Source organism: Protomyctophum parallelum (assembly GCF_964188405.1).
Source record: "Protomyctophum parallelum genome assembly, chromosome: 19".
NCBI lineage: Eukaryota > Metazoa > Chordata > Actinopteri > Myctophiformes > Myctophidae > Protomyctophum > Protomyctophum parallelum.
In genome coordinates this window covers 21339869-21411957 of record NC_139717.1, presented here as the reverse complement: position 1 = coordinate 21411957, position 72089 = coordinate 21339869, and the positions used below count along the sequence as shown (strand labels likewise).

General features: G+C 42.6%; 3 protein-coding genes across 3 annotated transcripts in view; all 3 read right to left on the bottom strand.

Annotated features, from left to right (window-relative positions):
* LOC310876848 (uncharacterized protein) overlaps positions 1 to 9011 on the bottom strand; it is a gene marked incomplete at its 5' end in the record, with an annotated part of 16653 nt that extends 7642 nt beyond the window's left edge. Inside the window, 5 exons of the mRNA XM_083790500.1 lie at positions 805 to 1071; positions 3160 to 3435; positions 3944 to 4204; positions 4305 to 4571; positions 8990 to 9011. Of these exons, the coding sequence (XP_083646626.1) occupies positions 805 to 1071; positions 3160 to 3435; positions 3944 to 4204; positions 4305 to 4571; positions 8990 to 9011 (1093 nt within the window). The remainder of the gene's footprint in view (positions 1 to 804; positions 1072 to 3159; positions 3436 to 3943; positions 4205 to 4304; positions 4572 to 8989) is intronic.
* A 13315-nt stretch (positions 9012 to 22326) lies between these two features.
* LOC310876847 (S phase cyclin A-associated protein in the endoplasmic reticulum-like) lies at positions 22327 to 26682 on the bottom strand (the record flags this gene model as incomplete). Its single annotated transcript, XM_083790499.1, is given in 4 exon segments — positions 22327 to 23012; positions 23015 to 23078; positions 23081 to 23263; positions 23425 to 26682. Coding segments are annotated over 4 exon segments (4191 nt in total).
* Positions 26683 to 36436: 9754 nt separating this feature from the next.
* Positions 36437 to 50445, bottom strand: LOC310876846 (uncharacterized protein; the record flags this gene model as incomplete). The annotated part of the gene is made up of 3 exons (XM_083790498.1): positions 36437 to 36551; positions 36936 to 37064; positions 50267 to 50445. The coding sequence occupies 3 exons, from the start codon at positions 50443 to 50445 to the stop codon at positions 36443 to 36445; spliced, it is 417 nt and encodes a 138-aa protein (XP_083646624.1). The 3' UTR covers positions 36437 to 36442.
* Positions 50446 to 72089: the final 21644 nt, after the last annotated feature.

Sequence of the window (72089 nt, the reverse complement as noted above, 5' to 3'; positions counted from 1 at the left end):
TCTGCTGCGAAGGGTGCCCTACGTTACAGACGTTTCCCGTAATCACCTCTCTCACAACAGGCTACAACCTAAAAGGTTGTTTTTTTACCCATGTGTTGCATTGTACAGCAGCGCAAACTGAAGCCGACACATAGTTATATGAGCTGACGTTTCCTAAATGGACTGTCACAGACGATCCGATAATCTTAAAAATATCGAAAGAAATATGGTCAGTTAGCTGTCAGCTAGATGATGCTGAAATAAACATGTTAGTTTAGAGATTAAGAAAGACTCGCCACACACATATCGCTGCAAAGGGTCTTAAAGTGCCCCAGATCAGTCTTTCAAACTGCTGTGTAGGACAGTTGTGCGTACAGTAGGCCTACGCTAAGAATGCTTTCGGGATACGGGTTTGCTTCTAAATGGCTTTGTATGGGAGGCCTTATGAACTGTTTCCCGAAGCCAGTTAAGGAGAAACATAAGGCTGTGTTCTTGAGAATCTACGCAAGTAGTGTTTCCCGAAGCCAGTTAGGTTGCACGTAATGCCAAACGAAGGTAGCCTGCGGGGTCTTTGGGCTGGATCCAGGCTAAAACGAAGCGGTTTGGGAAACGGCTTACCTACCATGTGTGCATGCACTACGCACAACCTAAAATCCCATTGGGAAACTCAGCCATTGTCAGTAATGAGTATAAGTGATGATGTCACTTACTTGATACCGTCAAGGTGACTTTATCACTTTTTTCACAACCATAGTTAAACCATCATATTAATGTTGTAAAGAATCATGAACATAATGTCAGTGAGGAAGTGATGATATGACTTACCTGATACCATCAAGGTGATTTTATCACTTTTCACAACCAGGTTATTCCCTGTAAGACGACCGGTACACTGGTATTCACTATCCGTTGTGCTGAGTGGCGTTGTTTTAAATACATAAGGACTCTGACCAGAGTAGCTTTTAAAGTTAGCACCATCTTTGTCTATTGTATAAGACCAGCGCTTTTTTTCTCCCATGTCACATGTGAACGTAACAGTCTCTCCAGTAAATGCTGGGTTGGGTTGCAGGGTCAGAACAGCTGGAGGTCTCTCTACACAAACACATGCATGGATCAATAATGTATTATGAATCTACAGCAACACATTGTGGAATAAAGTGGGATGTAGTTGTGAAATAGTGTGTATATAACTCACCAGAGACAGTGATAGAAACTGTTGGGTTGGGCAGAACGGTCAGAACAGCTGGAGGTCTCTCTACACAAACAAATGGATCAATGTTGTGTTATAATTAAGACCATGCAGTGGAATATAGTGGAACAGAGTAGCGCAGTGGGCGTGGTTTTCTGGTTCCACTGAAAGATCACCCATTCATTTTTCCCATAGAGATTTGCAAAAATATTTATATGAATTATTTTAAAGGAGCATTCAGTGATTTGAGTGATTTGGAAACCCCCCGGTCCACCCAGATAACAAGATGTGCACATGCACGGCACGCACTACAGTGGGGAAACACGCAACAGGCCAACAGCACGCACATCCTGATTGTGTGTGTGTGCGCTGCCCCCGTCCTGCCCGGACAAAATCAAAGTATCTTTGGGAAAGAATGAATGGCCGATTTTTTCAGTGGAACCAGAAAACCACGCCCACTGCTATGCCCTGAAATAGTGTGTGTGTAACTCACCAGTCGAGACAGTGATCTGAACCTTGTTACTGTACTGTGTGTAGTATGGTGGGTCTCCTCTCCCTCCTCGACACCACCAGTAGATTATCTCTGGGTCACTAGTACTGGTCCTGAATTTGTAGATTGATCCATCTTTCTTCTCTGGTGTAGACTGTTGGTTGTCTCTGTACCAGAAGATGTCCCATGGAGGTATACTGTCTTCCACAGTACAGGTGAGATTCACACTGTCTGATGCCAGTACACTGGATCTGTCTGGGGCCAGTGTAGGCGTTGGTTTAGCTGTTATTAATGAAAGAGACATGATAGAAGTGTGTAAATACATATTGAGTCTCCCATAAGCTTGAATTAAAGAGCATCTTACACCAAAAAGAAAATATTACACCAAGAAATAGAAACAGGACAAATGGTGTAGTACAGGGGGGGACCACACTTATTATTTCTTACTTGAGAGCTACATTCAAAATGACCAGCTCAACAAGATCCCACAACAAAAATATTATACTATTTCTGAAAATAGTTTAAATATGTCCCTTAAAGATGTCCCTTTGGAATAGCGGAGGTGGCGTTACATATAAGACAAATGTACTTGGAATGTGAAATAGAGGGGGAGAAATGGAAAAGGCCAGCTTTTTCTTTGTATTTTCTTTGTATTTAATGTTAATTTGTAAAAAAAAAATTAATAATAAGTACATTCATCTCTTTATGGCTACAGTACTACAGAACCATAGTTTAACCATCATATTATTGTTATGTTATTATCATGAACATAATGTCAGTGAGTGAGTGATGATGTCACTTACCTGACACCATCAAGGTGATTTTGTTCCTTTTCACAACCAGGTTATCCTCTGTAAGACGACCGATACACTGGTATTCACCACTGTCCGTTGTGCTGAGTGGCGTTGTTTGAAATACATAAGAACTCTGACCAGAGTATCTTTTAAAGTAAGCTCTATCTTTGTGTATTGTATAAGACCAGTAACTCTGCTGTCCTTCTCTCATGTCACATGTGAACGTAACAGTCTCTCCAGTAAATGCTGGATTGGGCAGAACGGTCAGAACAGCTGGAGGTCTCTCTACACAAACACATGGATCAATAATGTGTTATGATTAAGACCATGCAGTAGAATATAGTGGAACAGAGTAGCGCAGTGGGCGTGGTTTTCTGGTTCCACTGAAAGATCACCCATTCATTTTTCCCAAAGAGATTTGCAAAAATATTTATATGAATATTTTAAAGGAGCATTCAGTGATTTGAGTGATTTGGAAACCCCCCCGGTCCACCCAGATAACAAGATGTGCACATGCACGCACTACAGTGGGGAAACACACAACAGGCCAACAGCAAGCACGCACATCCTGATTGGATGTGTGTACTGCCCCCGCCCTGCCCGGACAAAACCAAAGTCTTTGGGAAAAAATGAATGGACGATTTTTTCAGTGGAACCAGAAAACCACGCCCACTGCTATGCCCTGAAATAGTGTGTGTGTAACTCACCAGAGACAGTGATCTGAACCTTGTTACTGTACTGTGTGTAGTATGGTGGGTCTCCTCTCCCTCCTCGACACCACCAGTAGATTATCTCTGGGTCACTAGTACTGGTCCTGAATTTGTAGATTGATCCATCTTTCTTCTCTGGTGTAGACTGTTGGTTGTCTCTGTACCAGAAGATGTCCCATGGAGGTATACTGTCTTCCACAGTACAGGTGAGAGTCACACTGTCTGATGCCAGTACACTGGATCTGTCTGGGGCCAGTGTAGGCGTTGGTTTAGCTGTTATTAATGAAAGAGACATGATAGAAGTGTGTAAATACATATTGAGTCTCCCATAAGCTTGAATTAAAGAGCCGAAAAAGAAAATATTACACCAAAAAATAGAAACAGGACAAATGGTGTAGTACAGGGGGGGACCACACTTATTATTATTTCTTACTTGAGAGCTACATTCAAAATGACCAGCTCAACAAGATCCCACCCCAAAAATATTATACTATTTCTGAAAATAGTTTAAAGATGTCCCTGTGGAATAGCGGAGGTGGTGTTACATATAAGACAAATGCACTTGGAATGTGAAATAGAGGGGGAGAAATGGAAAAGGCCGGCTTTTTCTTTGTATTTTCTTTGTATTTAATGTTAATTTGTAAAAATAATAATAATAATAATAATAAGTACATTCATCTCTTTATGGCTACAGTACTACAGAACCATAGTTAAACCATCATATTAATGTTGTAAAGAGTCATGAACATAATGTCAGTGAGTAAGTAATGATGTGACTTACCTGATACCGTCAAGGTGATTTTATCACTTTTCACAACCTGCTTATTCTCTGTAAGACGACCGGTACACTGGTATTCACTGTCGCTGTATGGCGTTGTTTTAAATACATAAGGATTCTGACGAGAGTCTCTTTTAAAGTAAGCTCTATCTTTGTCTATTGTATAAGACCAGAGCTTGCTTTCTCCCATGTCACATGTGATCGTAACAGTCTCTCCAGTAAATGCTGGGTTGGGCAGAATGGTCAGAACAGCTGGAGGTCTCTCTACACAAACACATGGATCAATATTGTATTATGACTCCACAGCAACACATTGGGGAATAAAGTGGGATGTAGTTGTGAAATAGTGACTATAACAACTCACCAGAGACAGTGATATAAACTGGACTGCTGGTATGTGTGTAGTATGGTGGGTCTCCTCTCCTTCCTTGACACTGGTATCGTACACTCTCTGAGACACTGGAGGGACTGAATGTGTAGGTTGATCCATCTGTCACCTTCACTGTTGTAGACTCTCTGACCCAGTAGAAGCTGAATGAAGCTGTACTGTCTTCCACAGTACAGGTGAGACTCACACTGTCAGATACCAGCACAGTGCTTATGTCTGATACCAGCGTAGGCGTTGGTTTAGCTGTGTGCATGAGAAAGAGAAAAATCACACTAGTGTGAAGTGAGGGGTGCTCTTATCATCATGCATCATGTATTATGAATCTACAGCAACACAAAGTGGAAAAGACAATCACTAATAATAATATTAGTTCATATGAAGAGCATAGCAACAACATGAGACATTGCTTATTTAGATTGACTCAATATTTTTGGAACAAAATATTATACAATGAAATGCATGTTTAAACACACATTTGAATAGTGAGACAAATTACAAATGTCTGATAATCCAGAATACTAGTATCCCAAATTACCTTTAGAGGACACTGTGATGGTTTCGCTGTATTTGGATTTGGAATATGGTTGGTCATCATGTTTGTGTTGACCTATACACTTGTATTCACCACTGGGGATTTCAGAAGGACCTAAAATGTATTCAGAGCTTTCACTGGAAGACACAACCTCATCCTCATCCTTCCACCAACTGTATGTCCAGTCAGAAGCACTTCCTGGTAGTGTACACTTCAGAGTCAGGGTCTCCCCAATGAAAGTCTCAGGCCAGTCAGGAGAACAGCTGAGAACAGGAACAGATGCCTCTGTAGAACACACACACACACACACACACACACACACACACACACACACACACACACACACACACACACACACACACACACTCACACACACACACACACACACACACACACACACACACACACACACACACACACACACACACACACACACACACACACACACACACACACACACACACACACACACACACAGTTGAGTGATACTTTACTTATTTATATATTCGGATAACTCCATCATCCGTACTTAATGCAATTTACCTCCTAACTTTTATTTTATTTTATTTAGAGTAGACAATATTATTTATGTTTTACAACCTGGCCAATTGTCATTATGTCAATGAATCCTCCACACACATGTCTGTGTTTACCCTAGAATTACCCTAGCCATTTTGGGTGGGAACCGCTTTTGGTGCGTTATGCTTTAGGGCGCGCTACAAGCTTTAGGTCTGCTATTTTTGAAAAATCGAATAACGACTGAAATAGAAACATAGCTTTTTCAGAAATTGTGTCAGGATGTAGAAGACATTTTTAGAATCTGATCTCAGGTCAAAATGGGTTAAGCCATCCAGGATGAAGTGTGTTACAGGTGTAAATATGATATTTATATGAGTGAAGACAATAGATAATACATGTATCCTTACCTTCACTGAGTCCACAGGAGAAGAAGCTGCTCACTGAAAATAAAAACATATAATACAAAATGAATGAATTGATGAGACAATAATACACTTTGCATAAATATCTGCATTTTAATTATCCCTAAAAATAAATAAATAAAAACACCATCAGACCGCTGACTGAACTTAAATTAGAACAAATGAACAAAATGGGGCAATTCTAACATCTACCCTGGCTTTTGTGTTCACCACAGACAGTTTTTAAGTTGCTTGATTCAACTGAATATATACATTTATTTGATATCCATTTTTATCAGATCTTGTCAATGGAATTGCGTGTTGAGGAGTCTCTATAGGGCCATTCCAAAAGCACTTCCACTTGTGCTACCCCACAAAATGTTTCAGATTACGTCATGCAGCTTCCTCGTGTTCTGACAGCAGCAGAAACCCACGACTTACACAGCCTGGAGTAACGCCCCTTTATAGCATGTGTACGTGTGTTTACGGTGTTCTGAAGAACAGGTTGAAATGCTTTCATAAAGTGGACTGGCCATAGGACGTACCGGGCATATTCCCGGTGGGCCGCGACCGTAGGGGGCCGCTCAAGTTATGATATATTTTTTTTTGGACAGGCAGGCAGGCCAATAGGCGGCTGGCCACCGGGAAAGGTCCGGGCCTGCTGCCATTCTGCCAGCGCCATCATGATCATTTCACTGTAGCTGTATCAGTGAGTGACAAATAAACCCTCTGTCTTGCATCTTTTTGCCAGCATCATTCTTGTGAGAGCAACAAAGGCAGCAAAGGGTTGTGTAGTTGTCTGTTGGTTTGTATCATTTAAGTTCTGTAAAAGTGGTGGTATTAGGGCTTGTTTGTTAGCAGTTAGTATACCGCCCGCTCTGTCACTGGTTGTGGTGGGCTTGTCTGGGCCAAATTCGTGTGAAAATGACCGGGCCAATTTTTTGTCCCAGTCCAGCCCTGTCTGAGGCTACACATTATTGCATAGTTTGATGTATTGGAGAAGAACGTATATACTTAATTTTATGATGGTGTCTCTGTACTGTATATAGTTGCATCATCACTGCTGTCTGTGCGTTGGCCTGTTTAGTTTTTTATTGCTTATAGTCAATAGAAATATTGTTGAAATTGTAAATATACAGCGAGGTGAAAACATCATGGTCATGATCCTAAATAAAATAGAAACACTGCGTCACTATATGTAATTTAGTTTTTATTAATTCAATGTAATTTTGTCCAATCTGTATGTTAATACATTATAACTTATAAAAGGTTGTATTTTGTCTCCCTGCTCTTCTATCTACATACATTTAGATCGTGTCAAAGGTCATGTCTCACCTATAGACACAGGATCTGACCTGGCAAGCTCTATTAGCTCAATGGTAACAAATACAAACTCAGAAAACGGGTTCAAATCCAGGTAGAAGAGTAAAGTTACAGATTTACAGATGTAATGAATTCAAACTCATAATCGTAATAATAGTAGTTCAACTATAAATAATTACTCACAGAGGAGAACGCAGGCCACGGTGAGTAGTTTCATCTTCTCTTGAACGGCTCCGAAAAACCTTCTACTTCCTGTTCATAGTGAACTAATGGTTAGAGAGAGAGAGAGAGAGAGAGAGAGAGAGAGAGAGAGAGAGAGAGAGAGAGAGAGAGAGAGAGAGAGATAGGTTCAGGGGGGGGGGGGGGGGGGGGGTCATGCCATGAGCTGGAACTTCTTCAGTAAACTGTTCTAACTTCCTCTTTTTCGGAAGAGAGGCTGAGAAAAAGAAGTGAGCAACACGTTGACACATTCCATGATTGGACACAGGGTCACTCCCTGCTCATTCATAAAGTATCATTCTTGTTACAGGTCTCTCCATTCCAGAGATAATACTGAATATGTCATTTTAACCATGACCTTAGACCAGCTGTGTCCAAAGTGCGGCCGCAAATACGGCCCTCGGGTGAAATTTTATACGGCCCGCAGCTTCATACTGTACCTGCATTGTATTATGATGAACGGCCCACCCAACAGTATGGGACATTTTTACATTAGAGTTTTTTAACCTGGGTATTTCCCCCAGTATAATTTGTCAGTGTTCCTTGTATTTATTATTATTATTATTATTTTACCTTGCTTGCTTGGTTACAAACATCTGGAAAATGTGACATAAGGCTGAAAAATGGCTGAGATACACATTTTGTTCACAGCACACACCTGACAAAAGACCACTGATATTAAATATGGATGATGATAGTTCAATAGACTCGTTTAAATCCGAAGCTAAATTGTTAGCCCTTAAGGTGTTATATTTTCTAATATGGCCCCCTTTGAAAACAGTTTGGACACCTCTGCCTTAGACCTTATGAAGTCTGTTCTGGATGTCGGCCTTAACTGTCTTGACAGTCTGGGTGGGTCAGTGAATCGAAACCACTTATACATCTCACTTACCCATCTCACATCTTGAGCGAGGTCATGCACACACACTTGGACCATTATTATTATCCAAGTATCTAGCCAAGTATAAATATCTACACCAGTGGTTCTCAAAGTGTGGTCCAGGGACCCCCAGGGGTCCTTGAGGGAGTTCAAGGGGGTCCCCGGCCAAATGTATTAACATAGCATTACAACCAGTTTCACCACTTTAACCATTTACATCGGCTAGTTCCAAACAGCCGATCTACAAGCTCACAACGCGTCACACACACTGTGAAATATTGTGTTGCTTGTGTAGATCAGCTATATTAAAAAAATAGCAATACATGTGAAACATTTTAACAAAGTTAGTCTACATGTGTTTGTGTGGCCCCCAGGAGAGTAGCTGCTACTAAGGCTAATGTGGATCCAAATAAACAATCAAATGCAGGGTGCACAGGGTAGCATATCAACAGTATTCTCATGTTCCCTTTGTGGCTCCAGCACCTCACTTAAGTTTTTTCAGCAGATGAGCGGTGGTTCTTTTTACATTTGTGTCATGCATGTCTCACATGTTCATATAATGATTCAAGGTTGAAGGTTGTCCTTTTTAGTTATATCGATTAGATAGATAGATTTACATAAGAAGAGTAAAACTTATTTTTGTTTGGCTTCCTTCAGACAATACAGCAGCATAGATAATAACAAAACATATGATAAAATTATGTGATATTGACTATAGCCACGGTGCACGCAGCACGCACTCCTGCGAGGGTGCACTGGACGAGTGTGACGAGATGGTGTCACATACCTGATGGAAAACACAAGGTCATCGTGGTAGCCTATTATCTTTCTGAGATCTAGCCTGGGTGCTGGGGACATGGTTTTGTTCCTCACTCGTTTGTGGTTTCCTGCCTCTCTATGCTTGTTGTGAAACCGTAAATACATACAGTAGAATAGCAAGAAGTGTAGACTATTAAACAAAGTGATGAAGTCAAATTATCTCTTGTAGGATGTATAGGTAAATATAAAGACAAACAAAGGATAATGTGCCAACTTGAGATTGGTGTATTCATGTTTTTAGACAGCATTGTTTTATTTCCATATCTGTAGCAGTGCAGTGGTAAGCAGCAATACACTAAAGACAGTGATGCAGGAGACATTGACATTATGACATGTAATGTAAATAACTATAAAATGATGGAAACTGTTTACACAGAACATCTTAAAAAGTAGTTAAAGTCCGAAGGAAAGAATGAGCATTGAAATGCAGTACATGCGCCTGACAGGCTAAATGCCTTTGTTGCACAATTTAATCTTTATCTTCAGAGGTGTACATTGTTACATTAGGCACTGTCTAGAGGCGGCCCCCGAAGGACAACACACTTTACCCCACAGCAATGTCTTCATACATGGCAGATGTGCAGAGACCAGATAGCTCTTGTGGTGGTATAGCCTAGAGATCTTTCTTTCTGAGGTGGGGTGCTGGGGCAAGTTTGGTGGATTCATTGAAGTTTAGTTTATGCATGTTTTTAGACAGCAATGTTTTTGTTTTACATGCTGTAACAGAGCATCTTAAAAAGTAGTTAAAGTATGAAGGAAATAATGAGCGTTTAAATGCAGTACATGGACCTGGAATACATGCCGTCATGCCATATAAAGGTTGAGATGGAGAGAATGGCTCAGCAGTCAAAGTTGACAAGTTCTCCTATACCAAAAAATAACCACATGCACACACATTTGCAGTGGTGGAAAAAGTACACTGGTAAAAGTCAGGAATTCAACATTTACTTAAGTAAAAGTATATTTGTATCAAAATACTTAATTAGCCAATTGTACATACACGCTTGCTATTGTTCTGTGTGCCATTATAATTTTGTTACTGTGTGTTTCTTGTTGTTTTTAATCTTGTTCTGTGCAGCACTTTGGAACTATGTTTTGAAAAGCGCTATACAAATAAAGTTCATATCATTATCATACGGTATCATATCATGACTGTCCTCCTCCCAATTCCTTTGTGCAGTTGTTGCATTTAGATAAGCAAAGCTCTGCCGTCCATTCTGCCAAATCACGCCATTAACGTAACGTGTGTCACATCTGGCCAGAGAGATCCCGTGATTCCCCTTGAGGAACAGGTTGTCTGTGTGCTCTATACGACAGTGGTTCCCACACTTTGTCATGTCAAGGACCCCCAAATTGACACTGATTAGCCCACGGACGTCCATTTGAAAAGATCTGCCAGGGACCCCCCAAAACCACTCTCTAAGTTACAGACCCATAATAATAATAATAATAATAATAATAATAATAATAAAACTTTATTTGTATAGCACCTTTCATGACATGAAATGCAGCTCAAAGTGCTTTACATGCAGAGCAATGGAGAAAAAAAGAAAAGAAAACCAAGGTGTCACGGGGCAACCCGTGCCCTATATACAAACACACATGAAACTGTTTCCTATAACATGCCAGGACTATGGTTTTAAACTTTATTGAGATTGTAATCACTGATTGGTTAGTTGTCTCTCCTGCACTGCGGGTGGCATTTCCCTTGATGAGGAAGGGGCTAAGTGCAATGCAGGAGAGGGGTGTTCCTCCTTATGCTTTGATTATTTGTCATTGAGTTCATGCTTATTTATACTTGTTTAATTGTAACACATTATTGAGAATGTTTAGGTTACTGTTTATTCAAGGTGTTGTTGATGGAAGTATTTATATTAGTGAAGTATTTGAGAAGAAATGTGCTAATTGAGTCTGTGCCCAGTGGTAGGATCCACTCCTATTTAAAGGAGGCTGCAGGGACAGGCTAGTTAGGTAGATGTGGGCAATATGACACAGGTAACATCCCTGAGGGAGAGCTACAGGGCCTTGTGTGATCAAGGTACAGCCTGAAGAGAGCTCTTATCCACTTGGGTTGTGTTCAGTAGTGTTTGCTCAAGTGTTTATTTAGTTTTGTCATTTTTCAGTATTATTGTTATTGTCCTGTTGAACCTGTACTGGACTTTGGTGGAGGAGTTTTGTGGGAGAAATAAATACCCTGAAACGGCAATTCTGACTGTTCTTGGAGCCTTGGCCGTTCGGGCAACTTCACACAAGGCATAATACAATACATGTGGACGTAGTGATATGGACACCAACACATAGTTCCGTGTGATAGAGGGGTAAAAAAATAACGAAAGTTCAGTCAGACAACTCAAGGAGGATGTAATATATATAATTATTGAATATAAGATAATCAATGCAATATATTTATTATGGTTTGGTGATGTATTGGATCTGCTTTTTAGGTACTCAGGTCAAGCGCATCAGTCCCGACCGTAGGGACTCTGAATCCCCCGTACCTAAACAGTAGATCCAAAACGACAGGTGGTAGCTGGGGTGGAGGTGGGTGAGCACTTTGTATACAGCAGCGCACAGTATACAATAAGCAGCAGCAAGCAAGCAAGCAGGAGGATGAATGCAAAACCTTCAGTTAAAGTAGCCGGTATGAGATGGGGTGAGCGTGTGATTGGCTGAATGAATCATGTGGATGAGAGCCGGATGCTGCGGTGGCCCAATTAACGGGCGGCGCGCTGACTGAGGTTCCCTGACTGAACTTGCTCTGCGCATGTCTACGACAGGCACAAATGCTCATTTGCACTAATATTTTAGAAATAGGTCAACAATACAAATGACGTTAGTTTTGTGGATTAATTTACTTTTAATGCGTGGCCCCCTGTGCCCCCCACAAAATGATCGTAAGTAGGCCTACTTAATATTTCACCAAAACCAGAGCAGAACTCCCACCACGGGACTCGGGCAATCAATTACAGTTGCAACCACTATATTAAATGGAAAGTATTTCATACAGCTTAAGTTAAAAAAATCGGAACTATCCCTTTAGTGATTGGAGACTGATCGGCAAACACATCGGTATCGGCCGATTTGAGTTGTTTTTAGATTAATCGGCATCGGTTCGATTAATCAATCAGACCGATTAATTAATTGGTCCGATCTTTACAGATAAACAAGCCCAAGCCCTGGGAGAGTCACTGTCCATCTGCTGTTAATGTCACCTGTCTCTGTCCCCCCCCCCCCCGTCCACCACACATGTAAAGCGTCTTTGGGTGTTAGAAAAGCGCTATATAAGTCCCAGGTATTATTATTATTATTATTCAGTAGCGTTACAATTTGTAAAGCAAAAGTGTAGTAACTGTACATTTTTGGACACAATTAACTCATATTTTTTGTCAAAATGTCAACTCAGCCTTAATGCTTTTTGAAGATAAACAGTTTCTGTACCTCATGAACGGATTAGTGCACTTCATATACGTACAGATGACCAACTGAAACACTTGAAGGACCTTTTATTAGTTAGTTTGATTATTTAGTGTAGTTACTGCACTTTGCATTTTATGCAGGGCATATATATTACTTAGGAGTCACACGCACGCACACACAATGATTTTATGTGTTATTAAAGTGTGCGTGTGCGTGCGTGCGTGTGTCTGTGCGCAAAATCTCCACGTTACTCAGCGAACTCAACTTGTTTTTTGCAGACGGAGGCAAATCTGTAATGGCAGAAATCATCATCCCACAGGTGTAGATCTGTTATATAAACAGAAAGAGAAAGTTGAACATGAATTAAAGACCACATTAAGTCTCATTGCGTTGTTACTTGGTTAAAGGTAAAGCTTATTATTATTATCATTATTATTATTAAAACATTAAAAAAGTTAGGCCTGGGCCGTGGCTCAGCGGTCCAGGCACCTTGGCCGGTAGTCCAAGTCTGGCAAGACTGGTGTGCCGCGGGTTCGACTCCCCATCCCGACGGCCTTTACTGCATGTGAAGGCTCATTCATATAGTCTGGATTTTCGGTGGTGAGGTGACCACCACTCCGGTGGTGAGGTGACCACCGGAGCTGAAATAACGTTGAGCGGTGGTGAGTAAAAACAGAGAGAAGGGCTGGAGCGGTGGCGGTGGTTTGCTCTTCACCGCGGCTCATGACGTCATGTTGTAGTTCGGTGGTCACCCCACCACCGAAAATCCAGACTATGAATGAGCCTTCAATCCTCCATCTCTCTCCCCGTTTCCTGTCAGCCTACTGTCTGTCCCTCTATAAAAAACAAGTATAACATAAAGGCGAAAGCCGCAAAAAAAAAAGAAAAAGGTTCAATGTTAAAAACGTACCTGACCAGTTCAGAACCATGCAGTTCTGTACTCCTCCTATAGCCAGTTGTCGGGTAGTCCCTTCCCCCAGTCTGTGAAGGCCATCGGGCTACCGTCACTCCAAAACCAATCGGCGCCACCATTCTGATGACAATACGATATAATGTGTTATCATTTACCAACTCACTCTCTGTGCAGTATCATGTGTCAGTGTAATGATTCTCAACCTAGCTTTTCAGGCTGTGACCCCCTGGAAATAAACATAATTGAATCGGGACTTTTCACCCTGACAAGTACTTGGGATGTAGGAGTTGAGGCATTACATTTAGTTTGACTCGGTTTCACAGAGAAATCATTTGTGAAAACAGCAGATCTACAAGCTCACAACGCCTCGTTCTGAGCTTGTAGACCAACTATAGTTTCACAATGCTTGCCTCTTTCTTATATTATTTGACAATTTGCCCATTGTTTGGCCAGTTTTTATAGTAGCCTATAGTTTGTTGGTTACTTTTGATGCGACAATGGTCTGTTTCTTTTCTTTCTTCTTCTTATTATTATTTTTTTAGTAATTACAAAGGGTCTTGGAAGTCCTACAAATGTCACTTCACTGCAGTATTGATTTTAACAGCAAATGCTGATTTTAGTTTTAGTCATTGACTCTTGAATAGTTTTCATTTAGTTTTAGTCACATTTTTGTCACCTGGAATGTTTTAGTGTTAGTCTAGTTTTAGTCGACTACCGGTAAATATCATATGATTTTAGTCGATTTTAGTCGACTATTGTATTTTGGTGGGCCTTGATGCCGTTGCAATGACTTGCTGAAAATAGCAGATCTACAAGTTCACAACGTGTCACTCTGCGATGCGATGCATTGTGAGCTTGTAGATCTGCTATTTTCAGCATGCAACCTAGTGTAAAATGACATTAATTTACTTATACTGGATCTCTTGTCCACTAGTCCCTTCCTAACATGTTAGTCTAGTTTCTATTTGTTGACGAAATTGTCATTGAGTTTTTGTCATCATACAGTAGCTTAGTTTTCATGTTGTTTCCATTTTGTTTTTGTTAGTGACATATAGAGAGAAGACTTCCGCACACCCGGCAGGCAATTTGTAGCAGGTGCGATGATGACAAAGAGTATACAATGTGGAAGAAGGGACATCCGCACACTGCCACTTGCTAGTTCAGAGCAATTTTATTGAGCAAAGTTTCGGTCTTGCGACCTTCCTCAGGCTTAATTCAAGAATGGGCTGACATTGTCACATTTCAGGAAGTGTAAACAACCAATCAAAATGCATGTAATTTATCCAAACAGATAACAGCTATGAAGAACCTTGTCACGTGACTTGAAGGTGCAGTGTTTCTGTGAACATTCCTCATATATATCATTGAAAATAACAGTTTACAATAATACAGGGGAAAATAATTATACATAAATGTCATGCCATACAACATACAAGGAAGACATACAGTAAAATGAGCAAATAAATGTCAAATGTAAGATCCTACTCTGTCCGAAAGAGTGGAAAAGAATAAGAAAAGAATAAGAAAAATTGCACCTTAAGTGCCTATAGTACCGGCTGGACAAGAAGTTCAGATCAACATTTTCTATAACATAACATTCAATAGTAGTTCATCATTAAGCCCTTTGGGGTGTAAGGTTTGTAGAGTGTGGATCCAGTAGGCCTCACGTTGTGGTTACCACCTCTTCTTGGAAGTTTGACTTGTTCTATACCAATAAAGCGGAAAGTAGAGATGTCATGTTTAAGGTCATTGAAATGCACTGCAACAGGGTATTCACGGTCGTTTCTTCTGATCGAACTCTTATGTTCACTCATTCTCTGTTTTAACTGTCTAGTAGTTTTGCCTATGTATGCTAAACCACAGGGACATTTGATCATATACACCACATGGGTTGACACACAAGTAATAATGTTATTGATCTTGAACTTCTTGCCAGTATGAGGATGGTTAAAAAAGGAGGTCTTATGTGTATTTCCACACTGGGCACAATGACCACAAGGATAGTTTCCTTGTGGGAGTGGACTTAACAGGGTCTGTCTGAGTGAGACCTGGGGAGATTGAAAGTCAGAGTGTACAAGCTGATCTTTTAGATTCTTACCCCGTTTAAAGGATAATAGGGGTGGGTATTTGAATAGTGTAGCCAATTCAGGGTCAGAAGTTAAAATATGCCAATTTTGTTTAAAAATAGCTTTTATTCTATGTGAATAAGGAGAATATGTGGTTACACATGTGACCGAAAACTTCTTCTCTTTTTTCTGAGTTGTTTTCAAAAGCTCAGAACGAGGTTTATTTAAAGCTAATGTGTACGCTTTGTCAATACATTCAAGTGAATGACCTCTTTCGACAAACTTGGCTTTCATCTCAGATGATTTATCAATAAAATCCTCATTAGAGGAACAAACTCTTCTCAGTCTGTAAAACTGACTAATGGGTAAAGACTTAATGAGAGCGGGGGGGTGGTTACTGGTGGCCAATAATAAAGTATTACGATCTGTTTATTTCTGATAGAGGGTTGTAGACAGGTTACCTTCATTCACTACTATCCACATATCTAGGAAGTGTACTCTTGATTGGCTACATTTTTGATTGGTTGTTTACACTTTACACAAGACCGAAACGTTGCTCAATAAAATTGCTCTGAACTAGCAAGTGGCAGTGTGCGGATGTCCCTTCTTCCACGTTTTTGTTAGTGAAAAAGTATTAGTCGACAAAATCAACACTGACGCAGGCCTGCTCATGGTCACGGGACGCGTAGCGTGAACATTTGAATCCCAACACAATCAAGGTCTAATCAGTGCACTAAACAAGCAGGCGCAACAAATAAACACACGCCTCTCATTGAAAATGAATTACTAGGTGCGTCAGTCGCATGCCCATCTGAAAGGACCTTTAATGTTCCTTGCCTGGCCTGTTGGATCATAGCCACCGATCCACGCTTGAGTCATTGCACCAGTTTTGGAACGTATCAGGTCTTGAATGAACGTGTGTTCTGTTTTGTTGTGAATGGATGCTAGGTTCCCACCCAGAGACAAACAGGTTTTCTACGGAGCAATATAAACAGAATAATATAATTCACATTAATGAATACATTGATGCGTACAGAAATGCAGTACAAGATGCAATGACGTGTTTGTTCATATAGGCCTATTACCTCTGCCTCATCCCAAGCCAACCGGACCTCTTCAAATATGTAACAGTGTCCGTTCCATTCGTTTGGACATTCTGCACACCTCTTGACAACTGCATGCTGTCCTGGAAGTACAACAGACGCTGATGTCAACCGTTTGAAAACAACAACACCGACACCGAAAATCAGGACATCCTAAAACAAACATAATCTGCAAGGTTCGCCAGTCAGTTTCAACATTTACTGTAAACAGAAACATATCTATTTAGCTTTTTTATGTGTTTTTGTTGTACCATTACACTAATCCATACATGTATTTCCAGTTCCCACCCTCCATCCATCCGAGCTATAGGACTGTAGTTACAGATCCCATAGATCTGCATGGCTTTGCCATTCATCCAAACCATGGGATTGCAACCACAGACCCTGTGGTGAAAATGCTAATACACAGTGTACAGTAGTGTAGTGTAAGTTGATTGGTCAACCTACTAAGGAGAAAAAATGGATCAGGATGGACAGGCCGAAGGATAGACAGACGGATGCATGGGCAGGTTTGTTCATAGTGGAATTTCACAATTTGGGAAAAGATAACTTATAAATGAAAACAAATTGCTTCAGCTATACTATAGAGAGGTGCCCGTGGAGCCTCTACGGCAGTGCCCGGTATAGCTCCATATATGGACGATAGGCATGGGGGCCCCGGTCCAGAGCCCGGGCAGACGCCATTTTGGGGCGGTTCTGGACAACTGTGGGTCCGACCGACTCTACACTGGGCACTGCACGCCCTGTGGTGGTGTGGAACGCGTGTGTCGAATTTGAAGTCAGCGTGGGGCTAACGGTTCTCGAGTTTTGTGGATTACACACAGACAGACGTACACACAGACAGAAAGAGACTTGGTGCATTTAGATAGATAGCTCAGTAATACCCTCGCAGGCACAACACACAAACACACACACACACACACACACACACAAACCTGCGGTAGGAGCAGCATTAGTCAAGACCATCACAGCGCAAAGAAGTAGAGGCACATAACTCAGCATCCTCATGGTCATGATGATGGTAATAATGATGAAGATGAATCCCTCTAGAAAGAAACAGAGAGACATGTTAGAGATGCTTCTGAAAGTCAGAGAAGTATTAAGAACAAGGCAACAGAACCTGTTGCACAAGGACAGGAGGAGGGGAGTCATGTCAAACCTTGAGTAAAAGGATGTGCGGTGGTTCTTCCTGCAATGTGTTAAAGTGTTGGGGATCGGAAACAGCAGCTCCTTATATACTGTACACTTATGGACACACTATCACATGGTCGGAACACCGAGGGATTGCAGACGAGCAATTTTGTTCCTTGTTTGACATTTGAATACATTCCAAGAGCTTAATTATATGCAATCTACTTATCACCTTGGTGTTGTTCTAATCTGTATCGTATCGAGACCATCGGTCTCCACCCAACATTTCATATGTCTGTGGGTGGAGAGATAGTGTCTTCGCTCAAAAAAAGGCTCCAGACATCCCAAAACAAAACAAACTGGTCAGACTACTCCTTGGCCTTTCACCTACAACACACCTTCATCACTTTGATCATTATGACAGTTTAGGATGGCTTAGGGTAGATGACAGAGTACAGCTACTTTTGGGCCTGGTCTACAAGATACGCCACTCCTCAAAGACACCCATGTACCCCGTCACAATACTTCTTAAACGTCAACGGAATCCACAATCACAACACCAGAGGGAGTTCCACAAATCGCCTTCAACCCAGATTCATCTCAAACAAGGGGTTAAATTAACTTTGCTTCTATGCCACAAAAATGTGGAATGTTACCCTCCTTCAAAACCCTTACGGGTAGCTGCAATTCAAGGCTTGCATTCCCCTACTGTACACATCACACACACAGGGATGTTTCAGCCCCAACATAACTTATTTTTAGTTTTTATCGCATTCCTAAGCCAATAATTTGATGGCCAACAGTGGTCCTCTACGGAAACACAAAGAGTCTCCATTTCCATGGAAATGTATATCGTTGAATTCTCCATGGGATGAGTAATCGATAAAAGAAATATATAATTCTGGAGGTGAACTATCCCTTTAAGTCTATTGATATTGAATTGTTACATTGCCAAAGCAAGTGTCAAAACATAATAAACTCAAAGAAAAGTACGTACAGCTGGGAGGGGGTACCGGTACCGCAGCTATGTCACATTTTACATGTAGGCATTTTAAGGCTTTTTGAAACAATTAGCATCATTTTATAATAATATACAAAAAAGCCTCGGATTTCAAATGTGAAGATAGCAGCTCTGTTTATTTGTGTGTGTGTGTATGTGTGTGTATGTCAGAGGTCAACTCTGTACAGCAGAGGTGCCCATACTTTTTTGACTTGAGAGCTACTTTCAAAATGACAAGCTCAACTAGATCCCACCCAAAAATGTTGAATTGGTAGGGTTTTCTTGCATATAACTTTGTAATACCGACGTTTTTGATACAATACTTGAAAACAAAGTATTGCATTGTGGGTTTGAGCTAACAGGCCCTGTCTTAATATAAGTTGCAGATTATGTATTTATTTTTACATTTAAATAATATATTTTTAGGGCATGTCATGTTGATCTATACCTGCACAGCCTTTGTGATCTACTGGTAGATCACAATCTACCTTTTGGGCACCCCTGCTGTACAGACAGTACAGATACTAGTACAGACAGTACAGATACTAGTACAGACAGTACAGATACTAGTACAGACAGGAACACGATGGAAATCAATGTTCTTCCTCGTGTTTCTAACCATGATAGCGGTTGACATTTGAAAACCTTCCAAGAGCTTATCGTATAATTATGCAATGCCTGGACTTATTTCCTTGTTGTGGCTTGTTTTCACATTTAACCCATTCAAACCGAGAACGCATCTGCCATTTTAGATTTGTTTTGTATTTGTGCTTTCCTCAAACTGTACAAACTGTTCATGAAAACAATCTAAAATGGCAGATGCTTTCTAGGTTTGAATGGGTTAAGATAGATAGATAGATAGATAGATAGATAGATAGATAGATAGATAGATAGATAGATAGATAGATAGATAGATAGATAGATAGATAGATAGATAGATAGATATTATTCTGTGGGGGAAAGTCAGCCCAATCGCCCAGAGGCAGCAAGAAAATAAATAAAGTACTGTAGTATACAGTAGAAACAAGGCAAAGATGCACCAAGGAACAATAATACAGTAATAAATGTAGGCAGCCTGAAATAACTGATTACTAAATGATGATGAAATAGGAAAGAACAGGTTTCTAAGCTCTACTGAACAGTTACAGTAATCATGGGGTCACATTTGTTTACGGAACGTCATCCGTAAGCAATCTCAAGTACAGGACAAATGCCTCAAAATTGTACTTAAGTATAGTATAATTGAGTAAAGTTACTTAGTTACTTTACACCACTATGAGATTGTAGATTGACAAAAACAACCCTGTCGTGCGACCAGTGGACCATGGATGACAGTGAGTGTGTGTGTGTGTGTGTGTGTGTGTGTGTGTGTGTGTGTGTGTGTGTGTGTGTGTGTGTGCGTGCGTGCGTGCGTGCGTGCGTGCGTGCGTGCATAGGTGCATGTGTTATTCTTAGTCTAGGTGACATCATCAACCCCCAGCAGCCCAGTGCTGTTCATGTGTTCACACTGTGATGCAACATGCCTCGCAATCTGCCTCACACCCAAATGTGTGCGCGCGTGCGCGTGTGTTGCCTGTGTGGAGCAGTGAGATAATGTGACTGCTCTCTGTAGGCCAGTGACCACATGGCGTGCATCCTGTACATGTGTCCGGTTGTACATGTGTGTGTGTGTGTGTGTGTGTGTGTGTGTACAGTAGTGGGTCTATGTGTACAGTACGACATGTATGTGTTCGTGCCGGCCCAGGGCAATGCGGTGCCCTAGGCAAGATTTTCCTTAACCTCGCGTCACCAGGCTTTCCACCTCGGGAGGAGAGCCTGGTCTGTGTTACAAAATTGCTGTGAACCGGTCTGTAGCGGATGATATCGTTACGCCATGTGTTGTAAAATCTTTTTGTTTTGTAGTCATAACAATCAGTCAGAACTTCCTTTTCCCTCAAACCGGAACAATAACAATAAAAGCGTAGCCTGCGGCTTTTATTGAGAAAAATCGGTTTGAGAGAAAAGGAGGTTCCAGATTGATGGTTCACTATACAACATGACGTAGCGATATCATCCGCTCCCGACAGGAGAATCTAGCCTGGGCAGCATTCCTTTTTGGGTTTATGATCCGATGTCACGTTTTCTGTTAATTGTGGGGAAATATCTCACTGAACATAGCCGATTTACGAGTGCACGGCGCGTGACAACCACTTGTCCAGCCACACTCCATAGGACCGTATCCACATGAAGTCTATTTGTATCTCCTTTTTGAGTGGTGCAACCACTCCAAGGAACAGCAATGTTTTTAAAAGCTTGCAGCGTCCTCCTGCCATGCATTTCTATGATAAAAATGCTGCTGCCGCCTTGTGTTATTGCTGTTCAATGCTTATTTTTAAAAAGATTTCCAGAGTGCTCCGGGCGTCTCAAGTAAGATAATATATAGTTAAAGTGGTTCTAAGGGGGGGAAAACTGTCATCCGAAACTGTCATATTACTTAATTTTAGATTCTAAAAGCCTATATAATAAGTTCAATGTAATAACATAGGATAAGATTGACCGCACTATCCTGCCAATATCTATCTACTATTAACGTTGATTTCTTGTCACCGGAAGCGATGTCAGAAAGGCTGACATGCTCAGCCTTTACAGGCATGCAGGTAGTCTGCGTCAGCGTCAATAGTCCGACGTCGCTTTGGTCCTAGTCGCCCCATTACTATTATATCCCTGTCCCTAACCCTAACCACGCCACATTGTCGGACTAGGTGCCGTCAGGATTACGAGCAGATCGCAGGTAGTCTGACTCCCGGAGTTGGACTAGGTATGGAGAAATGCCCAGTGGAATCAGATGCATTTTAGTTTTTGGTAACGACTAAAGTAATTAACTATGCTAATACTATAATCATACCATAGTCAATGAATACCCCATTGGTTTAAACAGATTGAATAGACATGGACCAAAAAAAAGGATAAAAAAAAGTATGTGTTTGATTGTGTGACGTCAACGTTAACTATACCGTCTGTAAACGTGTTGGTGGAAAAAGCTTGCATCCAGGGAGGGGGCGACGCCTCCTTCCCATTTAGTGCTACTCGTTTCCTTTCCTGTAGGACTAAGCCACACCTGGGGGCATTATTCTGCAGTTTCAGATCCTTGTTGTATGCGTTACTGGACCAGTTGTTGTGGTTAGAGTGTCCGCCCTGAGACTGGGAGGTCGGGGTTCAATCCCCGGCCGGGTCATACCAAAGACTCTAAAAATGGGACCCAGTGCCTCCCTGCTTGACACTTAGCATCAAGGGTTGGATTGGGGGTAAGTCCCGACATACTAGCGTCATGTCCAGGGGGTGTACTTGTACATCAAGCTGCCTCACGCTACAGAAACAGGAGATAGGCTCCCTATGGGCCTCATGGCTCGGCAAGGCTACTTACTACTACTGGCGTTAAGAGACTTTTCACTTGGTGAAATCCAACATCATGATTTGAGTCCTATACAAACCCACTGCCCCCTTTTCTCTTTTTTTCCTTAAACCGTTTGGAGCTGTTGCCTCTGAGAGTCTGGGGGGGGAACTTAAGAAAGTTAAAGGCGTGACCGCATGCAGTATTGTCTCCTGCTCTGCTCTGGGCACCATTTCTCTGATTGACTTTGTAGCGTTATATCGTGCACATCCATTGCGAGGATAAGCGTGTGACTATTTCTCCTCTCATTTCTGCTGGAAAAAACGCAGCGCCAAGTCCCACTGATCTCTCGGAAAGCGGTCCGACAGCTCGCAGTAATGCAGCGTCTTGTTAGCCCCGTCTCCTTGCCCCGTCTCCTCGCCCGAAGAAGCACAGTCCTGGATGAATGTGGCCAGGTGCATGCAGCTCATCTCCTGCTGTAGAACCAACTTGTTCTCAGGGTTGTTATAGCAGGCCGTGATGAGCGAGGGAAAAAGCACCTTCATGAGACTCGGCTGGCTGAAGTACCTGAAGGGCAACTGACACAGCATCTGCAGCACGCTCGGCTGCAGGCCGGACTGCACCATCGCCTGGTTGTCGGGGTTGTCGACCGTGAAGTAGCCCACGCAGACGATGACCTCGTTGAGCAGCTCAACGAGGTCAGCAGGGAGCTCAGCTCCCTGCTGGGAACAGTACCCCAGCAGGGAGCTGACGATGTGGCGGAAGGCCAGGGAGAGACCTTCGGCTCCCAGGACGGACTGGAAGGCGGAGAGGTCGAGGAGGGCACAGCTGTTGACGAAGCGGACGCCTTGCAGGGCCACCTGGGCGACCGACGACGGGTAGACTCTGGCGGCGGCGGACTCCGGCCGGGAGCCGTGCAGCAGGACGCAGTAGAGCGCGTGCACCACTCCCACCAGGTCCGTGGCCCGCAGCAGGGCCGACATCCCCGTCGATCACGCCTTCGATCCCGCGCTTGTATCCGAATATACCTCGAGGTGCGTCCGTTCACGGCGAAGCACGCATGCATATGTTGTGCAGCAGAGCCGAGGCCTGCTGGAGGAAGGCCGCCGACGTGGGACACTCGTCTACGGGACCCTGGACCGACAGGAAGCACCCGCTCAGCTTGTCGATCAAGCCCGTGCTCACCGCGTAGCTGATTATGTCGCGCGCGTGGGTGTTAATGAATCGTGGCCACTCCTTGGCCTGGCAACCTCAAGCCATCTCCCTAGCCCTGATGCTCCCTGTCCTCAGCAAGCCCCGTGCCTGCTCTCTCTTCTGCAACTCTGCCTAGCTAACTTGCAGCTTCTCCACTCATTAGCAGCACTGTCATCAATAGGCTATTTGTTGCTGAAAAAGTTATAGACTTTGGGGGGGCAGCCGGAGCATGCCAGGTAGTAGGCGTTTACGGCAGCACAGAGGGACTTCAGTCGCACGGATGGCGCTGTAGCGGGCGTGGAGACGGTGGTGATGACTTGAAGAATGAGCTCCAGTGCAGAGAAACCCCCTGCCTGCCGGAAGGCCACCTGATCGGCATTGTGCTGTTTCTCCAGGATGCGAGAGATCTCCCCCAAGTTTCTGTTCACGCCGGATATTGTGCTGTCGACCCACTGACTTCCCTCAGCCTGAAGCTGCTTCGTGACATCCTTCACCAAGCGCTGGAGCTTGTCCTTGAACGGCGAGTCGGGAACGTGTGCCTTTGTCTCCGCCGCCATTTCGGACTCTCTCGACCTGGAGTTCATCTTAGCGAGGAGCTTCTTTGTCTTCCTCGCCTTCTGCTTCTCCTCTCTGTCCTTTGTGCTCTCTGAAGAGACGGACACGTCCGCCACGGTGTCCCCGATGTACTTCCTCAGCGACAGGTGTTCCACCTCCTCCTCAGAGAGCTCTCGTCCCTGGATGCTGCTGTTGTCGCGGACGGCCTGCTGGTGCCTCTTGCCCTTGGTGTGGCTGAGCAGGTGCACCTCCGAGGCGATCTCCACGTCGCACAGCGTGCAGTGCTTCTTGCGCTCGTACGGCGTCAGTTTGGGGGGGTGGTCGGCGCTGGCGTGTCTGCTGCCGCCGCCGCTGCTGAGCTCGGCGGCCTTCTCCTTCCGCTGCTGGAGGCACTCCATGTGCCGACGGCTGCTTCCGTCGCACTTGATCTGGATCTTCTTCTGCAGCTCCTCCGTGGCCTCCTGCTGAGCAGCGCTCAGCGCGGCCATGCGCTCCTCCTGGTCTCTGGCCCGCTCCCGAGCCGCGTCCTCCCTCGCGCGTCCCTTCTCCTGCTTCTGCTGCTCGATGCGCTGCTGTTGCTCCTTTCTCCTCGTCAGCATCTCCCCCAGCTTTGCCTGCCGCTCGACCTCCAGGACGCGCTTGCGCTCCTGCACGGCCCTGTCTTTGGAGTGCTTCTCCTCCTGCCGCCGGTGTCTCTCCTCCTGCTGGTCCACGAGACGCTGCTCGTACTCGTCCTGCTTGACCCGGGCGTCGTGCCTCTTGTTCTGCGCCTCCAGCATGTTGATGACCGCTATTTCGTTCACCTTGGCGTCCTCCTCCTGGGCTTTCTTCACAATGGCGTGGAGATGCAGCTCGCGCTTGAACTCCGCTTTCGAGTGCTTCTCCTCCATTATCCTCCGACGCTCCTCCAGCAACGCCTCCCTGTGTTTGCGCACCACCGTGTGCCTGTCGTGGAGCTTCTGCAGGTGGAGTGTCTTCTCCTCCCTGATCTTGTCCCTGTTCTGTTGAGCGTTCAGTTGCCTCTCCTCGCATTTCTTCGCGGATGCGGCGATGGAACTTCGGCGCGACAGCGGGTTAGATAATTTCTCGTGCATGTATATCCCGTGCCCGGGAGGACGGGAAGGTTCCCTCTCCACAATGTCCCCCCAGGACATGCTCTGACGCCATGGCTCCCGAGCTTCGTAATCGCGCACAATGTCGTTCCAGTCCATATTCAGTCCACAGCCGCCACTGACGATGCTGGCAGAGAAGTCGCTTTCATTGTCTGTCTCCACGTCGCCGATCTGAGTCTCACCGGCTAGCTGATCTTCCACAGCGATGACCTCTTCATTGGCCCGCTCCAGGTAATCATTCTCAGCCTGAATCTCTCTGGTTAGCTGCTCCTCCTCGGCAATGGCGCTGGCGATAGCCTCCTCGTTTTTGCGCTCCAGGTCATTGTGTTCAGCCTGAATCTCTATGGTTAGCTGCTCCTCCTCTAGAATGGAACTGACAACCGCATCCTCATCGGGCCACTCCAAACGGACAGCAATGGCCTCTTTCTTAGCAGGGACGTCTTGCTTGAGAGTGAAAAACTCTGTGGAGTCCCATAACATTCCCACTGTCATGGGAGCCTCAGCCTGTCCTGGAACAGAAGTCGCACCCCCCGCAGCCCTGCTGTCTCCCTGGGCGAGCAGAGTGCGGGAGCTCTCCGTCCGAGGTTGGTCTGGGGACAGGGAGAGGGCCATAACAGGGGGTGTCAGGGCTGTGGGCGGGGCTGTCGCGGGGGCTGAAGATGGGGCCCAGGGGCAGGCTGTTTGGGGAGGAGTTGGCGCTGAATTGCGGGAGGGTGTGTCACCGCGGGATGCGCCGCCACAGTGTCCAGCATCTTGCATGCGCTCTCTGAGGGGCTCCATCACGCGTCCTCTGTCCGAGTGCCCTGCCGCCTGCAAAGAGGCAAGCTCCACTGGGACCGGCTGCCCAGAGAGTGGATGGGCCCGGACGTTGTCCTGGGGCCAGGGAAGCTGGACTCGCTGGTGCGGTTCGTAGTGTGGATGGCTGTCCTTGATGGGGGCGTCCTTGGACTTGAACACCACCGCTGGGTTCACCTTGGCCATGTTGGCAGCCGACGGAGGCTTGGCAGGGTAAGCGCTGCCGGTGACCGGAAGGGACGGGGAACTCTTGACCCGGTCAGCCCAGCTAGGGCCTGTGTGGGAGAGATGATGAGCCGCAGCCGGCGTGGATGGCAAGCCACCGAAGTTGGGGGCGCCGGCCGCCTTTGGAGAGGTATCGGCCGGCTGAGCCGAGGGGCTGGACTTGCGTTCTGATAAAGAGTTCGGTCTGTTCTGGGCATCCGTTTTCTCCACCTTCTCGTGGAGCTGGATCCTGTCTCGGAGAGCTTCGAAGTCGCGTACACCTGCGGTCATCAACTGAAGTACCTCTATGCATTTCTCAACGCTCTGCTCCGAGTCACAGGTGGAATGCATCTCATCGATGTCCTGCTCCAGGTTCTTGCACCGGACGACGTAGTTGCTCGGCTGCTGGTCCATCTTGCGTGGCTGTCTGTCTTTAGTCGGGCTCCTCTCTTGTCCCACCTTGTCCGGCGGAACGCCGTTCGTGCCCTTACCTTCCGCCCAGGCGTTCGGTTTCTTAATCTTGTGTATTCCAGGGTTGATCTTCTGTGCCCTCGAGTTGCCGCTCTTAGACCTTTCTTCCTCCTCTTTGTTCTCCTTGTTCTTCAGAGGGACAGCGAGTGCGCGGAGGAGGCCCTCCTCCGCCACAATTCTTCTCACCTTGTCGTGGTTGTTGGAACGCTGGAAGGACATCTTGGAGGCGGTAGTGGTTGTATTCATGCTCCTGCTGCCTCCTCCTCCGAGGGAGCAGGAGCCGTTTCTAACAGACGACTCCGTCTCATCCCCACCTTGGCTAACATTCATTGTTCCATTCATTGGTGCCAAAGGAGCATTGAGGAAATACCACGTTTACCTCTCTCATTTCAAGGAACCTCCGAGCATTTCTTCACCTTTATAAGCTTTTTGGTGTCGTCATTGCTGATGTCAATGGGCCAAAAGAAGAACTGAAGGGAATTTCCAATTCAAAACGTTTTGAGTGGTTTGTTAATGTATCAGCTTGTAAGATAAACATTAAATGCCATGCATTGACAATGAATGAGTGACTTTTGAGTGTTTGTGAAAACACATTGTGTGACACAAACATTGAGGATGAAGGTGAGGACGCAAATTCAGATTCGCCGGAATGAGATGATGTACGATGATAAGAGCGCCCCTCACTTCACACGGGTCGAGATTTTTATGCAGTACACTTGCTGATTAGTAATGCAAACAACCATTTAAATGAGGGAAAGTAACTTTCGTCGAGTAAGAAAGTAATGTTGGCCTCTCTCACGAGAGCAAACTACCTCCAAAAGTTATGGCCATATATTCATAATAAAGCAAATATTAGACGCATAAAGTTCATCATTATATTGAATAAGTACACAGTAATGTTTGGGTTATTTATCATAACCAGCCGCAACACATACACACACAGCAGTCATGAATAGAGGGCCACCCAGTGTCTGAAATCTACGGTACTGTGAAACTATATGTATACTGTGGACAAAGTCAATCTGCAGTGAGGAGGGGGAGAAATGAACCACTTTCCCATTGATATCATTAGATGATGATGTGGACACATATTACTTTTTTTCCCTCTGCCCCAGTAAGCTACTCGATCCACAGTCTACCATTAAAAATAAACACTTGACTCCACCAAGACTCGTGGAAAATAGTCAATGTAATGTTATTACTCAAAATGTGGTAGTAATTACTTATATTACTAGTCACTGGAAATAGGGAAAAATATGTTATAAGTTACTTTACTCTGGGCTTGTTTTTCGGTAAAGTTGCTTGTAATGCTGTAACCAGCTCATCTTTTTTTTAAAGCTTTGTAACTGCTGTAGCTTTAGCAGCAGCTACAAACATCGAGTGTATATTTGTATCTTCATCTCACTGGCTTCCATTGGAAAATGAATGGTAGCCTGTGTCTGGGCTTCCTTGCTACTAATGTCAAGGACAGAAACATTTGTCAGTGGACCCCCATCTGAAAATAGTTTGTGCGAGTTAAAATAAACTGTATTTTGAACCTGTAGATCTGATATTTTCAAATACCTGATGAAGCTGCAGTAAAAATGTAGATGCTATTGAGTATTGACCAATTCTGGGGACCACCCAGTGCATGTGTGGTGAGCATGCGGCTTAGTCTTTTCTTTTCTTTTCTTTTCTTTTCTTTTCTTTTCCTTTCCTTTCTTTTCTTTTCTTTTCTTGTCTTTTCTTGTCTTTTCTGTCTTGTCTTGTATTGTCTTGTCTTGTCTTGTCTTGTCTTGTCTTGTCTAAATCACACTTGCGTGCAAAGTGGGGGGCACCTGTTTGTTTAAAGTGCTCTACAAACCATATAGACATATAGACAGACGTTGGAGGGGCTATGGCCCTCGAAAAGGTGATTCAATTGTCACTTTACTGTCATCTGGGGACCCCCCAAATGTATGTGGGGACTTCCCTGGGGGTCCTGACTCGCAGGTTGAGAACGATTGGACCAATAACATAAAATTTAACTTTTTCCATTTCTTTTGTGTTTTTGGGGCTCCCTATGTGTTTTCCATCCCTACTGACCCCACAAATAACCGATTTTGAACAATCAGGCTTTCATATCATATGTGTGCTTTAATGGAAATTGCTCTCAGGAACAGCTCAACTGATTTTGTCCTCATCGTGATGTCATCAATGTCACCCTTGTATAATTCCTCCTCTTCTTCAGTCTTCAGTTCCAAATTTGCATTTCCACTTTGTTTACAATGTCCACCATTGTTGATTTTCCAAGCTGCATGGAATGGAAACAAGCCTGGTTTTATCTAGCATCAGTATTATATGCTTAATAATAAGCATAATACTATTAATGACTCAACTATTAAATAATCTGCATATCAGCTCAGGACATTGTGGTACTGCAGCTAAAACTGCTTTCAAAGTCCAGAAAGAAATGACCAGGACTGGTTATATCAGAGTGGTGATTGAGGCTCAAACCATTAGAAACTAGAACTGCACTCTAAGTGCCTACTTGCTTGTTTCACCCGACACTGAAACATGTCATCGTTACGTCACCATCGATAACCAATTATACCCTGGCATTGGTACATATATTCATCACGTCATATGCTCATATGTCTATATGTGTATATGTCTATATGTAATTTCTGAGTGATTAGTGGTATAATGTGGTTACTCGGGTGGTTTGATGCGTATGTCCCTGACACTGAAACATATCATCATTACGTCACCATCGTAAACCAATTATACCCTGGCATTGGTACTTAATCTTCATCACGTCATGGGACATCCGCGGAAAACATACCTGCACGGTCTGCTTCCGCATGTCCGGGGCCAGCATATGACGTCATATCATATGCATTCTAAGGGACATTGGTACATATCTTCATCACGTCATGGGACATATGCTTCGTAGCATGACGGAAAACATACCTGCACAGTCAGCTTCGTGCCAGCATATGACGTCATATAATATGCTGGCCCCGGACATAGTAGCACCTGACTGATAACATTACTTGCACGCTCTGCTTGCGCAGGTAACTAGAACTGCACTCTGTCGAGTGCCTACTTGCTTGTTGCAATGGCCTACTTGTGCGCAAGCAGAGCGCGCAAGTACTGTCGACCGCTACGAACTTTCAAATCTCAGCCTCTCTGTGGAGTAACGGTTTCAATATTTAATTATTAGGTTTAGCTATGTGCTATACGTACATAGTTTTTGGAGGTAAAAAAATTGTATTTCAATAATTTCCGCAGAGCAGACCTCTCATTCTGTGGACCCTAATGACCAAATGAATAGATAAACATCACAGGTCCTCTCAAAGTTTGGGTGACTGGCTCCCCGGCATTAGACCAAAAGGGTGCTCAGGTACTGCATTGACCTCCGTCATGACGAGGCAGAGCGTTTCTTCACTTTTATAAGGTTTGGTAATGACATCATTGCTAATGCCACTGCACCACAAGCAAAATACCGGTACAACTGAAGTGAATATAATTGCAGAGCCGCGACATAATACAAATTGCTCCTCAAAGTCTGTGGCCATTGGAACTGCTAATTGTTCCAATGTATAGTTCAGATTATTTTTTACTTAAGCTGTATGAAATACTTGCCATTAATAAACGTAATTTGTGTTGTTGACCTATTTCTATAAATATTATTATATATATTTCTATATATATTAGCGCAACTTTCTATTTTTTGGGCGTAGTGATATGGACACAAAAAACATAGTTCCGTGTGATAGTGGGGTAAAAAAAATAACGAAAGTTGCACTAATATTTTAGAAATAGGTCAGCAATGCAAATGACCTTAATAGTTTTGTGGATTAATTTACTTTTACTGCGTGGCCCCAGTGCCCCCCACAAAATAATCGGAACTACGTAATATTTCACCAAAACCAGGGCAGAACTCCCACCACGGGACTCAGGCAATCAATTAATACAGTTGCAACTACTATATTAATCGGGGCCCAATACGTAAATCACTGTCAAGTTCAAGTGCACGGTCATGTGCCCGAGACAGAGATTGATAATCTCCGTCAAATTAGTGCTTTGAAAACTGATCGCATCACTCTACAGCCTAGAGGCTCATGTAACCCAGGCTTGAAATCAGCAGCCTGTATTTAAAATAATTAATGGGATGGATGAATAAATAAGTTCATTTTCAGTTGATTTAAAAACATACAAACCAGGATGTCTAGCATATTTCAGAAAAAGGTTAAAATTACCTGGCTCTGTGACTGCCACCCTAGTTGACCAATCAGTGAGCCTGTAAGAGTTTATGTCCAGCCTACCAGTGATGCTACTTCCTGTCAGTACTTAATCTGGAAAACTTCCTTTTCCTGTTCAATGAAACACATGGTGGTTCTTCCTATGCTGTAGTACACAAACACAGAGAGAGAATCCTTTGCTATCCGCTTGGTAAGATTACAGAATAATCTTCCAAACCAACATTCCACATTCTAAATCTGTATGTCATTTTAACTTTTGTAGAGCAGTATTGACCGAATGTTGCCAATCACCGACCAGCCAGGTGATTGCAGTCTGAGCCAGATCATTCATTGATCAGCAGTGAGTGAGAATGTATAACAGTGGATGGTTCGTTTAGCCACAAGGTGCCAACTAGTCATTGTGTGTACATGTTACATGTTGAAACAATCTGATATTTATTTTGTTGTTACTGAAGGATATATAATTTATGTACATGAGTATTTTGTGTTATTTGTAATTGAAGGTACATTTTTAGTGCATCTCTCACCTGTTGCTAGCCAGGGACAGATATTAAGCACGTTTGAGCCACATACCTCCAAGTTACAGCACAAAACACCCTGTAGGTCACTGAGAGTGCATGAGGTAAATTGCACAACCTCATTTCATTTGTGATGATTAAAGGAGCATTTCATGTATTTTTATTTGTTGTAAAGAAAGAAAACGGTTCATTGAATAATTGAAACTGTAAAAGAAAATAAGCGCTTTGAACATTTTGAATGTTTTCAATGTATTTGACATACATGAAAATGAAAGAGATGAGAACATGATTAAGTGAATTAATGCAAGTTAAAAAAATGATTAATGTATACAAATTCATGGGAATATAAATACATGGTTTACACAGTGTATGTGAATAACACATGCCATTGGATCTTGTCTGATCTACTATAGGTCAGGTTTTTATAGATTGGGTGATTCATATTCCCATCCTCATCCCCTGGAGTGTCAAGTGGAGAAGAGGACAACGCATCCCTTCCCATTCACTGATGGACCCAGGTGCATGCGAGACTCCATAGTCTCCAACAGCAACGATTCCCAGATTCCCAGTGCATACTGGGTGGCGAGCTAGAGATCTGAGTCTGGATGCTGGTGGTGTTCTCCCCTCCCTCACTGATCATGTGGTAAGACCAATCAGAACACTATCAATACAGAGTAAAGGGCCCCAAAAACTTTGGGAACTACACTGTAAATCCCTGGAACATGTGACGCGTTTAAACCTAAACACCATGTGTGTAATAATAAAATGCCAAATGTTTATTAATGGTCATAAAATACAGTAGAACACGAGTTCACTCAAACACCTCACGAGAACACCTAGTGTACAAATTCTAAACACCTATATGACTGACTTTGATTGTAAAAACTAAACACGTTTATGTGTTTAAAAAGTGTTACAGGCGATTAAACATGTTCTTCTGTTTATAATCTAAACACTGTGACACGTTTAAAAAGTGTTACAAATATGTGTTTAAAACAGTTTATAACCTAAACGCTTGGGTTTAGTGTGTATATAGGGTTTCATATTTTGCCGGCTTTTCTTTTTGTTTATTATTTTTCATATACTGCAGTTGTTGTAATATTTCCTATCTGCATAATTGGCAATAATAACAAGTGGCCACATAACAAATTCAGTTCATTGTTGTCTGTGTCATTATATTGATGTGCATTGCACTGGCTCTTAAAAACCTAGAGTGCTTCTGATGCTAGTCCAGGTATAGACAAACACTCTGTTGATCACTCCTACCTGTTCTCTATTACTAGTTCGTAATTAGGGTTACACTCACCTTAGTTATATGATTATTGGCCAAGGGTTTGCACCGACAGACATACAGTACAGACAGCCGATTTACTCAGGCACATATGACGTAAATTCTCCATTCATTGTCAATGGCATGTAATGTTTGTGTTCCATCTACACTATAGCTGTTTATAGAAAGAATTACTCAAATAAAGTACAAGTAGGCCTACCTCAAAAGTGTAGGCCTACTGAAGTAAAGTATAGCTTACTTGAGTAAATGCATTTAACTTTCTACCAATGATGACAGCATTGGATGTGATCGTGGCACTCGTGATACCACCTGCACACACACACGCACGCACAGCCACACACACGTTGATGTCGCCCTTTTGAGCGAGGACTTAATCTAGTTCTGCATTTACTTTAATAAGTGCTTTATTAGATTAGCTTCCTCTTTTCCAACTTTCACCCATGTCTGTCTGCTTCGGAACAGCCCATTTAATGTCTCCATACATGGCAACATATTCCTATTTGTATCACATTTGACTGCCATCTTTGAAGAATAGGCTATAACCGTCTCATCATTGATGTAGGTACATACATGGCCCACTGGGTGGCGGTGTTGTAAAGTTATAGACGTTACATCTCTCATCCAGGATCACCATCAGCCTGCACATTTAGTAGTAGCCTAGTAGTAGTACTTGAGTAAAAGTACAGAAGTACTGTCTACTTATTGTCTACTTATTGTCAAAAGTAGAAAGTAGGCCTACCCGTTATGCTTTTCAAATGTATACAAATCTTTTGAAAATAGCAGATCCTATTTTTTCAAATGGCCTAAATGTATATTGCGCTGAAGTGGTTACTGTATATGTTTTGTAATAATTATGAGTTCACTTCAGGGGAAAAGGCACGCTCGACTCGTCTCGGACAGTCTTGAGGGGATGAGGCGTGTGCTCAGGGTGCAGATTCAAAGAGAACATATATGCGCAAGGCCTTCATCAGTGTCAGGGCCGATTCATACTAGCTATTTTACCGCTGTAGTGCCGAAATGATTTCGGCTCGTCAGAAATTTTCAGTAGCACCGAAGAGCCGACTTTAGGATGGTACCCGACAAAATTGTACTTAAGTACAGTACTTAAGTACATGTACTTAATGCATGTACTTATGCATGTACATGTGTGGGAAATGCACTGTTCTATGCAACATGCTCTTATATATCTTTTCAATGGATAAAAGTGTTGATGGCGGCTATAGAGCGTCGCATTCCCGCCCCGTTTCAGTACGACGAGGCAACAATAAATAATTTCCCATAAATTTTCCCCATTTTCCCCATAGTACAAAAAAGAAAGAAGAAAAACAACAAAAAAAGTGTTGTACCTTGCCCTTTTTTTCTTCTTTCTAATTAATTGTTCGGCCCCAAACATGAATTTTGTTATTGTCATGATTTGTCAACTCGGCTGTTGGCTTTGTTCGAGAAAAAACGTGAAAATGTGCCTCAAATCTTTGAATATATATTCTTTCAGAGCGAACGTTTTTTTACTCTAATCTTTGCTTCTGGGAGGGTCCCTGGAACAACCTATTTTGAGATGGGGGTCGGCAGCCAAATACATATATTTTTGGGGGTCCTTGACATAGAAACAGAGGATTTTTCAAGAAAACTGTCAGGATTTAGAAGACATTCGTAGAATTGTCAATGAATACTTTTTGAAACGTCTATGGGGAAAATGAATGGGGAATTATTTCCTGGTGCCCTCGTCGTTCTGAAAGGGGGGCGGGGTGGCCCAGGAAATGATTCCCAGTTCATTTTCCTTAAGACTTTTCAAAAAGTATTTATTTAAAGACCTTTTAAGCCTCGTACAAAGCCAAAAAGGCAGGTTACAACACTTTTTTTGTTGTTTTTCTTGTTTGTAATTATTTGTTTGGTCCAAAATATTGTGTTTGTTGTCATGAGTTGTCACAACTTGAGTTGGCTTTGACCGCGGCGTAACCGTCTTTAAAATAAATACGTTTTGAAATGTCTATGGGAAAAATTTATTGGGAATCATTTCCTGGGTCTGGCGTCGTCATGAAAGGGGGCGGGACTGCAACGCTCTATATACAGTACAGATTATGAATGACGACAATCAATCCACAACAGAATGGATACATTTTCAATTATTTTAATATGTTTGAGCAATTGCAAAAAAAACATATCTTTGATTAAATAAAGTATATCCAGCAATAAAAATTTTACTTATAAACTCATAAACAAGCAACACATTTTAACAGAATGGCACTTAGACTTGATAGCAATACGGGTCATATATAATTTTCGCAGTTTATTCGCAGAGTACAAAATGAACAAGAAATGTCTGGCTGCGGGAGAGTAAACTTACAGTACTTACAGTACTTACAGTGTAGTACTTACAGTACTACACTGACTGTACACAGTAAAATCATCAATCATATCAGTTTGAACGTGGCAAAACTATCAAATGTACATTCTCCATTGGGTTAAATGTGTACACTTGTATATTATAAGTTAAAGCTGCACTATTTAACTCATGGAATTTCTTAAATTTATATTTTATTTATTCATGAAATTACTTTGAGAAAAAAAAATCATTGAATTTGTTCTTGTTGGGAATGTATTTATTTTTCACTTTTAGTTTTTCAAATAATAATTCAAAACTAAATATTATCTTGTCCGGACAAGATCATATCTCGTCCAGACGAGATCATTTATTTTTCTTACCATGGCCACTCAGGGGCTCCGTAGGAAAAATAAAGGGAACCATAAAAGTTAATGGGCATTATGAAGCAGTGTAGCTGCGGAGAAAAGTATTATTCCGAGGATCGGCTTGGAGCATTTTGTTGCCCCCTCTCACCATGTTGCCCTACGCACAGTGCATATACTGCGTGTATACAGTACCTGACGGTACGGTGACTAATAATAATAATGATGATAATAATAATAATTGCGAATCAGTGAGCGATTACTATGTAACCCAGGCAGAACTGTCTGTGTGTCACGCTGTAACACCACCCGCCCGCCACCAGTGGTCACAGCTGTATCACACAAAAAAAAAAAAAAAAAAAAGTACTTAATTTATTCTAATTGTTATTACAATTTACGAGCTGCGTTCGCTTCCTGCGTTCGTGCATCTTACTTGTGATATTAATAATAATAGTAATGTACAGCTGTTTACAATAATGTACATAAATGCTGAGGTTGAGCATTTTGTTGACCCACATCTTGAACCATCATTTTAATATCTTTACATGATGAACATTATTTGGTAGTTGTTTTGGCTCCTCACATTTGTCACTTGTAAATACCAACAACCAAATGTGTCTGCTAACAGGAGCACTGTAAGCCACTATTATTGTACAAATTCCTTTTACAAGATTGTTTTGCATTTGGAGGAATGTGTGTTTGAAAATAGCAAATCTACAAGCTCACAACATGGTGCAACGTAACGTATTGTGCATTATGTATTGTGTAGATCGGCTGTTTTTGCCATTTTGTTGAAGAAGCCCTAGGACTATATACACTCCTGGTGTCAGTGGCCTAATGCATAGATAACTGGCTGTCGTTGACATAAAACAAAATAACAACTGAATTAAAAAGTACAAGCAGCCACTTCCACCCCACACGGCTTTCTTTCATATACACTTTACATTGTTTTGAGTTTCATAAATTAGTTTGTCAGTATTATCTGCTGTGATTCACACCTCGCTGCAAACCAACGTTCCTGCCCGGGACAAAAGTCTTCTTGAAGTTGTGCTTGAAGCAAACAGAGCAGCAACGATGCCGGGGCCAGTGTGGGGCAAATACTTCGCAAAACGTCTTCAGTCAGAACTCCTATTCTAAAAAAATGAATACAAACAAATAAAATAACTTCATGAGTACAAGCCGACCGCGAGGAAACTGCTTCATTGTAATGTCCAAACCACCGCCTGTGCAAACTAAACCTGCCAATCAAAACTACATGTCTCTCTTGTCTTTTTGTTTCCGGAGACGTTTAAAAGGACTACAATTCAACATGGCCACCTCATCAGTCGGTGCCACCTCCTCCCTGTCCCCTCCTATGTCCCGCCGTCGTTTCAGGTCTGGTGTTTGTTGAGTGAGTGTCGGTTTCTTGTTGGCCAGAACGCAGACTTGTGCTTCTTCCGTTGTTTGTCCGTCTTCCTCTCGACTGACCCGTTCTCTCCTCTAGATAAGAAAAAATAAAGAACATAATAATAATGAAAACAAGAATTGATTAAATCAATTAATGAATTACCAGCTGCATTATTATTTTCTGCGGGGGTCCGCTAAAACTGCCTCTGTATCAGTTTCAGCGCAGTAGTTTAGGTATAGGAACCAAAATTCTCTAAGGCGGAACTACTGTGTTCTGAGTCGTTCGCTTCCGCCCGGACATAATATTTGCCGGGCATACATACATCAGCCAATGAGAAAACCAGCTGGCTTATAGACTCAGCTGGTAAAAATGACAGGACAAATATTAAGCAATGAAAACCTCCAATTCTCAATCAAGAGATCAACCAAAATGAAACTGAAAAAAGTTGAAGTTTGTGTGTGCGTGCGTGCTCTTACTGTGTGTGCGTCTGCAGGGCAGAGCAGAAGTGTGCACAGGCCACATCGTGTGTGTTAGAACAACGGCATCTGTCCAGCTCCCTCCTCACTCTGATGTTGACAGAACCCACTCCATAAGGAACCACCTGACTGGGGGATCACACACAGCACAACACAACAACAAAGTCCTCAATGATTTATTTTAATTTTTACAATTGTCATAAGACCTGAGCCGCTATACAAATGTCATCTAAAACACTTTTCTGAAAAACCTATTTTTTTTCAGTGGTGCTCAAACGCTTTCATGTCAAGGACCCCTGAAGTTATGTGTTTGCCCACCCCAAAAAACATAAATAAAACGCCTGCAAAATGTTTATTTTTTCCATTGCACACACCCATTTCAACGTGATTGCTTTGCGGCGCTTAATTGGCTCACAGAGCAAGAACGTGGATGGTCGGATAAGAGAAAGGGTGGTGCAGAAAATAAAAGGACGAGAACATTTTGTTTTGCCATTAGATGCAGTGAAATGTGCTAAAACTACTTAGAAACCATGAGCTTTTGTCGTCTGTTTCAACGGCTGTTTCAACGGCTACACCTCTGTGTGAGTTGGATATTGCGCGACTATTATGTGCGCTGTTACAGCTATACGTATGTCGGATGGAAAGTGCATAACATGTCTGACATGACAGCCATGTTTGTTTTTACTTATAATGCTCATGGCTTAAAGTATGGGCTCTCCACAGCGAGTGGATGTACGTCACACAGTGCTACACGTGAGGTCTCGTTAGTCGTCAAACTTTGTTTGTTTGAACTTGTTATCTGTCGATCTGAGTGGACCGTTGTGTTATTGTGTGTGTGTATACGCCTGATGGCCTATAGAGACCTATTAGATGTAATTTCACACACAGTTTAGCCTATATGGACCGGATGTCCCGGTCTGACCCTGCAAGACCGGGACGACTGTTACAGAGGCAGGGGCTGATATTTCGGAAGAGGAACACTTTTGGAAGAAAATTGCCGATCTACAAGCTCTCAATGCGTCGCCCTGCGACGCATTGAGAGCTTGTAGATCGGCTATTTTCCTGCCGCGACCCCCGTATACTCGTTGGCTACTGGAGATGCGTCGTTGACATGGATTTCTAAACAAATTATTTCAGCGCAAAAAGCTGCGTTCCAAGATCAGGAGAGTTCAGGAAAAAAGCAACACTCGGGCATGGCATGGAAAGGAGAGGAGGGGGCATTTTGCATTTCTCTCACCACCATGTAGTAAAATGCTGCATTCGTGGTCTGGAGAGGGCAGTTGTTTTACAGACGGGTAAAAGGGCAGGGGCTGAAGCCCCCCTTTGATGTCTATGTGTGAACGTGCCTGCTTTTCAGGAACCATTAGGGACACCCACGTTCATTTCCATCCACTAAAAACCAGGAAGAGACGCCATGCCGCTCGCGGCTTTTGGCCGCGCATGGAAGCCCAAGTGTGCTTACACCCTGTGTAGCTGCCGCCAGAGCGTCTAGGCACTCTTCTGGGTTTTTTTTAGAAAGCTGGTGGATGGAAAATGAAGCTCGAACACGGCTTCCATTTGCCGCGTTTCCGGGAATCTGGCCGACGCGGCATTCAGCCGCATGGGTGTGGAGCTTCTTTCCCATCCTCCAGCTGTCTTAAAAACCAGGAAGTTGCTGGTTGTGTTGTTTTGGGCTTGTTGCTAAAGTGTACAGTAGTGGCTTATTTGGGCTTGCTTCCTACTGTTGTTTAAACCAGTGGTTCCAACATTTCTTCACTTCAAGGAAGAAATGTTTTTCTTGCCAAATCTGGCAACACTGGTCACAGCAGCAAGAGGAAGTTAGGCACACACACGGCAAAGGCTCATGGGACACTGGAAACAGGTCTATATCTTAGAGTATATATGAATAGAGACGGCACCCAGATATCGCAACAAGTATAGGCTACCCCATGGCCCCTAAATCAATCACCTTTGGACCGCAAGGTCTGGGGTGGGATGACGGTGGAATTGTCCTAGTATATTATTTATTTTATGGAGGCTGACAGGAGGATCGGGGGGGGGGGGGGGGGGGGGGGTTGACATGCAGTGAAGGCCGTCGGGATCGGTAGTCGAACACCGCGGCACACACCGCCAAACTGGACTATATATACCAGCCAAGGTGCCTGGACCGCCGAAGCCACGGCCCATGCCAGTCCCAAGTAAAAAAAAAGTAGTGCCTTTTGATGTATTACCTCGTGTCTGACTGTACAGACAGAGCTTACTGGAAGTGGCTCTGGATTAAATACCTAAATTGTAAATTGTAGGCCAGCTGGTGTATGGCTAATAACCATGACCTAATCGTTAACTTATGGGGTCTCCCCCCAAAGGCAGTCAGACAAGTGTTTCCCTTTATACTAGCCCCAAAACGTCTGTGTAGTCGCTGGGAATCGGCTTGCTTCTGATGTCAACTGGAGCCCCAGTCCCGATGGGGGAAGTTTTAACCCATTTCAACCCTGAGAACGATTCTACACATCCTGACAGTTTCTCCGAAAAACCCCATTTTTCCATGTCAGTCGTCGGTCTCAAACTATTTCATGTCAAGGACCACTCTCAGTTCCAGTTATCCGACTCACCTGTCCATCGTATAGGTGTGCAGAAGGACTTTTTCCTATAAGGCAAGGACCACCAAGTTTATATGGAATTGGCCGCCGACCACCATCTGAAAATATTATTATTATATTCTATAGTAGGGACCCCTCCGGAAGCAAAGATTTGAGTTAAAAAACATGCGCTCAAAAATAGCAGACCTACAAGCTCGGTGCCGCGCTACGAGCTCGTATAGGTCTGCTATTTTTCAATAGCTAAAGTATAACATCATTCTTGAAACACCAATAAAGGGGTTCCCCGCCCAAAATGGGTTAAAGGGGGGATGCCACTGAATGCTGGGCTAGCTTAACAAGACCACGAGCGGAACTGCTAGCAGATGCCAGCGGTGTCATGAAACTACATCATGCATCAAAACAGGGATATACAAGCTAAGGATTATAGGTCTTTGCATGTGCCCATACACCCCAAAAGGTTAGGACCTACTGTATACTGGGCCATACCCTTTGTCTACTCTGAACCAAGTTAACCCATTTTGGTGTTTTAAACATAATGTCATTCTTTAGCGGTTTAGCTATTGGAAAATAGCAGATCTACAAGCTCATAGCGCGCTACGAGCTTGTAGATCTGCTATTTTTTGGAAAAATTGTGAAAATGTGGTGCGAATCTTTGAATATGTATCCTTTCACAGTGAACGGTTTTAACTCCTTTGCTTCCTTGGGTGGGTGGGGGGGGGGGGGGGGGGGTGCTGGTCCTATTTCAAGATGATCTGTATTTTGGATGTGTGTACCCTTGAACTTGACTTATACATCACCGATAAAAAGGTACGCGCATGCATAAAGTGAGTGGCAAATCAAGTTTAACAGTGTTGTTGAACATGTCATGTTTAATGCAATCAGATAGGACTTTTCTATTTGGATGTATTGGCTCTCAAGGCCAGAAAGCCTGCACTCGAAATCATATATTGCCCTCTATTTAACTCCTCGCTTGCCGAAAAGAAACGATCGAATAAGTCGACAATGGGCCGGGGCACACCTTAGCGCACAGACATACACCCATACACGCCTGACGTCATTCCGGCTTTTTAGACAGCTGGTGGATGGAAAAGAAGCTCCACCTCCGCGGCTGACTGACGCGACGGACAGATTCCCGGAAAACGCTCTCCTCCGCGTCAACTTCTTCTGTCCGCGGCGGCTGTGCGCTAAGTGTGAGGCGGTTGTCTGCGGTTCCGCTTCGTGTTGCTTGGGTTACTTTTTGGGCAAGCCAGACACTGTTGCATTCACAGTTAAACGACAACTTTAGTTTTTTTCAACCAAGGTTCATGTTTTAGGTTGTTATTAGAGAAACTAAAAGATGAGTGTTATTTTTTCAAGGCATTCAAGCATGAGGCTAAATATGTATTTTTTTACAACATTTTATAGCGATTAATTTTTTGATTATTTACTATATATTACCTAATAAACCCCAGGAAATTCCATCTGGCCACAAAAGATCACAGGATCTGCTGAATGTCAAACTGACATTGAGCCTATATGACACATGCAGTGTGGCTTCCCCCCAGTATAGGCTACCTTCACATGCAGTAGATCCTGTGATCTTTTGTGGCCAAATGTCATTTCCTGGGGTCTAGTAGGACTATAGTAAATAATAAAATAATAAATCGCCATAATATTTTGTAAACAAATACTAATTTAGCCCCATGCTCGAATGCCCCCGCCCCCCCCCTGTCAAAAACAGCTCAAAATCCCTAAAACGAAAGAAAGCAGCAAATAAAATAAAAAAATAACACTCATCTTTTACTTTCTCCAATAACATCCTAAAACATGAACCTTGGTTGAACAAAAAAACTAAAGTTGTCCTTTAATGCCATAACGAACCTTTTATATCGAACACCAGGGCAGTCGGGTGAGTTGAGGATGGGATTTGTACACATGGCAACCTTGAATGGGTTCTGTACTGTACTGTACTGTACTGTTCTGTGGATGGTTTCATCACACTGTGACACATCTGGACCCCATACAGGCTTTATGGCCGGTGTCAAAGCGATGCCCTTTCATCCGCAACTCCTTCCTCCCCTTTCAGTCAACCTCCACCACCACCACCACCGACCCCCGTGCTCCCAACTCTCAGCTTTCTAACCCGCTTTTTTAATTCATTAAAACCTATTTTTTTTGTTTTTTTACTTTTGTAAAAAAGAAAAAAAAAAAGAACTTTTCTCACGAACCTCCATTGGAGGTTTCCACCATCAATCCCCCCTCCCCCCCCCTCCCCTCTCTCTCTAGGCATGCAGTGCAGAGTATAGGCCTATATACACAAGTTTATTTATTCTGTCCACTGGGCCATGTTGACGAGCTGCACGAGAGAGACCGAGCCCTCTCCTCTCCTGTGAGGCCCATGCAGCGCGGAGCTTGAATTGGCTGGACGGTTTTCATTTTGTGTTTTTTTTAATGGTAAACCAGATCACATTTAGCATATTGGCTATACTGCATGCTTTATCTTTAATATCTACATTGTGTGTGTGTGTGTGTGTGTGTGTGTGTGTGTGTGTGTCGTCATTAATTGTACATAGGCCTATCTAGAACCCAAAACTATACTCAAAACATGACACGATGTGAATGAGTGACACTATAGGCATGTTGTCTATCTCCTCATGCACGCACGCGTGGTATGCGTGTTATATATGTTATCTACAAGCTCATATCGCGCCACCGAGTGGTGCGCTACGAGCTTGTAGGTCTGCTATTTTTTGAATAATCGAAGAACGACTGATATTTTTAGAATCTGATCTCAGGTCAGAATGGGTTCATCAGACCAGTGTGTGTGTCCAGTGGAAACCTCGTATGAATCTGATCTCAGGTCAGAATGGGTTAAATACTCATAGCAACAACAAGAAGCTTGAATCTTGATCTACTATACTGAACTATAGGATGCGCCTGCCTTTGGTAAAACTTCACTGTTGCAAACCTTTGAGACAAATAGAAAATATATAGCAGGCTATATATTAGTTTTTTTTCCCCCGGCGCGTGCTGAAAAAAGGGCCCAGATATAGAACAGATAAAGGCCCCTCTCTAGAATGTGGTCCAGTGGCGTGCACAGACATTTAGAGGGGCAGGTGCTCAAGGGGGGAAAAAAGGGCACCTTGTAGAGCGCATTTTGGGGCTTGAACCCATTTTGGTGCTAAAGAATTGCAGATCTACAAGCTCATAGCGCGCTACGAGCTTGTAGGTCTGCTAAAAAAAATGTACCGAAGAACCACTGACATAGAAACATAGTTTTAGATTGTGGGGACCTAAATAATATAGTAGAAGCGTTTTTTGTCACCATGGTCCACACACTACAAGTTTTTTTCTTTTTTTAAGAGGCTTTAGCACCCCCTAGTGTCTATCTGTGCACGCCACTGATGTGGTCGGTATAGTTAGTCATGCTATAGGTATATCGACCGCGACTGGTAAGAAGCACTTCATGATGATGAAGAGGAGAAGATTGCACACTCCCGTTACCACAGGCGCTATGTTTGGAGCCAACAACATAACAATTAAGGTGATTTAGGGGCTGCTTTGGGCTCTCAACCGCACTGAGTTATTTTCTATCCCTTCTTATCTCCTGTAATCTTTCTCTATCATTTCTCTATATATACACACACACCATACGCAGCGTATATATATAGAGACAGAGGTGAATAGCAGTGGTGGAAAAAAGTACACTTAAGACAAAGTCAAAGTGTAATACTGCAATCTAGAAATAATCTAAAGTATAGAAAGTATACTAATCATGAGCAGAATGTCCCATTTCAAGTGGAAAATAGCTGATCTACAAGCTCACAATGCGTCACATCAGGACACGTTGGTGAGCTTGTAGATCGGCTAACTTTCAAATGACCCAAAATGTGCTCCGCCATTTCCTACACCTGACAGGGGGGAGTTTCCCTGGTTGGACGTAGCGCGCGTGGAAGGAACACGTTATTCCAACCAGTTCCTTTCCCCTCCGTCAGGCTGGCCAGGGGGGGGCAGTTTAGAGACCAGGATTACTGCATGTTTTTGTGAGGGTACCTACCCTAGGGGACACGGGGAGAAAACATGCAAACTCCACACAGAAAGGCCCTTTCGCCAACCCCGCCTTCGGGTATGGGCACTGATGACGTGGAGGAGGAAACACGCCGAACACGGGAATCGAACCCAGGACCTTCTAGCTGTGACTCAGGCGACAGCACTACCAACTGTGACACCGTGCAGACCTACAGGCTCGTAGCGCGCCACTAGGTTGCGCGCTATGAGCTTGAAGATCTGTTATTCAATAGCTAAATTATAACAATGTTTAAAACACCAAAAGGGGTTCCCGCCTAAAATGTTAACTGTGTGACTAGCACATCAAAGGGCAAGACACCATGAACACACATTACATAATTATGTAAAAAAAAAAAAAAAAGATATGGAGTATATTATGTGTGAGACATGACTGAAAGAGACAGAGAGAGATGTTTGCGGGCATCGGGTTCATTGTTTGTGGGCAGATTCCAGGGCAGTCACAGTGATTTCAGACCCGAGTCACTGTGGTTTCCTCTGGTGGTTCCGCGTTAAAACCTGCATAAAAGGTTTAAGGGGCCCATGGGGGGAAACATGGAAGAAATTACCCTTCGTTAGAAAAGGTGCGCTTTCATATTAGTGCCGCCACATCTAAACCGCCCGTGCTCATTGCCTGTGCACACAGAGCTGAAATGAATTTAATTGCCAGGCAATTGAGGAGTTTCCAAGATGAGATTAAAAACTAAAATAAAATTGGCGCAACCCTTTCTAGGCGATTTTAGAAGTAAAATCCTGTTAATTTAACTGGAACCAAAATGGAGCTGTATTTCGTATACACTCTTGACTTGGAAATGGACACATAATGATGATCACTGAGGATGTCACTGCGTGGCATTGAAAAGTTTAACAAACATAACACAGTGATATACTGAAGAAAATGATGAATCTCACTTTCATCCAGTTTAACAAAAAGATCACCACACCCATGTGTGAACTGAGTGGTGCAACTCCCCTCTCTCGCCCCTCCTCTCCTCTCTCTCTGTCTCTCATTAGCAGGCAACAGTGCAGCACTAATACTATCTCTCTCTCTCTCTCTCTGTTTCTGGCAAACAGCGCCCCTACTGGTACTCAGTCATACTCGTGCTCATTACATACATAGGTGAACACATGTACACACGGACATTGCTGTTCTTTGGAGTGGTTGCACTACTCAAAAATGACCTACAGTGGCACAAGCATCCATATACTCTGCGAGCAATACATGTATTACAATGTATCACTGTATACAGTATGCACACGATACAAATGTATGGGGAAAAGTTGGTCCCGGTCGTCTGTAACATTACAGATGGGTTTTTATCAAACATAACATTTTTGTACAGATGAAAAGTTCAACAATAACTGTTTTGTCTTCTTTCTCTATAGACTGGCGGTATACATATATATATATATATATATAAATGTCTCGTTTTGGATTGAAACAACTCACAACCTCATCTCTATGCTGTCAAACGCTTGTCAATCTTAAACCCATTTTGGGGCGGGAACCCCTTTTGGTCTTAGCATTATGTTATGCTTTAGCCATTGAAAAATAGCAGATCTACAGGTTGTAGATCTGCTATTTAATTCTACGAGCTTGTAGGTCTGCTATTTTTGAAAAATCGAATAACGACTGACAGAAAACTATCAGGATGTAGAAGATATTTTCTGAATCTGATCTCAGGTCAAAATGGATTAAAAACTAAATGAAAAGTTCAACAATATCTGTTTTCTCTTCTTTCTCTATAGACTGGCGGTATATATATATATATATATATATATTAGGGCTGTCAAACTATTAAAATATTTAACTTGATTAATCGCATGATTGTCCATAGTTAACTGTGATTAATCGCAAATTAATCGCATATTTTGTATACGTTCTAAATATACCTTAAATCAGTGGTTTTCAAGATTTTTCATATCAAGGCCCATTATTTATTCTGCATTTGAGCCATGGACCACCATTTGATGAGATTTAGCCTTCCAGACCCAAACTAAAGAACTGTATTGATGTTGGCCAATGGTACCATTATGAGAGATAACAGGCCATGTTGATCAAAATAACATTTTTTCAAAGTTTTCTAATTGTGTAGACTCACTGGGAGAGAGAGAGAGGGGGAGAGAGGCGGGGCTCACTGACTTCCTGAATTCACATGCATGCGTCTCTCAACCATTCTGTCAAACTTCACAGTGCGTTAATCGCGCATTAAAAAAATTAGTGCCATTAACACTAGGAAGTCTGAGCAGCCGTTCTGACCGAATTTGAAATTTCAACGTTTATTTTCTTAGCCCATGGAGTCCAGAGAAAGTTCCCCTTGCATGACTTTGTCTAAATATTCGGTTGAAATCATCTCTGTTTTTTTTTCCATTTGAAACATTTTGTAAATATGATTTAGGCATATATCTCTTACTCAGTCTGACTATAATCGGCCCAATCGACCGCCGTCACCCTTTCTCCCCCTCTCGTCTTTTGTTTGCGCTGCTTGATAATGGTGTTAATGGTGATTCCCCGACATTTCCTTTTCACTTGATATCGTTTCGTAGAGAGCGCCTACACAACCGATTCATATACCAAATGAAAGCCCCAATTCCATAGTTTACATGGTATTTTGATTTTTTTTAAATGAGCAAAAAATGAGCGAGTTATGGTGGTTATGGTGGTAGGGGTGGAGAAAAAAAAAGAACACACAAAAGACAGCTGGAGACGGCATTGTTGTTGTTCAAGCCTGCATTCCATGTCCAACGAATTAAATCATATACGTTTGGCTGGTTAATTAACTTGGAATTTGTTTATTATTTTGATAAGATAATAGGAATATGAATACAATGATTATTATCATTGTTATTATTATTATTATTATTATTGAATGCTCGGTTAGACTCGACCCGACATTTACTTTCCATGAAGCGAGAACGCTTGCCGATGCGCGATACAAAATAAAAAGTGTTTGAATAATTCCAACCAGATAGACCTCCCGAACCGCTAAATGTTTTGTCAGTCAAAAGAACAGTTCTTTCTGCAAGCGACGTGGAACTTATGTAGGCATGCTGCTGTGGATTAATTTGTTCTGGCATATAGGCTCAATATCGCCAGCTCTTTGTCAGTCAAAAGAGTTCAGCCTGTCCGTCCTTCTTTATCTGTAAACTTTTTCTCCCTCTCTCCCTCTCAGGGAAGCATGCAAATGTTCATGAATTCAATAACTGCACGATGTTTTATAAACAGCAGCTGAGCTGGTGTTTCTCCTCAACATGCAGTGCATTTCACGTGTGGAGTTTATTTTTTGTATCACCAGGCTGCAGGCTTTCTATTTAGTGTCTATTTAGTGTGCAAGGCTTACATCCGGTAAGCCACTGTATGCGCTGAGTTCCATACACAACACATACACGAACCGTATCCTCTCCTCACCGGATGTTGAATTCACAGTGCTAACGGCCGTATTCTGAACGATGTTTTTTTATTAATTAAACTGATATAACAACATAACGTGGCTAATAATTGTTTATTTGGAATGTACTTTGGCTGGTAATTTAGGTAAATATAACGCGACTCACTTGTATAAGTAATTTACCGCGGACAGGCCGCATTTAATGCAATACATTGGCTTTAGTAATGTTGTTAGCTTATAATATTAGCAACTGTAAGCTAACGGCTGGAGGACTACGGACAATCCGGTCAATAACATCATTACACTTAAACATTAATACAATTATGTCATGTTTACATGCCTAGTCAAGCAGTCTGTACATCACGTGGGGTGACATATATTAATTACATCGATAACACACAAGAAAAGACAAGTGATCTTGCTCTTTTGGAAGGAAAAAAATAACAACAAAAGGCAGCAACGTGACACTCTTCCATGGCTATGTTGCAATATAGTACTAACGGGCAACGGCAAAATATATATTTTTCACATGTATTATTAGTTTTATACATTTTAGGAGTGAAAACATGTGTTAAGAAACATATTATGATTTAATTCGTTGGAAATGGGATGCAGGCTTGAACAATGTCTTCTCCAGCTGGAGAGGGACGTGTGGGGGAGAGAGTGGCCAATCAAATCGCACCAAAAACACGGTCCCCCTGACCGTTCAGCCGACTGAGTAGTAGTGATTTTTTTTCAGACTTCGTAGTGTTAAAAGGATTGTGAGTTAACTAGTTAATAGTGCGTTAACTTTGACAGCCCTAATATATATATATATATAAACGTCTTGTTTTGGAATGAAACTCTTTTCGCAGACGGTGTCGCGGCCTTCCAATGAATAAAGAGAGGAGGAAATGAATCCCCACGCGGCAGTATATTATACCGCAGGTGGTTTCGGAAGAGAAAGAATTCAAGGGTTGGATCGGAGTTTAACAGCTACCAAATGCTGCTGAAACGTTGCCAAACTGACTCCCCGTTGAAACAGTGGAAGAGAGCGTGCTGTGTATTTTTATTGTTTATTTATTGTACGCTGTGCCAGCGGTTATTCCTGCTCTCCATTTCTCAAGACCATATAAAGATGGTCCTTTTACCATATGAATTTTCAGCACTATAAGCGTCGTTCGTGCTACAGAGCTCTCTGCGTCCAGCATTCTTTTTGGGGTGTGGGGGGTGGGGGGTGGGGGCGCTTCCAGCTATATTCAGTATTTTAGCCGTGACGTGAGCGCCCCCCTCCTGAGATACTTCCGGAAGTTCCGGGTCCTACTTTTGTGTCGCTTTTGTGTCCCCATAGAGTTATACTGTGACGCTCCGTCGGACTAAATCTGAGACGAAAACGACCACGAAAGTCTAATTTTACCGCTTTACAACAAAGCTGCGCTGCTCTCCCAAATCTGGCTGTGACAGGCCGTCTGCCCCACATGGAATACTATCGCCATTTTATTTCATTGTGTCAACTAAATCGGTCGACTATAAATCTATAGTTGATTTAGTCGACTATAAAGTGTATTTTGACGGGCCTCGACGCCGTCGTAATGACTGATTTTACACTTGCTGAAAATAGCCGATCTACAAGCTCACAACGTGTCGCGATGCGACGCGTTCAGCATCTCTTGTCCACTATAGTTCCTTCCTAGCATTTTAGTCTAGTTTTTATTTGTTGACGAAATTGTCAGTATATTTAGTCTTAGTTTTAGTCACCATAGCCTATAGTTTTCATTTAGTTTCCATTTAGTTTTCGTCAGTGAAAAAAGGTGGTCAACGAACATCTTTCGTCATAGTTTTAGTTGACGAAATCAACACCGGTGCGTGCACCCCTTGTGGCGCGCGAGCGCCCTCTATAGGGGGGTGCGTGACATGAAAAGGGTTATGGCGGTTTCATGGTGTTAGTGACATTCTGTGATTATTTGCGATGATCATATTAAAACAAATGTATCATTCTCGGGCCAAATACGAGACTCAGCGTAGCTGGGTCAGGAGGTATAACAGGGGGGTGCACTGCACTGCCCCGCAAAAAAAGTTTGGGAACCACTGAGTATAGGCGGTGCTAATAACATGCCTCCCCCTGTCATGTTCATTGGAGAGAGGGTTGTGAGCAAAATGGCCGCCACGTGACGACGCCATGCTCAATTCAGATATTTAGAGAATTGGAATTTAGAGAAGAGATAGATATAGTGCCGAGCGCTGTTGCAAAAGAGAATGTAGATGTCCTATATCGCCAACGCTCGTACACCGACACTATAAAACAACTCACAACCTCATCTCTATGCTGTCAAAAACAACTCACAACCTCATCTCTATGCTGTCAAAAACAACTCACAACCTCATCTCTATGCTGTCAAAAACAACTCACAACCTCATCTCTATGCTGTCAAAAACAACTCACAGCCTCATCTCTATGCTGTCAAAAACAACTCACAACCTCATCTCTATGCTGTCAAAAACAACTCACAACCTCATCTCTATGCTGTCAAAAACAACTCACAACCTCATCTCTATGCTGTCAAAAACAACGCACAACCTCATCTCTATGCTGTCAAAAAACAACTCACAACCTCATCTCTATGCTGTCAAAAACAACTCACAACCTCATCTCTATGCTGTCAAAAACAACGCACAACCTCATCTCTATGCTGTCAAAAACAACTCACAACCTCATCTCTATGCTGTCAAAAACAACTCACAACCTCATCTCTATGCTGTCAAAAACAACTCACAACCTCATCTCTATGCTGTCAAAAACAACTCACAACCTCATCTCTATGCTGTCAAAAACAACTCACAACCTCATCTCTATGCTGTCAAAAACAACACACAACCTCATCTCTATGCTGTCAAAAACAACTCACAACCTCATCTCTATGCTGTCAAACAACTCGCAACCTCATCTCTATGCTGTCAAAAACAACGCACAACCTCATCTCTATGCTGTCAAACGCTTGTCAATCTTAATCCCATTTTTGGGGGCGGGACCCCTTTTGGTGTTCGCATTATGTTATGCTTTAGCCATTGAAAAATACCAGACCAACAAGCTCATAGCGCGCTACGAGCTTGTATAGGTCTGCTATTTTTGAAAAATCGAAGAACGACTGACATAGAAACAGATTTTTCAGAAAACTGTCAGGATGTAGAAGACATTTTTAGAATCTGATCTCAGAATCTCAAAATGGGTTAAAACATTTTAAAAACTTACACTTTTCATTAGCCAAAAAGCAATTAACCGTCCACACTGCACTGCAATTATACGGTGGAACACATTAGATAGAAGAACAGTGAGACTCACTCTGGGGTGTTGACCCAGACGATGCCGATGTGACAGAAGTAGACACACTCCTTGTCCTTGTGGCTCTCACAGGAACACCTCTTCATGCGCCGCTGGGCCGTGTGGGCGAGCTGCGCGAGAGAGCTCTCCTCCGCCGTGGGGCCCAGCACGGAGCTAGCGTAGGCTGGGAAAGAAACCATTTAGATTTGTATTATTGAGGGTATATATGACGATGACATTTTTGCAGTTACATTTTCATCCATCCATCCATCCATCCATTTCATTAATACACACTGGTGTTTAGGTTTTAAACACGTCACATGTTCCAGGGATTTGCAGTGATACAGCAGTGGAATAATCTGAGAAAAAGGAAAACATTTACCTGCACCTGTAAGCATAACAAGCAATGGCATACAACGTACAGTATACAAATAGTGGCTCCCATAAAAGTGCATTAGGTTTAATTGCTACCAGTGTGCCTTTCAATCTACTGTGTAATTGCACATGCAAAAGCAATTTAATGAAACTAAATGGGAAGAAAGCCGACTTGTGGCTTGACTTTGAATGCTACAAATGGCAAATTTGTGCACGTCTGTGTGTGTCTCTGTGCGTGTGTGCGTGCATCCAAGAAATAATGTTTTTCTGTTGTTTTGTGTTGCTTGAAAGCCAGTATTTGTGCCTGTGTATGTTGTGAATATTTGGATGTATTTGTGTGCGTATATACATATAGTGTGCGTGCCTGCATGCGTGGGCGGAAGCAGCTTCCGATGGCTGGCTCTCAGAACTTTAATGAACGCAGGTTTGCGGCTGCATGTTACCTCATATGAACCACAAGCCCCGCTGAACTGTTCCCTGTCCACAATGAATCCCTATGGGTCGAGTCGCGGAGACTATAACTCATTCTGACCTGAGATCAGATTCTAAAAATGTCTTCTACATCCTGACAGGTTTCTGAAAAAGCTAAGTTTCTATGTCTATATAGATTTTTCAAAAATAGCAGACCTACAAGCTTGTTGTAGCTCTGCTATTTTTCAATAGCTAAAGCATAACGTAATGCTAACACCAAAAAGGGTTCCCGCCCATTTACTGTTTGTGTGCTTTTGATCAAACAACACTGCAGGCAACGTCAGATTGCATAGTAGGATATAACCAGAAGATTTGATCCTTAGAACAGGGGTTTCTATGGGTTTTTCTTTTTTTTTACCGGTCTACTTTCTATCGGGTTGGTGGTAGTGGCAAACTTATCATTTCATTGGATGCCGTAGTCACCTATCTTTCTGATTGGCTGCCTCGTCTCTATAGGCAACCAGACACTTTTTGCCTCTAGCCGAGCTCTCTCAGCCAATGGGATAGAGTTGCTTTGCAGCCAGCAAGTTGCAACAACGACCCACTAGTTATTTCACCCACAATTCTGCAGATATAATAACACAGCTGGTAATTATGACGAGAGAGAGAGAGAGAGAGAGAGAGAGAGCAGGGACCCCCCACTATTGTATATATTATTGCGTTGCAGATTTTCAGATTTCATAGATAGCTCCATAGCAGGGTTGCCCTCTTAATAGTAATGTGAAAAAATAAAAATCTTCCACCGTAGTCTAGTGAAAACCCATCTCTTCATCTCTAGTTCGTAGCACTTAGTAACTTATATATAACTTATATATATATATTTTTTTTGTACATTTTTATCCCACGATTTTGTAACCCATTTTTCACCCCTGTGTCAATCATCTAATGTGATCCTGGGCTCTACACACCCTCCACCAACCTAGTCCCCATAAATGGGGGACAAGGGGAGAGCAACAGACTTGAACTCATGCTTCCTTCATGCCTGAGTGTCCAAGTTGCTCCTTTACACCTGACAGGGGGGAGTTTCCCTGGTTGGACATAGCGCCTGGAAAGAACACGTTATTCCTTTCCCCTCCATCATGCGCCCCGGCTGGCCAGGGGGAGGCAGTTTAGAGACCAGGATTACTGCATGTTTTTTGTGAGGGTACCTACCCTATATAGGGACACGGGGAGAACATGCAAACTCCACACAGAAAGGCCCTTTCGCCAACCCGCCTTCGGGTATGGGCACTGATGACGCGGAGGAGGAAACACGCCGCCAGCACCCACAGCGTCCCGAGCGGGAATCGAACCCAGGACATTCTAGCTGTGAGGTGACAGCACTACCAACTGTGCCACCGTGCCCCTTGTAACTTTTTTTTATTTTTATTTGTTCTTGCTTACTGTAAATCGCTCTGGATTAAGAGCGTCTGCTAAATGCCTAAATTGTAAATGATATACACTATCCAGACGCCTAAGTACGTACAGTAACTAACTCATTGTGGTAGCAGTAGATCAGATTGATCAGATTAAAGGAGCATTCAGTGATTTGGGTGATTTGGAAACCCCCCCCCGGTCCGCACCGGTAACACGATGTACATGCAGTGTGTGAGTGGCGACCACCGCGGCTCAGTGACGTCATGTTGTAGTTTTAGTAAAAACAGAGAGATGTGTTGTGTGAGCGGTGACCACCGCGGCTCAGTGACCTCATGTTGTAGTTTTAGTAAAAACAGAGAGATGTGTTGTGTGCAGCGGTGACCACCGCGGCTCCGTGACCTCATGTTGTAGTTTTAGTAAAAACAGAGAGATGTGTTGTGTGCAGCGGTGACCACCGCGGCTCAGTGACGTCATGTTGTAGTTTTAGTAAAAACAGAGAGATGTGTTGTGTGAGCGGTGACCACCGCGGCTCCGTGACCTCATGTTGTAGTTTTAGTAAAAACAGAGATGTGTTGTGTGAGCGGTGACCACCGCGGCTCAGTGACGTCATGTTGTAGTTTTAGTAAAAACAGAGAGATGTGTTGTGTGCAGCGGTGACCACCACGGCTCAGTGACCTCATGTTGTAGTTTTAGTAAAAACAGAGAGATGTGATGTGTGAGCGGTGACCACCGCGGCTCAGTGACCTCATGTTGTAGTTTTAGTAAAAACAGAGAGATGTGTTGTGTGAGCGGTGACCACCGCGGCTCAGTGACCTCATGTTGTAGTTTTAGTAAAAACAGAGAGATGTGTTGTGTGAGCGGTGACCACCGCGGCTCAGTGACGTCATGTTGTAGTTTTAGTAAAAACAGAGAGATGTGTTGTGTGAGCGGTGACCACCGCGGCTCAGTGACCTCATGTTGTAGTTTCCGGTGGTCAACCTCTTCACACTGGACTATGAATAGGCCTTATAGCACGGCCATAGACTCGCCTGCAGACAGAACATGTTTTTATTTGTATTTTTAATGGCCGTGCAGGCTATAGCGATTCAGGAGCTGGAGCCAGGCTGGAGTTTAAGGGTGCTATTGTTGTGTTTACAGTTGTTTATGTAATATTAAGGACCTTCCAATTATACTCAGAGGGCAGACATTCCTGCAGTGTTCTCTGCAGACCGCCCAAGTGGCGGCATGTGATATGAACCCTGTTCTGGTATGCACTGTGTGTGTGTGTGTGTGTGTGTGTGTGTGCGTGTGCGTGTGCGTGTGCATGCGTGGGTAATCTGTGTACAGGTATATGCCGCTCGCTGCCCCCTGTCTGTCAGACATGAATGGGTCCATCGTCCGGCGAGAGCGAGCAGACGAAACAAAGACCTCCCGACACAGAGGAAGCCCTGTGTTCAGGGCAGGCACACTGAGGATGGATGCCAAGGAAAAGTTTAATTTGTGTGGCGCTGTTATGAGAACGTCTTCTGTGTAGAGCCAAATAATAATAGCAATAACGTTTTCCCAAAAGTGGTGTTAGTAGGCTACTTAAGGCTGCTAAAAGCAATAATAAGTCAAAGTTTTAAGGACCTATTGTTTTATTTTTATTTTTATTTTTATTTTTTTAATCGACCAATGACAACGCTTCTAGGAAAATCTTTGAATGCAGATTGCGGCCCCCTAGATGAGTCACCAAGGGGCCAGTGAGGCACTCCAACGTTGAAGCACGGGGCCCTAGTGGTAAGAGGAAGGACTGCAGGCGGACCCGTGGATTCATGACGAGGAAACCCCGTGCAGCTGGGTGTTAACATTGAGCGCTCGGTTGCACTTCCGCACGGAAATGCGCCCAAAAAGGCGGAAATAGACGGTCCAGCCGGGTGCTTCAAAACGCCACTGAGCAACTTCCACTGAAATGAATAGCGGAGGGGGCAGAGCTTCGCGCCAGATCAGTCTCTATCCTTTTAATACTCTATGTGTGTCACAGACTACATTATTTGGGAGCGTTCTACCCATTGCTGGCTGTGTGAATACCAAAAAAAAAAAAAACAAGTCACTTAAAGGAACATTTCACACCTGGACGAAACTGCAGTCACTCAATGTTAGTATAGTATTTGTATAGATAACAGTAGCACAAATTGAAATGTGCACCCTACATATGGCCAGAAAAATAATGAAGTCTGTGTGTTTGACTGGATTGCTGAATTCCTACAATGCTTGAGTGCACTTCCCCTCCATGCAGCGAGGGCTGCATGGTGGTGTCACTTTGTAGTCCAGGACCATGTTCATGACACGTGTTTGGCCATGAACATGGAGTCATAACTAAAATATATATATATATAAAAAATATATATTACACACATGAAAACCCCAAGAAAGTGTTCCTTGTGTCCTAAACATCATTAAAATAAGCTCTGGTTGCAAAAGGGGTGAATAAACGCCATATCTGCTCCAAGCAAGCTGCTACTTATACATTTTGCTGTGGCTTTAGCCTGCTGCCGAGCAAAATAATTTAGGCTATATATACATATTCACTAGTATTCACCATATAGAAAAAGGGTTGTTTGGGAAAATGATCAAAAAGGGTGAGGTAAATTATTTAAAGATCTTCAGGTTTGATCTGGCAGTGCCAGCCAGCGGCCTAGTCCATATAGCATGCTAACACAGACTGTTGGCTTTTAGTCCACTATAAGTGCTCGTGAAGAGACAAAGTGTTGTGTCGGAGTCCTGTGATTTAGACAAACTGCTGTTCTCTATAGCCATGGACACTAATAAGCCGCAGCTGTGATATGTTGTGCGGCCGAGGAGACAGAGGGAGAGAGAGAGAGAGAGAGGGGGAGGGGGGGGAGAGAGAGAGAGAGAGGGAGAGAGGGAGGGGGGGAGAGAGTGAGAGAGAGAGAGAGGGAGGGGGGTAGAGAGTGAGAGAGAGAGAGAGGGAGGGGGGGAGAGAGAGAGAGAGAGGGGGGGGGGGAGAGAGTGAGAGAGAGAGAGAGAGAGGGGGGGGAGAGTGAGAGAGAGAGAGAGAGAGAGAGAGGCAAATTAACACTCATCTTTTACTTTCTGTAATAACAACCTAAAACATTCAAACCTTGGTTGCAAAAAAACTAAAGTTGTCCTTTAAAGCTGCTATATAAGCAATAATATGTCAACGTTTTAATGACCTTTTTTTTTACAACTATTACGCACATCACACAACCATTTAACACACAACATACAACTATTACACACAAGTTAGACAACATATATACAACTATTACGCACATCACACCACCATTTAACACACAACATACAACTATTACACACAAGTTAGACAACATATACAACTATTACGCACATCACACAACCATTTAACACACAACATATAACTATTACACACAAGTTAGACAACATATATACAACTATTACGCACATCACACAACCATTTAACACACAACATACAACTATTACACACAAGTTAGACAACATATATACAACTATTACGCACATCACACAACCATTTAACACACAACATATAACTATTACACACAAGTTAGACAACATATATACAACTATTACGCACATCACACAACCATTTAACACACAACATACAACTATTACACACAAGTTAGACAACATATATACAACTATTACGCACATCACACCACCATTTAACACACAACATACAACTATTACACACAAGTTAGACAACATATATACAACTATTACGCACATCACACCACCATTTAACACACAACATACAACTATTACACACAAGTTAGACAACATATATACAACTATTACGCACATCACACAACCATTTAACACACAACATACAACTATTACACACAACATACATCCATTATTAGTTGTACAAGCGTCAAAAAAGCAGATTTGAGCCCAGATAATTAACATGAGGTTTGTACAGTAGCTGCCATGCACCCCAAACAGTGCCTCGGGTAGTTCAGTGAGCTCGCTGATTGGCTGAGCCACCCCTTTTTAATTGACATTTTACATTTGATCCCGGGGATCTTGCAAGGTGTGCAGTTAACCCATTCTGACCTGAGATCAGATTCTAAACATGTCTTGTACATCCTGATAGTTTACCATTCTGACCTGAGATCAGATTCTAAACATGTCTTGTACATCCTGATAGTTTACCATTCTGACCTGAGATCAGACTCTAAAAATGTCTTCTACATCCTGACAGTTTTCTGAAAAGCTATGTTTCTATGTCGGTCATTCTTCGATTTAAATAAAAAAAACCTAGCAGACCTACAAGCTCATAGCGCGCCACCGAGTGGCGCGCTATGAGCTTGTAGATCTGCTATTTTTCAATAGCTAAAATTTAGCTATTGAAAAATATCAGATAGCATCCAGATGGGTGTGGCCTATATGGGGAGATGCATCATTACCCAAAGCATCCAGGTGGGCGTGGCCTATATGGAGAGATGCATCATGACCCAAAGCATCCAGGTGGGCGTGGCCTATATGGAGAGATGCATCATGACCCAAAGCATCCAGGTGGGCGTGGCCTATATGGGGAGATGCATCATGACCCAAAGCATCCAGGTGGGCGTGGCCTATATGGGGAGATGCATCATTACCCAAAGCATCCAGGTGGGCGTGGCCTATATGGAGAGATGCATCATGACCCAAAGCATCCAGATGGGCGTGGCCTATATGGAGAGATGCATCATGACCCAAAGCATCCAGGTGGGCGTGGCCTATATGGAGAGATGCATCATTACCCAAAGCATCCAGGTGGGCGTGGCCTATATGGAGAGATGCATCATGACCCAAAGCATCCAGATGGGTGTGGCCTATATGGGGAGATGCATCATTACCCAAAGCATCCAGATGGGTGTGGCCTATATGGAGAGATGCATCATGACCCAAAGCATCCAGGTGGGCGTGGCCTATATGGAGAGATGCATCATGACCCAAAGCATCCAGGTGGGCGTGGCCTATATGGAGAGATGCATCATGACCCAAAGCATCCAGATGGGTGTGGCCTATATGGGGAGATGCGTCATGACCATAGAGTATTAAAAGGATAGAGACTGATCTGGCGCGAAGCTCCGCCCCCTCCGCTATTCATGTCAGTGGAAGTTGCTCAGTGGCGTTTTGAAGCCGCCGGAGGGACCGTCTATTTCCGCCTTTTTGGGCGCATTTCCGCATTGTTAAAAAATACAATTATTTTGCTACAACACGTCACTCGGCTACAACAGTTGTACAAAAAGCACATCAGTCCAATTGTGTGACCTATCCCAATAAAAATAAATTAAGCGATTTTTTAAAAGAGTATTTATTTACTTTTGATTTGTGTTATGTTAACAGATAATGAGTTCCACTGTTGGGTGGATCTATAAATAACAGTTTTTTTTAAAGTGTTTCTGTATTTGATTTTGGAAGTTCCAAATACCCTGAGCTTACCTATCTAGTTTGATATCTATGCTTTAGACCTGAACTAAATAATTGATCTCTGTAGAAATCTGGCTTTCCCTCAATGATTGCATTTCTGGTAAATGTTATAAGACTAGCATGTAATTTATCCTCTACAGTTAGCCATACTAAACTGTGGTGCATCCTAGCAACACTGGTTTTACAAGAGCAGTTCAGCACTAATCTTGCAGCATACATGTATACATGTATACAGTAATCTGAAACCTATCTTAATTACGTCACTTTTACTCCACTACAATTATTTGAAAACTTTAGTTACTAGTTACTTTGGCAATTTAAATTTTGATTATAAAACACACATTAACCATTACAGTTTTTTGTACACAGTTTTAACTTGTAAAATGTACATTTTGATGCCAATACTTTTGTACTTTCACTCAAGTACATTTTCAATTCCATACTTTTACTTGTAACGAAGTAGTTCTAAATTGCAGTATTGGTACTTTTACTTAAGTATACAACAATTGAGTACTTTTTCAGCGGTACTGATATATCTGTGAAAAAATATTAAATATAAAATAGTGAGAGTGAGAGTGATTTGCATGTTATGTGGCCAGCGTTTTGAACATACCAGGACTACCCCATTAAAACAAATACTATATTTCATATTAATATTAGGCTATATTATATACATATTTAAAAAATCTAAAAAGTTTACAAAATGTCTGCTGTGTGATGCTTCCCGTCATTATGATTAACCCATTTAGGCCGTTGACATTTAAAGAATGTATTTTTAAAATTATTTTGAAAAAACCATGTTTCTTCTATATCAGTGGTTCTCAATAATGCCAAGGACCCCAAAAAGTATATGTAATTGGCCGCCGACCCCCATCTGAAAATATGTTGTTCCAGGGACCCCTACATAAGCAAAGATTTGAGTTAAAAACTGAAACTCAAAACTAGCTAAAGTATAGGCTATAACATAATTTCTTAAAACACCAAAAGGGGTTCCTGTTCTGAATGGATTAAGAGTATATAAGGCTAAGTGGTTATACACGTAGCCATATACCTGCTGTGCTGCTTACTGTTTTATGTACAGCTGCATTGAATTGCCTTAATTGTTGCAACGTGCTCGACACAAATAAACCATAACTTGACCTTTCAAAGTAATTAATACCTGACAGCAGCGTATAGCTGGTAATGACCAAACGCTCCGTTCAACATTGGCATAGCTATACATTTCTTCCTTCCCTTCTTTGTGTATAACATCATACCCAGACAGAACGCTAGTCTCCCTAATAATAATAATAATTATAATTAGGGCTGTCAAATGATTAAAAAATGTAATCAGATTAATCACAGCTTCAAAATGAATTGAATCATGATTAATCACCATTCGAACTATGTCCAAAATATGCCATGTTTTCCTGTTTATTGTTGTGGAAATGGAAATATAAATGACACAAAGCGGATATACATTAAATACGTTAAATGAACACTGGCTTTTGGCCATGTAGACTGGGGTCCCCCAGGAGGAAGTCACTAAAGTTGCTCTGGAGAGGGATAGTCTGGAACACTCTGGTGGAGCTGTTGCCCCCGCAACCCGACTACAGATAAGCGGTTGATGATGGATGGATGGATGGATGGAGACTGGGGTCCCAGTCCAGAGATGAAAATCATAATGAAATGGCCTAGGCTACTTTCTATCAATTTAATTTGGGGGTCCTTGAAATTAAAATAGCTGAGAATCAATGGGTTAAACTGTAGACTATAGTTAATTCACAAAATACAATAATGTCACATGAGCATTTTTTAAACAGGGCTTGGTTTAGAGAAGCCTAAATGTTGCGCTAAAGTAATTGTTGAATAACATATAAATGTAGGTTTTAAGGCTAGAATGGCATTGTAGTGGACTATAGTGAGAGGCGATCGAGATTGTCTCTCCTTCATTGCGGGACTGCAGGACTAGTCTGGAGATAGTTAGTCGTGGATGAACAGCTTCTGTCAGTGTTTTGGTTCGTACCTGGAGTTGTGCATTATCTCCGCTGTGCACAGCAGCACAGGGGAACTGTCTTTTATATATCCATGGTCGTTTTCAGTTGCTTTCCATGTGCGACACAAAAGTACCATGTGTTTGTTTTGGTAATAGCCTGATAGCTACACACTAGGAACAGATTTTATTAAGAAAAAACCCGAAGCAAAACATAACAGATACAACAACAGTACAGGGTTAAAAAGATAAAAGGTTAAACGAGGGAGGGGGGGGGGGGACACATCCTAACCAGACCTCAGCTGGGGAAAGATAACCTGAAGAGGTGGGTTTTGAGTGAGGTTTTGAAAGAGAGGAGAGAGGGAGCAACTCTGAGATGGTTAGGGAGTTCATTCCAGAGTTTCCTTACCGTGGTGCTGTTGTATTAATAACAGCAAGCTCTCCTTACCGTGGTGCTGTTGTATTAATAACAGCAAGCTCTCCTTACCGTGGTGCTGTTGTATTAATAACAGAAAGCTCTCCTTACCGTGGTGCTGTTGTATTAATAACAGCAAGCTCTCCTTACCGTGGTGCTGTTGTATTAATAACAGAAAGCTCTCCTTACTGTGGTGCTGTTGTATTAATAACAGAAAGCTCTCCTTACTGTGGTGCTGTTGTATTAATAACAGAAAGCTCTCCTTACCGTGGTGCTGTTGTATTAATAACAGCAGTGCGGCGGCGAGGAGGAGCCAGGCGTAGGTGAGCTCCATTATCCTGCCAGCTTCCACCTCAAAGAGTTCCAAACTATATAAACTATGAGCAGCACAACGTCCGTCTTGCACGTGAACCTCAACCCGACAATCGCCCTCTCTTTAAGTCATAAAAACAGGTGAGTTGTGATTCTCGAAAATAAAATAAAAGCCCATTTAATCTAAACAAAACAAAACAAAAAAAGTTCCTAGAAAATACACTTTTGAGGTGTCTTCTCCAAAATGTCCCCTCTTAAATGGGTGATGCACCCTGGAGCAAATTTCAAAAATAAAAAAAGTTCCAGACGAAAAGGTTGTCCCAAGTCGAGCGTCCTCCTCGCCTCCCAAGGATCAATTAAGTGAAGACAAAAACAATTGCCTTCCAGGTGTTTACCGTTAAGAACTAAACCGAGCTGAAGCCTCGATGCTCAGAAACAGTCGGATGAAAGTGAGAGGCAGCAGCGGTGTGACTTCATAGAGCGTTTGGTCTTCAGAACAGAGGAGAAAACACACACGCGCGCCGTGTGTGTCACTGTGTGAATGGAGATGGAGATGAACGCGCTTGAAAGAATGATTTGGGAGAAAAGAGGAGAGAAGAGGAGGAGAGAATAGAGACAGGGGTGGCTATAGAACGTTAGATCTACACACAGTGCTGTCTCTCTCTGCCCCAAATGTCTGTATCTCTTCTCCCCAGTCCCTCTCTCTCTCTCTCTCTCTCTCTCACTCTCATTCTCTCTACCACCCACCCCCCCCCTCCAGGGGCTATCCTTGCGGAGTTCCCCACACGTGTGTGTGTGTGTGTGTGTGTGTGTGTGTGTGTGTGTGTGTGTGTGTGTGCACGCGTGCGTCAGACAGACAGACAGACAGACAGACAACATGACTGAAGTAAGAATGCATAACACGTTAATGTTCACAGAGTTTGACTTTATTGGCATTTCTGATCTCACTCCATGGTAAAACAGTCCCATATATAAACCTTCTCACATATCATTTGTTAGTATTGGATCAACGGTGTGAATAAAAATAAGTAGGCTAATTCCAATTGAACTATTTTGACCTGAGATCAGCTTGTAGATCTGCTATATTTTCAATAGCAACCCACGTTTTCAGACTCCATCATGGCTCGTAGCACTTACCCTACCCCCTTAGATAGCACTTTTTGTAGACTTTAGATAGCATTTGATACAGATTTATAGCATGACATGTAGACAGCACTAGAATTGCATTGTACAGTATTGTAGTCATAGCACTTCATAGTACTGTACACAATATGTACTATTATATATAGCATAGTACCTGTATGTATATAGTTTATAGTTTCATTATATAGATATTCCACTGTTACGTTCTTAGCTTACGCATGTTTCATGCTAACTACTTTTTATGTATGTGATGTATTGCCATACTTTTTGTTCTTGCTTAATGTAAATCACTCTGGATTAAGAGCGTCTGCTAAATGCCTAAATTGACACTTCGAAAATAGCTGATCTACAAGCTATTTTCTTATCGGCCTTGTGGTGGTTAATATGTTTTGTAATAATAATCAAATCTGTAACTACTAATTAAACTGTCAAATGGAGTGTATAGTGGAGTAGAAGTATACAACTTTTACTAAATGATATTGACAACTTCGTCAACAAATAAAAACTAGACTAAAAGACTATGACTAAAACTAAATCAACATTTGCTGTCAAAAGCAACAGCGCTGTTGATCTGCCCTGCATTTGCAACGGGGCAGCATAGCAGCCAGCCAAGGGGTGAGAGGAAGTTCACTTATAGAGCTGGGAAGAAATCATTTAACCCAATAACACCTGAGGCCCATTCTACAAGATGTCTTCTGAATCATGACAGTTTTCTGAAAAACCCCATGTTTCTATATGTCAGTGGTTCTCAAACTATTTCATGTCAAGGACCCCCAGAAGTATATGTAATAGGCCCGCGGACCCCCATCTGAAAATGTTTGTTGAAGTTAAAAACGTTCACTCTGAAAGAATATGTATTCACATTTTCATGATAAAAATAAATAAATAGCAGATCTACAAGCTCGTAGTGCGGCACTCAGTGCCGCGTTATGAGCTTGTAGATCTGCTATTTTTCAATAGCTAAAGTATACCATAATGCAGTTTTCTGAAAGAAACTGCATTATTAGTATGTTGCTGTACCAGTGGTTTCCAAACGTTTTCATGTCAAAACATTTTGGTTCCAGGGACCACCATGAAGCAAAGACTTGAGTAAAACATGTTTCCTTGACGATTAGTGTATGAAATAGCCTAGTATATAAAATATAGTATAACATAACGGTTAAAGGGGTTCAAATCTAAGAAATAAATGACACGGATGCTTTTCCCAGTTTTAATGTATTCAATCTCGGAGCAGCCTAGTGAAATTCTAGGCGGAGAAAGTGAAGAGGCATGCAGTTAAAGACAGGGCAAACGGATCATTTTACACGCTGGAAATGCAAATGATGTGGAACAACACAGTGCCTATGTTATAATTTGGAATTCTCATAAAAAGTATGTCAAACATAGGCTGGTCATTTTGGTTTACTTCAATGGCTAGATCTGCCCCACCCCAGCGTATAGAAGCTATCCAGTAAAATAGCATTTTATAATGTCAGGAGTGGAAGCCATGGGTTTTGCCACAGGACGTACATACCAGGCATATGCCCGGTGCTGGTGGTGGGCCTGTCGGTCTGGGCCAAAATGTCAAATTAGTTGTCTGGTGGCTGGCATCTCTCTTAGAGACAGGGTGAGAAGTTCAGTCACACAAGAGAGACTCGGAGTAGAACCGCTGCTCCTTCGCCTGGAAAGGAGTCAGCTGAGGTGGTTCGGGTCATCTGGTTAGGATGCCTCTCGGGCGTCTCCCTAGGGAGGTCCTCGACGCACGTCACACTGGGAGGAGACCCCCGGGGGCAGACCAAGGCGCAGTTGGAGGAAATACATCGACTCACTGGCCTTGGAACGTCTCGGAATCCCCCAGGAGGAAGTCACTAATGTTGCTCTGGAGAGATTAGATTAGATTAGATTAGATTAGATTAGATGTCTTTATTATCCACAAGGGAAAATTGTTTTTCTCAGGTCAATGCATACATTCAGGACAATACATACAGGACAATAAATAATTATACAATTATCAGCGCTGGGTCCAGTTCATCTGCCTGTGTGTGTGTGTGTGTGTGTGTGTGTGTGTGTGTGTGTCGGAAGTCTGGAGCTCTCTGGTGGAGCTGTTGCCCCCGCGACCCGACTACGGATAAGCGGTTGAAGATGGATGGATGGATGGATGTCAATGTGTTGGTGTTAAGGGCTTGTATTTCAAGTATATGTATGGGCCGCCCTCGACCCGAAAAGTCAGCAGAGTAGAGTATCTGCGCGCTGGTTGTGGTGGGCCAGTCTGGGCCAAAGTCCCACGAAAACGTCAGACTTTTTTGTCTCAGTCCAGCCCTGGTGGAATAGAAGCTCTGCACAAACACATGTACTGTAGTGTACAACATACTTAAAGCCATTCTGACCTGAGATCAGATTCTAAAAATGTCTGTTTGAAAATGACAGTTTTCTGAAAAAGCTACATTTCTACATGGCAGTCGTTCTTCGATTTTTTTTTAAATAGCAGACCTACAAGCTCGTAGCGCGCCACTCGGTGGCGCGCTATGAGCTTGTAGATCTGCTATTTTTCAATAGCTAAATTATAACATAATGCTTCAAACACCAAAAGGGGATCCTGCCCAAAATGGGTTAAGCCTTTATTAGGCTGTTTTCGACTGGTTGTGAACCACCACCCTGTCTAAATAATCAAACCAGGGGACCACTGTTAGAGTTGCGTGGTTTTTTTGTTGGTAACCCTTGCTACTGTATGCATCAGGTCTATAATGTATACGCATTACGCATTGTGTCTTATAATAGCAAATAGTTTTTTTTCCGTCTTACACAAAATATTAAACTCCCGTTGACAATGAATGGAGAATTTACGTCATGTGTGTGTCTGTGTAAAACGGTTATTTCCACCCTATTCAATTCCCATTGACGATGAAATGAATGGGCAACTGTACGTCGTAGTGTCTGAGAAAATAGACATATGTGATGATGTACGACGATAACCCTGTACATATTTTAATTCATTAATTAATATTAAAGAAATACATGTTATTTTTTCACCTAAACGTCGTCATTGATGTTCATTGCAATGCCATTGGTCATGATATTTGCATATAAATACCCCCCACAGAGGCTGCAATTCACACAAATAAAACGGCTCTGGACCTTTGACCTTTAACCCTAATAAAAGTAAGTAAAATAACTGTAATATATATATATTTTTATGATCATTAGAATGTCTAGAACATGTTTTATTCATTATTGTGAAAGATATCACCCAAATTATTAATTTGTATTATTATTTTAATAATAATTATAAATGCATAAAATTTGCAAACAAAGATATATATATAAAAATACATAATTTCCTCTGATAAGTCCTAGTAGTAAAAAGTAGTAGTACGGTTGAAATCTTTTTTTTTTGCAAGTAGAAATTAATCCGGGTTTTACAGGGTTAGGAGTGCCCCTCATACTTCACATGGGTGTGATTTTTACGATAACAGTTCTGGAGACGGTTCCTATATGTGATGGAGCCCAATCCTGGTTCCTCAATGTTTCATCCGGATCCTTCGGTTTGGCTCCCGTTTCCGGGATCCCAACCTCATGCAAGATAGTCTTGAGTCCGACTCACACCAATGCCAAACGTGCAAGCCTTCCCAATTCACACCTCAATTGAATCATGTTGACGCGTGAAGAATATTTGATGAACCACATTGACCATGTTTTCCGCTATTTCACATTCACGGGACAGTACTCTAAATGAAGTGCAAGCGATCATAATAATAATAAGCTTTATTTATATAGCACCTTTCATACAGGGTTGCAGTTCAAAGTGCTTCACAGGCAGGATATACATCAAGTGCTTTACAGATAGGTCATATAGGTTAAATCAAACACAATACAAGACAAGACAGTGAATGTGCATGACATCAGACATTGAGATAAAAATAGGCATGAGAAGGTCCAGCATTTAAGATATTTGTTAATAGAAAAATATATATATTATAATAATAAAATACATGATGGGAAGCCTCAATAAAGTGCTACGGCAGGGTGGAGAAGGCTAATCTGAAGAGGTGTGTTTTTAGTTTGTGTTTGAATATGTTGGTGGAGTTGGCCTCTCTGATTTCCTGAGGAATTGTATTCCATAATTTTGGTGCATAAAACGAGAATGCTGCCTCTCCTATTTTCTTTCGTGGTTTCTTTTTTTCTTTTGTGGTTAGTCGACCTGCTGTTGAGGATCTTAGAGTTCTAGATGGAGTGTATGATGGTAAGAAATCTGTTATGTATGCAGGGCCTTGGCTGTTGAGTGCTTTGTAAACTATAAGTAGTACCTAAAAATCTATTTTATGGGAGACTGGAAGCCAGTGGAGGGTGTGTAATACTGGTGTGATGTGTTCTCTTTTCTTTGTTTTCATCATGTTCTTAATGGTTTTGAACACATGCTTAACACATGGGAGGCGGGAACCCCTTTTGGTGTTAAAGCATTATGTCATACTCTAGCTATTGAAAAATTGTGAAAATGTGGTGCAAAAGTCTTTGAATATATATTCTTTCAGTGCAAACGTTTTTAAATCAAATCTTTGCTTCCGGGGAGTCCCTGGCGCAACATATTTTTAGTAGTGCTGTCAGGCGATTAAAATTTGTAATCGCGATTAATCGCATGATTTGTGTAGTTAATCGCGCGATTAATCGCAATTAATCGCAAAACCTTTTTTGCTCTAAATTCAATGATGAACTGAAAGAAAACGGTGTATTGTGTTGTAGCCAAATGAAGGAACTTATTAGCAGCTTCCAAGGGCTTTTATTTAACCAAGTGCAGCTACTATGGGCAATACAAATGTCTGGTTTAGACAGTCAGAACCAAGAAACAGTGGGTCTCAGTGTCCCAGTGAGTGGGCAGTAACATTGCCTGGTTTGGACAGTCAGAACCTAGAACCAAGAAACATTGGGTCTCAGTGGGCCATAACATTTCCTCTGGTTTAGACAGTCAGAACCTTCAACCTAGAACTAAGAAACAGTCTGTCTCAGTGTCCCAGTGAGACTAAGGTGAAGTTACTCTTTCAAACGACAAAAAAAACAAACAAAAAACAGCATTTACTTTGCAGAAGGTTCTTTAGACTATAGTCCATTTCTCTTTGGCAAACCTATTCTTCCTTTCCACGAAGCCAGTCGCTAAGACATACAAGCTGATTAACATGTTGAGATGATAAAGAAACACGCTTCTTTTGAACAATATGCCCAGCAAGGGAAAACAGCCTCTCACACGGCACTGAAGTGGCAGGTGTTGCCAGATACTTTTGTGCCATGCAGGCCAGCCTGCTGTGTGAGCCTGCATGTTGTGACCACCACTCTAATGGACAGGCGTCCTCATTGATGCTGGGCTCTGCTTTGTATCGGCCCACACAGTCATCAATTGTGTCTTCTTCCTCTTCGGACTCGGACTCTATGGCAAACAAGAGGGAAGACTTTTTCTTTGGTGGCTCTGGTGCCTCTTCCACAGGTTGCTGGGGAACACTCTCCTTGAGTAAAGTGTTGAAGCCGACACCGCACCTCTCTCTGCTCTGGGTAGACACTTGAGATCCTTGAATCTTGGGTCGAGTGCAGTGGCAATCTTCAGATAACCCACGTTGGCCTTTTCCTTAGAATAGAAGTATAGAACAGAACAGAATAGTGTATAAGTAATGATTAACACAGTATCACCAACTAAAAGCACCAAATGAGCTGAACACAATAAGCCAACATTTGTTTCCAATGTGGTCCATTATAAAACAAACAACATCCAGGAATAGGTTCATATTCTTTGGATAACACTTTTACTTCAGACATATAGGTTTCTTCCTTGTGTTAGATAGGTGCCTTATTGCAGGCAAAAAAATGTACAAAATAAATGTATGCTCACTTTGCGCTTCTCCATGTCTGTTGTAAATGTGGATTTGAATTTGACCACGTAGGCAGGGTCATCATCGGAGCTCTCCATCACCCGAGACATATGGCAAAAAGCAGGAAGCACCACCGAGCATGAAACATACTTCTCACCTCCCAGAAGTTCAGTCACATATCTGCACAGAATATAATTCAAAATTACTTCACTTAAAACTGAGAAATGACCATTCACTGATTACAAATACACACACAATTATTGTTTTTCTTTCTACATTTACTCCATCCACACACACACACTCTCTCTCTCTCACTCACACTCACACTCACACACCCAACCCCCCCTCTCTCTCTCACTCACACACCCAACCCCCCACCCTCTCTCTCTCACACACACACACCCACACCCCCCTCTCTCACACACACACACACACACACACACACACACACACACACACACACACACACACACAACACAGGGATTTTTTTGCCACACTATTATTGACAAATTACAAGATTTAAGTTTAAATTCGGCTAATAGCTTTACAAATACACACTTTATCCATGACAATGAGGAATATAAAACCTAAAACATACCTGCAGGGCTCCAGTAGTAATTCCAACTTATGCAACTTGTCCAGTTCTGCTGGTGTTGGCATGGCAATCTTCTTGTGTGCTGTGGTGCCTGTGGATAGGACAGCTCTCAGTGGTTCTTCGTTTCTGCGGACACTCTTAATCATTGCCAGAGTTGAATTCCATCTGGTCGGGACATCTTGAATAAGTGACTCCTCCACTTTCCCTTCTTCTTTTTGTTGATGATGTAGTTCTGCAGCGTTAGCTGGACTGTGTTTAAAGTGGCCAACGACCTTTCTGCATTTGGCTAGTGCATTGTCAAACGGGCTGTTCTGCAGAGACACTGTGACAGAACGCTGGAGACTGTGTGCAGTGCAGGGAACATGATCAAATGTGGGCATGTGATTCATAGCTGCGACCATATTTCGGGCACTATCTGTGCTAAGTGTACTCACTTTATCACAAACGTTCCACTCCTCTGCAACTTGAATGAAATGTTTGGCGCATATGTCTGCATAGTGTCGCTCTTCAGTTTTCATGACCGTCAGTGCATGTGAACGCAGTTTCCAATCGCCATTAATATAGTGGACTGTAACCCCGAGGTAGTTGTGGTTACGTCCAGTGATCTCCAGTGAGAGCGACGGTTGTTAATTGTTCCAACTCCTTGGCGCGTGTAGACTGCTCCGTTTCATACAACTCGTGTATTCTTTTTATGATCGTGGCTCTTGAGGGTAACACATACGTGTAGTCATTCGATGCAATCCTAACAATATCCCTCAGGCCAACATCTTCCACAATAAGCACTGGCCTGCAACTTGTAGCCACCCACTTTGCAATAGCATTTGTTAGCTTGACACGCTTTGGTTGATCGATACTTCTCGCACAAGCTCCAGCCAACGTAGACTGTCGCAATGATTGTTTTGCCGGCGTTTTGCTGGCATCGACGCCGGTGTGTTTTGCCTGTAGATGATACGTAAGGCTCGAAACACTTCGATGGTAACTCAATTCTGCCTGGCAGTGGCTACAGACAACTTTGGTTTTGTCTATTGTGCCATCTGGGAGAGTTTTAAAGGTAAATTGTCCTTTTATTAGAGTACTAGTTCTATTTTCTCGTGGCTCCATTGTTTGCTTCGTGATCAGCTGTTTACTAGTGAAGCCGGTGGTGCGTTGTTTTCTAAACGGTTATTGGTTCCACGCTGGTTGAAAGACACACGTGTAAGCGAATCACAAACCAGTATTCCTCAACATCCCGCCTGCCAATCGCTGTGATTGGTTTAGTGGTTCAGAGCAGGAAGTAATGCAATACATTTTGAGCTACGGATGCCACGAAGGGTAAAAAAAAGAGAGATTCTTTTTTGCGTTAATGCGATAAAATAATTATTGCCGTTAATAAGGTGTTGCGTTAATGCATTAATAACGCGTTAACTTTGACAGCATTCATTTTTAGTTGAGGGGTCGGCGACTCGGCGGCCAAATACAGATAATGCTGGGGGTCCTTGACATGAAAAAGGAACACCCTATAGGTTCTCAGCAGGCCAGGATTTGGAAACGCCCCACAGCCACTGCGTTAGTTTTACTGAGGTTAGGTTTAGGTATCGTTTTACTGAGGTTTTAAGGTTAGGGTTATAGTTTTAGGTATAGTTTTACTGAGGTTAAGGTTAGGGTTAGGTTTAGGTATAATTTTACTGAGGTTAAGGTTGGCGTTAGGTTTAGGTATAGTTTTACTGAGGTTAAGGTTAGGGTTAGGGTTATGTTTAGGTATAGTTTTACTGAGGTAAAACCATGGTCGCGTCAATCATTAGTAGGCTAATCACTCTGAGAAGTTTATTGTTTATTGTTTATAAGCATCCCCATTAGCTTTTGCCTTGACAAAAGCTAGTCTTCCTGGGGTCCGACACAGACAAACATTTAACATTTAACAAAGGCAATACTTATAATTGTTTACAAACACTAACTCAAAATAAAACATAGTAAAATAAAAAATTAAATAAGAAAATAAAAAACATAGGAGAAATAAAAAACATAGAAAAACATTATTATACATTTGAATTATTATTTTCCCAGGGTTACTGCAGTATGATTTACATAAGGTGTTCTTTTAACTTGATTTTAAAGATGAATTTTGTATTTGTATTGGTTATACACTTTAGTGCATTCCAACCTATTACTGCTCTGTACATAATAGTGCATGCGTGGATCGAGTTCCTTTTCCCCACAATGGGGTTTTTAACACACAGTCTCACTCACTCTCTCTCTCTCTCTCTCTCTCTCTCTCTCTCTCTCTCTCCATGCATGTGCGCGCTGCTGCGCAATGTCTGTGAGTACCTGTGAGACTGTGACACAACAATAATAAATAATAATAATAATAATAATAAAATCATTGCGGGCGCGGGAGGGTGTTGTGGAAATTTATTTTAAACATTTAATAATACTCCAAGTTACAATCTGATATTATCTCTATCTGTCACACCCCTGTGGTGCTGGTTGGTTTAGGATGTCACTGTTCCATTTGTTGTACTGGCTCAAAGCCTATGAGGAGGCTATGTTGGGGGTTTGGTTGTGTGTGAGTAAGCTATAAAGGCTGTCGCCCTTTTGTGGCTCTGTGAGTCAGACTGGGGGTTTCCATACATGACAGGTCATGTAAGTCTTTTCTCCTACTCGAGTAAAATCCTTATACTTCATAGCTCTGAGTTCTTGTGTTGCCTCATTATCATTATTATGAATTGTCCTTTTGAGCGTGTGTCCCACAGACCGCCTTTACGAGGGAATGGGCTGAAATTCCCACGGGAGCGGGCGGGAGCGGGATCAATAAATCACTCCCGCGCAGGGCTCTATACGACGCGGCGGTCGGTCGGTAAGTTCCGACCGTCGGACTTATACCGACCGACACGTCAGACTTACCGACCGACCTCGGACTTACCGACCGACCGACACGGGGGTCGGCCCAAATGGATTTCGCCCTCCCTCCTCTCCTGTGGCTCCTCGTGCTCCGTTCTCTGCAAAATAAAAACCAAACTCCGAAACAACATCTTCAAGCCGCTATATGTCTGCCTCAGACTTCTTCTTCTCCGTACTTGTTGAAACTATAGGAGGACTGTATCTAGGCTGATGTGGTAGGAAGTTGGTGCCGCCTCTGCGTCTCAATAAGAACACTCACAGATGGAGTTGTTTTACTTCCGTAGCAATGTTTTACTTGCATGAGGTAGTGAACAGATGCATGTGTGTGTGGTATATATCGTCATTGACACACGGTCAAAAGGCGGTTTTATTGTTCTGTCAAACAAACTGAAAAACTGAACTCTCTTTGCAGAGCAAGGTGAGCATACTAAGTTATAATTAACAGCACAGGTGTCTGTAATGCAGTCTCAATTAGGCCAATCAAAAGGCCCTCTCTGCGCATGCCTGTTGGCAATTAAGGCAGCCTAATTATGGTTTGGCCTTTCCAACAGTACTTTTGCCTAAGAAGTATTTAAACTCTCTGTGCTCGGGTCGGACAGGAGAACTTCTCTCCTGTTTCTGCGGTGGAGAGAACACACTCTCCTGGGTGAAATATACGCCACACACGTAAAGTAGAACAATTTAGCGGGTGAGCGGGGCAAACATGTCGAGCGGTGTGCGGTGTGACTGCTCCTGCTGACTCCGGAAAAAACTGTGTTTTCGCATAACGTTATGGTTGGAATCGAGTGTCCTCAATTTTGCGTCGATTTCACGTTGCACGTCGTTTGCGTCGTTTGCGTTTGATCTACAAGTTAACGGCACTCTGTGCCGCGCTATGAGCTTGTAGGTCTGCTATAGGTCCGCAATTTTTGAAAAATCGTGAAAATGTGGTTAAAAACTTTCCCTGGAACAACATATTTTCCGATGCGGGTCGGCGCCCAATTACATATATTTATGGGGGTCCTTGACGTGAAACATGGGTTTTTCATAACACTTTTACAATTTATAAGACATTTGTAGAATCGTTGTCATGCAGGTCTAAA